General features: G+C 44.7%; 3 protein-coding genes and 1 non-coding gene across 8 annotated transcripts; 2 read left to right on the top strand and 2 right to left on the bottom strand.

Annotated features, from left to right (window-relative positions):
* Positions 1–2,845: 2,845 nt before the first annotated feature.
* On the bottom strand, positions 2,846–6,387 carry LOC136512319 (serine/threonine-protein kinase Aurora-3-like). 2 transcript variants are annotated; one of them, XM_066506285.1, is made up of 6 exons: positions 6,188–6,387; positions 5,850–6,092; positions 4,729–4,824; positions 3,438–3,652; positions 3,274–3,346; positions 2,846–3,176 (listed from the first exon to the last, which is right to left on the bottom strand). In XM_066506285.1, exons 1-6 carry the CDS (start codon positions 6,284–6,286, stop codon positions 3,039–3,041), a joined length of 864 nt encoding a protein of 287 aa, XP_066362382.1. In that variant the 5' UTR covers positions 6,287–6,387; the 3' UTR covers positions 2,846–3,038. The 2 variants fall into 2 exon arrangements, with proteins under 2 accessions (XP_066362382.1, XP_066362383.1); XM_066506286.1 differs by having other exon boundaries at positions 3,489–3,652.
* Positions 6,388–8,755: 2,368 nt separating this feature from the next.
* Positions 8,756–13,908, top strand: LOC136512317 (DNA repair protein RAD51 homolog 2-like). 4 transcript variants are annotated; one of them, XM_066506284.1, is made up of 12 exons: positions 8,762–8,894; positions 8,979–9,092; positions 9,234–9,383; positions 9,789–9,892; positions 9,989–10,052; positions 10,202–10,257; positions 10,536–10,616; positions 11,024–11,089; positions 11,205–11,296; positions 11,378–11,494; positions 13,441–13,584; positions 13,671–13,908. In XM_066506284.1, the coding sequence occupies exons 1-12, from the start codon at positions 8,811–8,813 to the stop codon at positions 13,691–13,693; spliced, it is 1,095 nt and encodes a 364-aa protein (XP_066362381.1). In that variant the 5' UTR covers positions 8,762–8,810; the 3' UTR covers positions 13,694–13,908. The 4 variants fall into 4 exon arrangements, with proteins under 4 accessions (XP_066362379.1, XP_066362378.1, XP_066362381.1 ...); XM_066506283.1 differs by having other exon boundaries at positions 9,768–9,892; XM_066506282.1 differs by having other exon boundaries at positions 8,756–9,092.
* A 22,656-nt stretch (positions 13,909–36,564) lies between these two features.
* Positions 36,565–36,673, bottom strand: LOC136514616 (small nucleolar RNA R71). Its single transcript, XR_010773767.1, has one exon. It is a non-coding gene; the product is annotated as a small nucleolar RNA R71 (small nucleolar RNA).
* Positions 36,674–48,852: 12,179 nt separating this feature from the next.
* Positions 48,853–49,344, top strand: LOC136510338 (uncharacterized). Its single transcript, XM_066504825.1, has one exon. It carries the CDS (start codon positions 48,853–48,855, stop codon positions 49,342–49,344), a length of 492 nt encoding a protein of 163 aa, XP_066360922.1.
* Positions 49,345–71,936: the final 22,592 nt, after the last annotated feature.

The following is a 71,936-nucleotide window of genomic DNA, read 5'->3' as shown; positions in this document are numbered from 1 at the left end:
ATTGACCACATCATTGCGTGCTGCCCATTCACACGTGAGGTATGGCACTTCGTTCTGCAGGCCATCGGCTGACATCTGCCCCAAGGAGCTCAGACAACCATCTCATGGTGGAGGAAGCTGCGTAAACTTGCCAATGGCCACCAGCGTAAGGGGACCGATTCTCTATTTGCTTTGGTGTCTTGGCAGATTTGGAAGGAACGGAACGCAAGATGTTTCTGGGACGCCACGGCGGCGATCGCTGAACTGCTCCAAATCATCAAAATGGAAGCGGATCGCTGGATCGAAGCCGGAGCCAAGGGGTTGAGAGCTTTAGCTGAATAGCATTAGCCTAGCAGTTTCTATCCTCCTGTTTATTTTCTCAATGTAGCGTTTCAGTGCCACCGGCTAAGCCGGATTCTCTTGTAACTAAAACTCTTTTCTTCTTAAATGCAATGATGCGTAGCTCTCATGCGTACTCGAGAAAAAAAACCATAACCAGAGAGATTTCCTACAGAGGCCACCATGGTGGCTGCAAGGTTGTTCTACATTGGATCCATTGCTTCACTGCTTGCTTTCCATCACAGTTCATGTAGCTAGCGGTTCAGTTTGATGCATTGGCACTGGAATTGGTCACTGAAGGATGCTCCATCCGTTTCAAATTATAAGACGTTTTGACTTTTCTAGATACGTTGTACTATTTGCTATGCATATAGATATACACTATGTCTAGATATATGGTAAAAACAATGTATCTAGAAAAGCCAAAACATCTTATAATTTGGGACGGATTTAGTACGATACTAGCTCGGATTCATAGTGCTGTTCTTCCATTCCTTATTGTTTAGCAGCAGCTGGGTATGTTTTCTTCTTGAGGAAAAAAAAGCAGCTGGGTCTCTGTGGAGTCACAAAGACGGGCCGCCCAACGGAACGGGGCATCCACCAAAGTCTCGCTGCAGAAGAGAAGAGTAAATTACACCGTAGGTATCTAAACTATTGGATGTTTCACAGATGGGTACTCCAACTAAAAAACGTAACTTCTGGGTACTGGAACTATACTTTTTGGTATCCAACGGTACAAACCTGGCCACGCAGGCACCAGCATCCGACGTGGACACGCCACCGTGGACAGTAGATGCTGGCCCCTTGGCATTTTTGTGATAACCCCCTCCCCCAATCCTGACTCTTCTCACTCACTCTCTCACTTCCCGTCGTCTCTTTCCCCAATCTCCCTCGGCGCTTGAGCAGAGAGAGGAAGCCGCCGGGTCCTTGAGGATCACGTCGTGGTCGGTGCCGAGCGTGGCCGTCAGCGCCGCCGGACTCCGCACCTAGAGCGCGCAGCAGTCCATGTTGGCGAGGAGCCACCTGTGTGGGTTGGTGCTGAACGAGTCCACGGCCTCGGCGCCCACGACGACATGGCGGAGCTCCGGGCACACGCTCGCGACGCTTGGTAGGCCGCGTCCACGTGCACCCACACGCTGCGCCACGCCACGGTGGCGCACAGCCTGCGGAGAGGGTCGACCGCCGCAGTCGGGGTGGTCCCCACAGTCGCGAACAGGAACAACGGGATCCTGCCCGTGGCCTCATCGGGGCGCACCGCCATGGCCAGCGCCCTGGGCGAGAGAGCGAAGCCAGTCTCCCTAGACATTGGTATCTCGTGGCAGTTTCCCCGACAAATGCTAGCGATGCGCGCGACCTTCTGGAACGAGAAGTGGGTGCCGCGCGGGTCACCGACGGACGCAGCCCGCAACAATTCCTTCTCCGGGCCGTCCAAGGAGCAGTGGGTGCCAGGGAGCAGTGCAGTGGCGGTGGCGTTTCCGCCGATCCAGGCAGAGGCAGGCGCACGAACCTGGCGGGTGCGATGAAGGAGGAGACGAAGGCGGCGAGGCAGGGGACAGGAAGAGGTGGTGCCGCGACCTCGGCGAGGGCAGCCACCGGTGGGGCCCTGGCGCGCGCGCTGCGCGGCCGCAGGTAGGGCGTGGTTCCCCACGGCAGCTCGCCTGCGGCGGCGTGCGCGGTGCGTGCGAGCGGGAGCTCTGCTCCGCCTGTCCCATGGCGAGCGAGCGCTGCCGCCGTCGACGTGGACGCGGTGCTGCAGGGAGCTGCGCGTGCACCTACATCTGCTCGCCGGGCACCGCCGCCTCGCCCGCAAGCCCAGGATTTTCTTCCCGCGCTGCCTCCCTCTGCTCCTCCCCATGCAAGCTCCCGTGCCCGCCTCCTGCTTCCCCGACGCCGCCGCTGCGGCCTACGGCGCAGCACCCGGCCGATGGGGCCGCCCCGGGCGTCATCGCGCGCCTCATGGGCCTGGACTCCTGGCCGGCCACCGCCGCGCCGCTGAGACCGCAGAAGCAGAAGAAGGTGGCGTCACGCCTGGATTGGGGGAGGGGTTATCACAAAAATGCAAGGGGCCAGCGTCCATTGTCCATGGTGGCGTGCCCACGTCGGATGCTAGCACCTGCGTGACCAAGTTTGGACCGTTGGATACCAAAAAGTATAGTTCCAGTACCCAGAAGTTACGTTTTTTAGTTGGAGTACCCATCTGTGAAACACCAAATAGTTTAGGTACCTGTAGTGCAATTTACTCAGAAGAGAACATAACAGAACTGAAGAGAAAGAGCAGGCCGAGCAACACCCGAACGCAATTTGCAGGACAAACTGGTGTGGGGGACTGGGGAGGATTGGCCATGGCGTGCTTCCTGGGACGGCCCTCTCCAGTCGTAAAGTCCATTCAGTTAATGCCCTGTGTTGCGGTGTTGCCATCGCCGGATTCAACCCATAAAGCTAGGGAAGGTGCCGCTAGTTGATTGATTTGCTTTATGCGAGCAGGTGCGGCACGCACCAAACTAGAAACAAGGTCTTCGCAATGGAACAAATGTATATAACACGGAAAATATTGACAACTCAAGTAGTCAAGTGCTATATCGTACTACGAGATATTACGATCCATGCACGTCCAACAATATACTTACTACGACAATATATACAGCCACAAGTCGCTACGTACCAAAATTTCAATCTGTTTACCCAGGACTAATGTGTTGCTCAGAAGATATCTTGCATATTCACTTATCGATCACCTTTGCTCTTGTTACATCTTTGTGCTTGATGCAACTCCCTGAAGGTTCTGCATTCTTTTGGATCCACGGGTGCTTCATGATGTCTTCAAGACAAAGCCTCTTGCTTGAATCCTTAACTAGCAGCTGCACACAATCACACCAAAAAAGTCAATAGTCCAGCCCACAGCCATTTAAATTTATTAATCTCCTATATAATATAATCACTACTTTTAGATGCCACCTTGGAAATGAGATCCTTCGCCTCTGAAGACACACGAGGAGTTGAAGGGAACGCCCAATCCACCGTAACTATCCTGCACAAAATTCATGTGGCAGTGGCGCACAAAATGTTAAGGAATGAATACCAGGGAGAAAAGAAAAACAGACGCTTCAGCCCCACCATACCTTCTCAAGGTATCATTCTGTTCGTCGGCTTCAAAAGGAGGTGAACCATACAAGTACTCGTAGCACAGGATTCCCAGGGTCCAGTTGTCCACGGCATGGTCATGAGCTTTCTTCTCTACCATCTCTGGTGCCAGATAGTCGATTGTGCCGCAGAGTGTGTGTCGTTTAGCATTCGAGCGAGCTGCCCATCCAAAATCTGCAATTTTAAGCCGGCCCTGGAGTAAAGGGAAGTTAGCTAGTTGTCAAATCACCACCTAGCATTTGATGCATCAATAAAAGAGTAAAATACCCATCCCGACAATAGCAGTTCTTCAGAAATACTGAGGCATTGAAGAAGCATTTGTAGAACCATTTCTCCACATATGTCAGTGAATCAGCAAAAATATGTGTTTCCAAATTCATTCATAGAGGCATGATATATATCCTATCCAGGTGACACCCATATCGAGATGTAACGACAAATATCATCTGCTTCGTACATGTATAAAGTGCATTGATTGATTCATTCATTCATTCCTGAGTTTGTTCTAAGCTCAGGTTCAGCAGTTTTACAAGAAGAAAAAAGAAACAGGGAAAGAGCAAGCACATGGACTAAGTATTTGAAGTAAACGCATGGGAACACACTTGAAACCCTTCTTTTCCTATTTGGTCTTTTGGCTATTAGTTGGAAGGCCGGGGCGTTTTGGCCCTCGAACTCTAAAAAAACCCTTCTTTTCCTAGCATTTCAGCCCAGGCGGGGCACCATGCCTCAGTGGTAGCTAGATCATCTGCGCAGCAATCTAACTTGATTCCATATTTTAATGTTGTCTATGAATTGTCCTTCCTAGACAATGTTTCCGTTTTGACACTTACAAAGAGCCAAGTCTTACTGTCTGCATTGTAAATTGGATTCTTGAGCAAAACATTTAGAGAAAAAAATTCCAACCAATGAGATCAGCTGTAGATTGGATTCTTGAGCAAACTTAAAGCAATGGTTCTATTAGATCCTATTATATGCAGAAACAAGACCATCAGCCTATTAAAATTATAACGAAATGGAGCAAACACTACGGGCCCTACCCTTGAGCAAAGTATTACAGTAATGATCATGTTAGAATCTGTTTTGTGTAGAATAAGACCATCTGGTAAGCAAAATTACAACAACACGAAAACAGTAAAACTACAAAGACAGGCACAGATAAATTTGCTTGCAACAGCCAACGATAAATAATACCAGAATAAACGCATAAATCACATATGGTGCTAGAAATAATAACAGCCGCAACAGCTTCATAAAAGAAGAAGAACCAACCTCGAGATCGAGCAGCAAATTCTCAGGCTTGATGTCCCTATGTATGATTCCCTTCTTGTGGCAGTATGCCAGTGCACCAGCAAGGCTCGCGACATACTAAAACACATAAGATTAATTGGTGTCACAATTTAACAAAAGAATGGCAAATCAGAAGGAAAGCTGCATATGTATATTATGCTCTAGAGCGTGGTATGTCAATGCCAGCACAAGTTCTTGGCCATTAATGGCATCATGACAAGTTGAGGCTGAGAGCCTGAGACAGTGTCATGCTAAAAGAGATGCCATGAATTTCTCACATTGTTTTGTGTATAAATGTCTGGGTTCAGGGGAATAAAGTCATAAACTGTAGAGTGCACTGCATGTGCAACACATGGATAGCAGTTCATATAAAAAATTGGTTCAGCTTAACTTGTAAAATTGGATTGATCCTTTGTCTTGCATTTCTTGGAAATGCATTAGAGTTTCTAAAGAATACTTAATACTGCAATCAGATAATGCAAAGATCCGTAAAATCCAAATATCATTTTGGAAGCTTATAAAATGGCACTAAAATTTTCAAATATCAAATTATTTTCAACGTCAGAAACCTTTTAATGAGCTGTAACTTTAACTTGTAACCGTTCCACAGAGTGTACCATCAATTAATGACTCATTGTGTCATAATCATACATGATATCTGATACAAGTAAAATCAAGTTGGGCCATTACTCAAGACTTTCTTGCTACCATTCATGACTTGAGTGCAAATAATATCATGCAATTGCCAACCATAGACCTACTCAGGCTCACGGGCTAGCAGCCTAGTTCTCAGAAACTTTGTTTGTACAATTCTCTCTCTCCCTCTAGCTTTCCATTTCCCTCTACCTCTCCCTCTCTCTCCTCTGTCTTTTTTCATCCTAGTTTTGTTTTAATCAAGTAACAGTAGTGGGCTCCTCAGTCCCCACTGCATTTCCCCCCTAAAAAAATATCACACCCATTGCAGTAACAAGGGACTTTGCCTCGACTATTATGGTTCAGGTTAACATAATTTAGGTCAACAATAGGAGGAACGGCAGTCCAACCGTAGACACAACCGGGAAATAACAGTGAACCAAAAGGGAAACGGGGAGGGGGGTTCTTACTGTGGCGGCCGTGCGCTCGTCGAAGCGGCCAGCGGCGCGAAGGACCTTGTAGAGCTCGCCACGGGCCGCGTACTCGAGGACGAGGACGACTTTCTCTTCGTCGTGGAACCAGGCGAAGAGGCGGAGCACGTTGGGGTGGTCGAGGTCGCGCTGGATCTCGATCTCCCTCCGCAGGTGCGGGTGGAAGCGGTACTTCTCCAGCTTCGGCTTGAATATCACCTTCAGCGCCACCACGTACCCGCTCTGGATCATCATCGCCACGCGTAGATGAACTTCCATTGGAGGCGAAATTTTAGGGGAATCGAGAGAATTGGAGAGTACGAGTTGATCGGGCCGACCTGCTTCTCGCGGGCGAGGTACACCTTGCCGAACTTGCCCTCGCCGATGTACTTGCCGATCTCGAAGTCGGACATGCTCCACTCCTCGCGCGTCGCCATCGCAGGCGGGCGTGGCGAATGGTGGGGCGAGGTTGTGCGAGACTAAGAAGACGGCGACGGGTTGCGTGGAGGAGGAGCCGGAACCGGAGAAGGGGATGGAATGGAACGGGTATGGAATTTGAAATGGAGGGCGCCGGCCGGCGGAATTGGGCTGGGGGATCGAGAAGACGCGAGTTTTTTTTTTTAAGAATACGCGAGCTTCCGTTCGCAGTCTGGTCCACCGTACAATCTCGGCCCATTATTTTTATTATCTCCGCGTAGAAAAAGTCCACATTAGAGCATCTCCAAGAGTTTGTCAAATTTTACTTGGCAAATCTTGTGATTTGCCAACTCCTAAAATTATATGCCAAGTAAAAAAACAATCCATCTCCAAGAGTTTGGCATTTTTTATTTGGTAAAATAAAAAAACCCGTTAACAAAACGAGGAGGCCCGCTAAGTGAACGAAGAGCCCCGCTAAGCGAACGAAGAGCCCCGCTAAGAAACGAAGAGCCCCGGATGCCAAGCCGTATACGCGCGCGCATATTTGCGCGCGCGGAGGGAAGATTTGCCAAGTTGCTATTAATGCCAAGTTGTTTTGCCAAACTGTTGGAGGCTATTTTTTCTTGTTTTGCCAAAATTATATGGATGCCAAGTTGAGATAGCAAACTCTTGGAGATGCTCTTACCTTTCTTAACTTTCGCAAAAGTCCATTTTTTTCGCTGAACTCCAAGACCGGGCAAAACATCTACCTCAACTTTTAAAACCGTTCATCTTACCTCTGGCTCTGTTATAAGCAGTTTTAAATGCGGTTTTGTCTTTTTCCTTTTTATTTATTTCGGTTGAATCTTTAAAAAATCATAGAAAAATCATAAAATGGAAAATTCAATTTTGTTGGACTCCAGTGAACATATAATATGATATGCTTTAGTAAAAAGTTTTTGCTGTAGTTTTAGATCTATTCCTTTTTGTAATTAAATGGAAAAATTTATAGCTGTAGTTTCTATGGTCCAATTGTGGTAAAATTTTTATGGTGGACTAATTATTGTATGCTTAAACTGTAGTAAAAAAATTCATACTAATTGGATCATGTATAACTTAGTTATAGATTTTATTTAGGTTTATACTTGTTAAATATAAATAAATCTAAGATCTAAACGCCTAGACGCCGCGCGTAGACTGGCCCAGCGGTGAACAGGCCTTTTAGCGCACACACAGGCCAAGGAGAAAAAGGCCCATCTAAGATCTAACCTCCTCAATTATTATGTTGCGTGAGCTCGATTTGTCTGAAAACTGGATTTTAAACTCCCATCTTTTAAAACCATTCCACTAAAAAAAAATCTTTGAAAACTATTCGATTTATCTCCTTGAGCGTATGTAGTGCTATGTCAGTTGTTCTATGTAGCACCATGTAAACCACGAAAAAGGTAAATTGGACTTTCACGATAATTTAAGGAGGTCAATCAGACTTTTAAAAAAACTATAGAAATATGTTTTTTAAAACAACCCAAATATTTTTCTATAATAAATGTACATTTACAAATATTAATATCTAACTAACATTTGAAAATGCATAGAAATTTTTTTATGACTCACAAAATATGAAACCATTTTTTTTTTCTAAAATCATGTTGTATGTTTTTCTTATAACCTAAAAAAATATGAAACCAGCTTCATATTTTTTTAAAAAAAATCATGTTCTATGTTTTTCTTAGTTAGACATCATAATATGGAGCATGATTTAAAAAAACACACATGAAGTATGCCATTTCGAGCCCGTTTAAACCATCTTCATAATTCACATATTTACTCAACCTCAATGTATCTCAGGTACCTAGTAACTACACGTGGGTATATTTAAATACTACTCCATCCATTCTAAATTATAAAATATTTTAGCTTTTTAGATACATAAGTTTTGATATGTATTTAGATATATATAGTATGTTTAGATATACAATAAGAATAATATATTTAGAAAAGTCAAAACATTTTGTAATTTAAAATAGATGGAGTAGCACCTTATTAGTCTCTTATAGTGGGCATCCAACCCGTATATCTGTATCCGGACCCTTCGGATATGAAACGTGCAGTAGGTACCCCATGAGTCGAATTGCCATCCCTAGTTTTAAAAAGACAAGCCACCAACTATTTGGAACATGGAAGTTATTTTTCTATAAATCCTATGTCAATTCATGTACTAAATCCATACTAAATTATAAGATGTTTTGGTTTTTCTAGATATATTGATTTACTATGTATCTAGACATAGTGTATACTATGTGTATAGTAAATATAACGTATATAGAAAAGTTAAAACATCTTATAATTTAGAATGGACGGAGTATATTATAAAATTTCTGTGTTGCAAATAAGACAAAAATCCGCTTGGGCAGCTGTGGACTGTGGTAGACTGATAGTAGCACTAGTAGTAGTAGCACAAGAAGCGCGCAAACAAAACATTTCGAATCCCAATTCCCCCCAAACGGCAAAACTCCTCGTCGCCGTCGTGCTCCGCCGCCTCGAGCCCCTCTCTCGGTGATCGCGATGGCGAACATGCCGGTATCGGAGATGCGGCTTCCTCCCCACCTCGCCCACCTCCTCGCCGCGCGCCGCCTCGACACCGCCAAGGTCAGCCTCTCGATTCCACCTCCATTGCTGCCGCCGCTACTCCTAACTGCGCGCGCCTCGGGCCTGCGCTCTGTCCCTATCCAGGACGTGCTGTCGCTGCCGGAGGTGGAGCTCATGGCCATCCTCGACGCCGGCCTCCCAACCGCACGCGCGGCCGTCGCCCTCGTCAGCGAGGCCGCCTGCCCGCCCTGCCAGACGGTACCCTCTCACCCACCTGTGCTCCGCTTGCGCCCCTGCCTCGGATTTGGTGGGGTTTCGACTCAGTGGTCGATTTGGGGTTGTAGTCTGTGACTCTGGGTTAGGGTTTGCACTGCATTGACCTGCCCTGGCGCTGCGCAGGCGCTCGCACTTCTGGAGGAGCGCGTCAGGTTAGGAGGCGGCGGCCGGCTGGCCACCACGCTCTGCGGGTTGGACGAGGCATTGGGCGGAGGAATCCCCATGGGAAAGCTCACTGAGGTCGTTGGGCCCTCGGGGATCGGCAAAACCCAGGTGAGCTGCTGATCTCGGAGATTCACGCTTAATTTGCGCACCTCGTAGGGTGCTGTGGATGCACGGATTCACCTGTACGCGTGTGGGCGCCAGGTGTTTGTGAATATGTACCTACATGCTATGCGTCTCCATGAGCTTGGTATGAATACAGAACCGGAAAGAAATGTACCTTGTGTATATGCTTCATGGGATGCCGCATCATGCGCCTGCACGTTTTGATTCCGATTCCAATGATCTTGGGCATCTTGATTGAGTCCACTGATCAATTGCCATTTTGTCGAGCCAAATGGTTATGGAGCCAGAACATTTTGTGCTAACTTTATTGTGCATTATCTCATCGTGTTGCTTGTCTTGTATGTTTATTTATTTATTTAAATTTTGTAGTTATGGTTTTGCACACTGCAGTTCTGCCTGAAGCTTGCGTTGTTAGCAGCTTTACCAGAATATTATGGAGGTTTAGATGGTCGAGTTGTGTATATTGACACGGAATTCAAGTTCTCTTCGCGGAGGTAGCTGAAGTTAATGACTACTGTTTACTACTCCCAAGTATACTTTAATAATTTTTCTTTAGTCGAACTTCTCATGTTGCTGTTGATATGTTGCAGGATGATTGAGATTGGTCAGAAAAGTTTTCCTCAAATATTTCGACAAGAAGGCTTGGCACAAAAGGTTCTCATACTCCACATGATTATACTTGGGAACCTCACCAAGAAACAATGCTAGGGAACCTTGCTAATATTTCTTTCAGTTATTGTAGTACTGTTCTCACAATCCTGAAGTCTTGCCTGTTGTTTCATATCCTTTGTTTATTTTTGCAGATGGCTGGGAGGATCCTAGTAACGCGACCAACATCTTTAGCTGATTTTACCAAGAGGTATAGCTGTTCTTGAAATCAGTAAACTTCATTACCAGCGCTCTTTCCTTTATTTGCAAAATATAGACTGATATTTTGAGTATTTTAGTTCTTAGGCGCATGGAGGACCGAAAGTTCCTTAAAGTATCTTTGAAATTCTAGTACCATGCTGTTGAAAATTCAGAATGCTTGTCTTCTGCCCACTCTCATGCCATCATAGTTTAGATCTTGTGCTTTAGGTTTATGCTCCTCACTAAACTCGACATGTTATGCTAACACTCTTTACTGTCTTTCTACAGTTTGGAAGAGATGAAGGTGACTCTTCTTCAGCATGATGTGAAGTTACTCATTGTTGATAGCATGGCTGCTCTTATGTCTCTGTAAGCTATGGACATGGAATTCCTTAGTCTAGTTTGCAAATAACTTGCTGTATATTTTAAAAGGTTGAAGTGTATTCTTGTAGACACTATTCTACATATATAAGTATCTTCATTTGCTGGCAACCAGATCATCAAAATATCCAATTTCAGATTGAAGTATGTTTGACTATATAATAGCATAATGTCCAAACTGCTATTTTTGTAGCAAAACAAGAGCCACGGCTGCTATGTAATTGACTAGTTCCTGTGCCATCTCACTGCCTGCTACACCTCCAATGCTGGCTATGTTTAGGAGCATTTCACATGTGTAGGCTTTAGGTTTTACATAAGCTGAGTTTATAGTTCCTGAATAGTTGTGCTATCAGTTGATGGAAAACTAATCCTCTATTACATCCTGTCTGTAACAGGGAGAATGAGAAGGCTACAGCGGGTTTCAGGCAACACCCTTTAAGATGGACTCTTTCTTTTCTTAAGTGTGTCTCCCAGTCTCTTAATGCTCACAGAACTTTCTCTATATTGTTTTAGTTTACCAATATTCATCCTGCTGACATACCTTTTATTTCCTCTCTTTCTTTTTTCCTTGTGTAGGTCTATAGCAGAGTTCTCAAGAGTTCCAGTCGTGGTTACAAACCAAGTACGCAGCCAAAGTAATGATGACGGTTACCATTTTTCCTTTGAAGGTTTGGACTTTCTTCCTATAACAGCTATGTTTTAAACATTTTGTCGAACTTGACTAAAGTATGTGTCAAAATCATCTGCAGTGGACAAAAAGGATGGTAATAAATGTGCTGAAAGGTTTGATTCTCATCTTGTTGCTGCACTAGGGATTCAGTGGGCTCATGCCATAACTGTCCGTCTAGTCTTTGAATCTCATTCAGGTTTGTCCTGATATTTTTCTAAATACAGAAGGGGCTTATGTTCTCTTTTCATCTGCCATTTATGGATCGCAAGTTTGCAACACTCATACCTGGATTTTTGAATTCATATCACATCAGTACCTATTATTAAGATCATATGAATGCTTGGTGTTTTTTTCTTTCTATATTTCAAGTTCAATTGGTTTGATATGCTGCCTAGTTATGATTGCATCATGTTAGTTTTATCTTAGAACCTGATTTCAGTTTTGATGTTTGCTTGAAGCGCGCAGAAGCACAACTAAGCGCGAGGAACTTTTAAAAATGCATTCTCATTTTTTTTACTTGCAACATAGCACTACATCAGTGAGTAACATTTAGTGCTGCATCATAATATGGCAAATTTGACATCACTTGGTAAAAAATGGTAGGATATGAATAAGAATGAAAGAAAATTACATCTATGTTTAGGAGTCTTGCTCTTTTTTTTTTGAACGCAAGTGGCAGGAGCTTTGCCTTTCAATTAAGATATAAAAGAACTTCTAAATTATACCGATACAGGATGCGGCCTTCAAAAAAAAAAAAAGCCCCAAACACTCAAGGCACTCTAGGAGCAACCTATTGGCACCACCAGACCAGTGGTGGAACCAGGGAGGGGCCAGCAGGGGCCCTGCCCCCCCCCCCCCCCCCCCCCCACCCCCACCCCCCCCCCCCCTAAGCACAGTAGAATTTGTTTAATATCCATACAAATATTTGAATTTACAGCATAACAAAGTAACTATTCACCAATTTTTTTATTAAAATATTGTGATTTTGATCATAAATAGTGAAAAAATATTTAAAAAGCTATTGAGTCATACACTTGTATATATTTTATCACACTTAAAGATGTCATCATATTTGTCTGGCCCCCCTTAATCAAAATCCCTGGTTCCGCCACTGCACCAGACCATGGGCCAACACAAACATGAAAACTAGAAATTAATTAGAATACAAATCCAAAAGCCCTCTTACGTTGGTCAATGTCATCCTTCACCCTCTAGGCCACTTGCTGGGCCGTTTGAAAGTTGTTTTCAAATATGCGTTGGTTTTGCTCTTTTCAAATGTTCCAAATGATATAGATTGCCATACCGTTGAACTTGCGCTGCTGATCTTTTGGGCATGGTTTTTGAGGCGTTGCGGCATCCTGTGGCGCTGGGGGTACGCCTGGCACTTTTGGGGATCCTCTCGCTCTTTCCTCCCACCAAGAAATGATGGTTATGCATTCACTTGATTGTGAGGGTAGCACCACATTGCAATGTTCCCAAGCTGCAACTTGTAGCCAAACCCCTTGGGCAAAGGGGCAGAGTAGGCACAGGTGGCAACGTGTCTCTAATGGTCCATGACATAAGACACGCGCGTCCTGTTGAGGCCAGCCTCGCAAGTTTTAATTGTCCACAGTGAGGATCTTGTCTGTGAAAAGTTTGCACTTATTTTCTGAGTGTGCCTTCCATATTAGATTGCTATTGTACTTGATGTAGGATCCTTTGAATTGTATGTGATATGCTGAGCGTGGGGAGTACTGTTCATCCGAGCTCCACCTCCAGCTGATTGTGTCTTGCATTTCAGACTGTAAGCTCACATCTTGTAAACGAATCCATAAAGCAACAAAATCTTGGAGTTGGACCGTGGTAGTTATCTTGTTGCGGAGAGCACTGATCCAAGCATCGTTCCTCATCTCTTGCTCAACGGTTTTGTTTTTTCTCATGACAAGCTCAAAAATGTGTGACGCGAGGTTCCTAGGCGCTTCTCCATCAAGGAGGCTTGCTCTGACAGGAAAATCTTTATACGAGTTGCTGAAGATATGCATTTCCGCTTACTAAAATACTCCCTGTTTGCTATCATGTTAAGTCTTCGTCACTTAATAGCAATTTCACATTTATCCATCTTATCATTTCAGATGAAATAACTATAAATTGCGTTTGCCATAGGCCACAGGTTCATCAAGGTGGCAAAATCACCTATGTCTCCAGCAGTAGCATTTCCATTCGTTGTTGAATCATCAGGCATTACATTACTAAGTGATGAAAGCATTGATGTGACAGGTCCTGAGATTACCTCAATTCGTTGTCAAGGTACAATCTATGTTTGTTCTGCAGATAATGGGCTTAAGCTTGCAGTCTTCTTGTTATTTGTCCTTCTAACACAGATATTTCTCCAGGTCAAAATGTTCTGGCTCGATAACCATTTGAATGCTACTATATCTACTGAAAAAGTGTAATCCTATGCTCTTTGTTGTATACTGGACAATATGAATATATTTAATTTAATTTCAGTGCACTCTCCTCAAAGTCCAGGAGTAGTCTTGCTTCTGTATCCTGTTTTCTCTACATAGTGTACAATGTAAAAGATATAAGAGCGTTTTCGAATTGCTGTGAGTATAAAAGGGGTTATGTGCTTTGCAATTGTTTGGTTGGGGCTATTAAGGGGATGAAAATACTTTTGACCTGAAACTGTGGGGTCAGTTACCCACAGGAGATTTTTTTTCCCCATTAAATAAAATAAAAGAAAATATGTACAAGGGAGTTTCATGGGCTGGAGGCCCATTAAAAGGGAAAAGGAAAGAAACATCAAGAGGAGCTATTAAGCCAATTACTAAGGAAATGCACATCTGAAGGTTTTGCTCTAAGTAAGCCTGAACAAATTCAACTTTGAATTCTCTCTTCCATCTTGCCAGAGAAAGGACACGTCCATAGAAATTTTTGCTACGTGACACAGATGGACCAGAAAGCCACAATGAGTGTTTCTCTGTCAACATCATTTCCAAATCTTTGCCTTCCTTCAATGAACAATTGGTATAGGTTAAGGGTCCATCAAATGTTCGCTAACTGGCTAACTGCCAGCTTCACTGGCTAGTGGCTAAATATATTCTAACACTGCCTTTTGTTAACCACAGAGAATAAGAGATTCGTTGGGATGTCTGAAAGGACTCCATAGATTTGTTTTACCAATTATTACAAGGCTTGATCTGTGAACTGTCAGTTCATGTCTTATTCCTATCGCTTGCAGAAAACTGATACCACAGGCACGATAATTTAACAGTTTTGCTTGAACTCATTCATTTTATTTTTGAAAAGGGAACTCGTTAATTGACTGGTCCTAAGCTCCTGATCTGTTTATTTTCTGGAATACCTTGTCCTTCTGAGTTTCAGTACTCATCTTTCCAGTTATACAGACAGTTAAAGGTAATATTCAATCGTTGCCACTTTGTACGTGCCTATCCAAAAGTGATAACATAGAAGTTATCAGTCCTAAATATCTTGGTCCTAGGTGTTCTTTTGTGTTGCAATTGTCACCTGTAGGCGCTCTAGGTATCATTCCAGTGCTGTATAATTATGGTACCAACATGATTAACTCCAGTAATGATCTGGTTCTTTATTTTGCACTATGGGCTGTATTGGAATAAGGTTCACCTGCGTGGGTCAAATTGGTTTATGTCAAATCTGGTTATTGTGGGTGGTATGGTTTCTTTTCTGTTCAGTTAGTGGGAAGGGTATTCCTGCTGCTGTCTACTTTACTCTGCATTAAAAAAACGAAAAGTATGTCAATCTTTTCCATTATGTTTCTGTGGAACTTCCCTCCTGCAACTGTCCAATCAATTTGAAAAGATCAATTCTTTGTAAAGAAACTTATTTATTTTGACAATTTGCAGGTCTCTATCTTCTTTGATAAATTCTGTTCGAGTGTCATGATTGAGTGTTTTTCCACGAGGATCGAGGAAGATTGAAATAGCTGGTATTCAGTTGATGTTTCTTTCCAAGTATCCTTTTGTGGTAACCTAGCAGGAACAAGATAAATTGATATCATTCAGGGGAGAAAATCAGACATGGCCTGCTTTACGAAACATTGTTTAGATGGGTCCTTCATAACAAGGTAAATACTTCTGTACCAAAACGTCTGCAACTATTAGCTCAACGATTTCAGAAGCAGATCTTTGTTTTCTGGAAGGGAAAATATCTATAGGTGCCGGAAATCAAGAACTGTCATAGGAGCATAATAAGATAAAGCTAAACGCTGTATGAAGAATGCTAGTAAACTATGAGATCATGTCAATGGTTAGAAGAAAAACGGCAGTCATATACAAGAGAAAAATCACCTTGATTCAGTTTTGTGTAACTCATGTAGAAGGTCAAAGCAGTAGTTTTTTACTGACTTGACTAATTTTACTTTTGTATGTACTCTGACTTGTATGTTTTGCCCTACCTGCACTTCATGGCGGTGGGATCTGCTGTTTTCGTCTGTCTCAGAATCAATACACGGTACAACAAATTTACTCATGAGCTTTGCAGAAAATTTAATTGTCCGTGTTTTCTTATGCATGACTCTGCTGCCTGATCCATTACTCATTAGATAATGTATAAAATCTTATAGAATCCCTGATTGGACATTCAATATCATATACACAGAACCATGACATTTTTAGTGGAGATGATGTCTGACCTGTGGGTTTAATTTGGTCTGGAGACATTCAATATCATATACACAAAACCAAGACTGGATATCAATCCTCCACGTCTTGCCATAGCATTTTTTATACCTCGATAACCTCGTATGGTGTGTGCGCCACATCATGTCCGCTTTCCGTTTCCACCCACAGAAAAGAACAGGAGCGACAGCCCACAGTTGTCACCTTGTGGGCTCCTTTTTCCTTCTCAAAAATCTCCAGCAATCACCAAATCATATGAGAATCCTTTGAATCCTTCTAGGCTTTTGTTTACTTCAATCTAGGACTTGCTCTTCTCGCCTTTTAGCCCTTCCTGGCTGGAATAGGCACCCTGACCAATCCTCCTTGAAAAGAAAAGAAGCTGCTCACTGGGGGAAACTTTTTCACACATCATCACACCACCACTAATACGCATAGCATATGCTGGAGCCTGGGGGTTGTGTTTTACCGAAGGGACAGTGCTTGCTTTTGGGAGGTTAAAGAAACGGAACTAGGTTCTAGGGGAACCAAATGAGGCGAAGCAACTGAACTGTCTTGTTAGTAGACAGGAAGAATCACTTTACGGTGTGCTACTGATCGCTCGGCAATTATAGAAAATATATAAACTAAAAGCCCAGTGCTTCCTTTCGTGCGATTTTGACGGAACGCTGTCGATCAGGCTCACTTTTGGGAGTGGTGGTCGTTTATCCTGATTGGACGAAAGGGGTATGTCTCTAGAAGCAACATACTCCTATTTGATCATGGGACTCATTATTGATAGGTCATGGGGAGCACCAGGATAACACACACTGTGCAATCGCAACTGCAAACACCTAACAACAACTTACTCCCCCACATGACCTGAAAAAGCAGGAAAATATTCACCATATTTATATATATATATGTGCTAGTGCGTTTCCTCATTTGGCCATATAGGGGTATTTTAACAATAGCCCTGGCCACTGCTATTTTGAGTGAGGGGACATAAGAAGCTTTACCTGGGGGCATCTGAAGAAACATGAGATGTATGAAGACTGGATTCTGTCTGGAAACAACGACTTCAATTGTTCCTGGGGCAGCTGATTCTCGCAATCGTGTTGTGCACCGTCTGGTTGGAAATTAACACTAGGGCGGGCTAGCTGGATGTAGATCGAGTTAGGTATTTGACCATGCTGTTATGTCTGATGACGCAGTTTTATCCCATTTTAGTAACTAGCTGTGGGCCCCCTGAACCACTTGGCCGGGTTGAATGCATGCGCTAGCTAGTAGCTAGTGTCGAGTCATCAGCTAACCAAAGTTATCTTTAACTTCGGTTGGGTCGTCTTCCGTTGAAAAAAAAAAGGTGTTACCAGGTTTCTAACCTAGGAAGGGGTCAAACATGGGCGTCGCGTCTGGTAGTTTGGCAGGCTGGGATTGGCTATCTATAAGTTGCTGGGTCCAAGGTTTGTATGGAGACCAGTCCAGAGAGTGCCTAGCCAGAGTAGACGGGCGTGTTTGGACGCCGCCCTCGCCTGGGCCTTGCCTGCCAGGTAAGCGATCGTAGCCCTAGGCAATCGAAATCGAACGTCTGGGGACGCTGCCTGGCGTCTGAGCTGCCTGGGAGGCAGCATCCAAACATGTCCGACATGCGTGCCTGAGAGCGAAACGTGAACCAATCCTTGGATGGTCGCTGAAGGAACGGGGAGGAGCCTAGCTAGAATAGGAGTAGGACCATCCACATCCGTAGGTAAACTCCTTTTTCCACGAGAGTACGCACGTGTTACAACAAGTACACTCTCCCTCTCCATCTCAATTCATCAGTTGCATCTCCCGGCTGCTGCTTCCCTTGCCTTATCCGTGGTCCGTGCGGCCCCAACCCTGATAGCTCCAGCCTCCAGGCGGCCTGGGCGTTTGCTCACACCACACACCCCTCGCAAGTACTCCCTGATGCAATTACGAGTTGCGTACCGGCAAAAGATGTTTACCAACTATTTTAGTAAATAGTGTTCACATTAATAACTCTAAATTAATTTATTATAAAAATATATTTTATAATTATTTTAATAGTATTTATTTGATATCATAAATATTAATATTTTTTTATTTATAATTAGTTAAACTTAAGATTCTAAAATATGACATTATGCTAAAATTGCATTCTCTCCTCGACGGAGGGAGTACATCTAAAAAGCAAAGCAACCCGGCTGCATGTTGCGGCGAGCCCGGCGAGTGCAATGCAATGCCGTGTGTGTGATTGCCTGCGTAAGTTGCACGGCCGGTGGTGGATGTTGCCAGTGATTGTCTCCAGGGCTGGTTTAAATTTAGGATATAAAGTTTTGGGGTGTCACGTCAAATATCATATGGGATATCGTATGGGGTATTCGAATACTAATAAAAAACAAGAGTTAAATGCACCGTAGGTCCATTAACTTTCGGTGTTGTGTCATTTAAGTCCATCAACTTTCAAACTGTATTTTTGGGTCCATTAACTTTTTGTGGTGTGTCATTCATGTCCATCAAATTTTAAACTGTATTTTTAGGTCCATTAACTTTTAGGGGTGTATCATTCAGGTCCATCAACTTTTAAATTGCATTTTTAGGTCCCTAAACTTTTTAACTGGTTCACCGTAGGTCCATACTTCTTCGTTTAGCGAATAGATCTGATATGGTACACAAAAAAGCAACCACCGTGAAGTACAGAACGAGAGCACCATCTAAAGATAATCTTCAATACGAAGAACCTGATGGGATCACCATCTAGGGTTTCTCGAGCGACGGCTCGACGGAGAATAAACTCCACAATAAAATCCAGTCTAATCTTCTCGGTACAAGGCCGAAGGCCACAGGTATAGGCACGTAGGCCACCTGACCCAAATCAAACTCAGACTCCACCGGTCCAACTAGGATCGATTGACCCTGAGTCTCTAATTCGGCTAACATGCACGGCACCTCCAAACGTAGCCACCAATTTGATTTACATACACAGGTGCACGCAGACACTAAAAGCTAGATGGTAGATAAAAGATCGTGTGTCACAACTGGATAGAAAATTAATGCATGGAAATAATAAAATACTACGGTAAGGATGCTAATCACGTACTGATGTATTTTGTTGGCTTCATTTTCTCCTTCTTTCCATGCAATAATAAGGCACCTCTATAAAATATCTTTGATGACAGTCCAACAATTGTAAATTTCTCCATGTCCACAATATATTTATCCTTAAAAATAATAGTACCAAATTTAAAACCAGAGGATATTAACGAATTACCAGCTGCTACATTTGAATTATTGTAAGACAAGTCTCCATAAACATCTTGAGGAGCTATGGACTCATCACCTATTCTACGGTGACTGCTTATTTAGCGTGCCATGTCAGATCTATTCGCTAAACGAAGGGGTATGGACCTATGGTGAACCAGTTAAAAAGTTTAGGGACCAAAAAATGTAATTTGAAAGTTGATGGACCTGGATGACACACCACCAAAAGTTAATGGACCCAAAAATATAGTTTTAAAGTTGATGGACCTGGATGACACACCACCAAAAGTTAATGGACCTAAAAATATAATTTAAAAGTTGATGGACCTAGATGACACACCACCAAAAGTTAATGGATCTACGGTGCATTTAACTCAAAAAACAAATTACAGAATCCACTAGTAATTCGTGAGACAAATTTATTAAGCCTAATTAATCCATTATTAGTACATGTGTTAATATAGCACCACATTATCAAATCATGGACTAATTAGGCTTAAAAGATTCGTCTAAAAAATTAGTCATAAACTATGCAATTAGTTATTTTTTAGTCTATATTTAATACTTCATGTATGTGTCTAAATATTCGATGGGATAGAAAATAAACTTTAAGGGGAGGAACTAAACAGGATACGAGTTAACAAAAGGCTGCACCACCTGTAGATTCACATTCACAACCATGCACGTTCAATCTCAGTACACAACTGAGGAGGGATAGTAGCACGGAGTAGAGATAGAGGCATCGTTTAAATTCAGTACCTAAAGTTTTGAGGTGTAACATCGGATGTCATATGAAGGTATCGTATGTGATGTCCAGATACTAATAAAAAAAATTACGGAATTCGTCAGTAATCCGTGAGACGAATTTATTAAGCCTAATTAATCAGTCATTAGCGCATGTGTACTGTAGCACAACATTATCAAATCATAGACTAATTAAACTTAAAAGATTCGTCTCGTAAATTAGTCGTAAACTGTGTAATTAATTATTTTTATAATTTTTATTTAATATTTCATATATATGTAAAAAGTAAATTTTATAGGAGAAACTAAACAAGGTCAATGTTGATGACTTCCAAGCATACTAGTATGGCTAGGTTAGGCACCGCTAGTACTAGTTATTAGTAGTGGTTGGTTGCCTAGCGTTGCCCGGCCACTTGCGCGCTGTCTCTGCAATCCTACTGTGTCGGCACTAGCGTTTCTTCCTTTCGGGCTGGCCAGTGACCGTGAGTATGTTGCCTGGGTCGTGTTTAGCTTCCAAGTTATGGTCGAAAGTATTATTAGCTAATTTAGTGTGAAAAAAAATATTATTCGTTGATTGAAAACAAGCTAAAACAAACCTAAACGAATAGGTCAACGCGTCCACGCAAGCAGATGCTAGCTCCCTGAAATCATTATATTATGGCCGTGTTTAGTTCCGTTCCCAAAGTTTACATCCTATCTCATTGAATATTTGGACACATGCACAGAGGATTAAATATAGATTAAGAAATTAATTAATTATATAGTTTATGACTAATTTACGAGACAAATCTTTTAAGTCTAAGTAGTCTATGATTTGATAATGTAATGCTACAGTAATACATGTGTTAATAATAAATTAATTAGACTTAATAAATTCATCTATCGGTTTACTGACGGATTTTATAATTTGTTTTTTATTAATATCTAAACACCGTAGATGATACCTCATGTGATATCTAACGTGACAATCTAAAAAATTTAACCCCGAAATTAAACAAGGACGTATCACTACCTGCCTGCCTCGACTAGAACCCTCGCCCCCTCGCGTGTCTTGTCTGTTACTACTAGCCACTCTACCTGTCTATCTAAAAGTCACGCTTTTCCGTCAACTTTTGCTGTGCTCTTTTTCTTCTTCTCTCGTACTTCTTGCTGGCCTGCCGGCCTAGGTAGACCGCCGCAATCGACGACTGCAGGTAACGCTCATCCATGGCGGCAAATAAAAATAAAATCTCATCACTCCATCAGCTGCGTCGTCTCGATCGTGATCGTGACTGGATGATCGGTGGGTGGACAAGACGGGGAACCATTCAGGGAGGGAAGTAAAAAAGGTACTAGTACTCGTGTACGCTGATCTGATCCATAGGTTGTTGGCTGCTGGCGGCCCCGTGTTGCACTGCACTTGCGTCGTCTACACTCTACAGACTGCGATCGACGCGATTACTACACGCATGTAGTGATGCCTGTCACTGGCGGCGGACCACGCGCGCGACAGTTTGGCCGGGCCCCCACCGCTGGCCCGTGTCTGCCTCCTGGCTCACCCCAAGGGCCGGGCGGCGCATCTGCACGCGGCACGCTCTCCTATCGACTCGAGTCCTCTAGCTTCTTCCATTCCTCCTCTTATATATTCTTTTTACAACCGGTAGTCTACGTAAATAGTGGGCGCTCCTAGGTTTTCCGAGATGTGGTTGCTACTTGGTTGCTTCTCACCCCACGAGTACTCATTGTTTTTCATGCCACAGATAAGGGTGGGATTGGTTCACTAGTAGAGAAATAACCTTTTATCCGTTTCGATTTTGGGCTTTAGTCTCAATATTTTTTGCGTCCGAGAGTAAATGAAGAATTAGTTTCGGTTGGAGCTACCAACAGGGACTAAATGCCCCTGTCCTGGCACGCTTTCGCAGCAGGCCACCTTTAGTCCTAGTTGGTGTTACCAACCCGGACTAAAGGTTGACCTTTAGTCCCGGTTGGTGTTACCAATCAGGACTAAAGGTCCCGGCTGGTAATACCAACCGGGACTAAAGGATGACCTTTTAGTCCCGGTTGTGTCACCAACCCGGATTAAAGGTCTCCCACCCGGGACTAAAGGTACCCCACAGGTCAATTCAAAAGGAGAGTGTCCAGGACCTGTCACATGTGGTGTACAACTGAATTGGTAAGGAGTTTATGCGCGAGAAAAGAGGTCCTGGGTTCGAATCTCACACATCACAAGAGAGATCTCCCTATAATTTCGGTTATTTTTCTTCTGAGGATGGACATTTTGTCCCGATTATGTGACCCGGGACTAAAGACCAGACCCTTTAGTCCCAGATTCGTAGTCCCGGTTGGAAAACCGGGACTAAAGCCAATTTTCAACTGGGACTACAACCCATTTCTCTACTAGTGGTTGTTTGCATGTTCTAGTGTCACTTTGAGCCAGACAAGGTATATTGCTGTATCTTATTGTTCTAGCTGTGAACAATGTTATTTGTTTGCCTGCACAATGGAGATATGCTGCATCAAATAAAAAATTATACAAGGTTATGGCCATGATTTTTATTTTTATGTTTTTACGAATTACCATGGTTTTGTTTTGTAAGCATAAGTACACTTGTATCTTAAAAGTGCTCATCTTATCTTATTAATTGTGTCACCCGAATTGAAGAAAACTCGCCGACTGCCGGTTGAGAGTTGTTTATTTGGGTCGATTCGACTAAGTTGGAGCAAGTAGTGGCGTGAGTTTAACCGTCGTTATACTAAAAGCTGTGTTGACACTTACCTTTTTTTTCTTCGTCTAATATAAATCGTCCTGTTGACACTTCCCAGCTGTATGATTTTTTGCCCCGTTTCTATTCAAAAATTGTGCAGAATAATTAAGTGGAGCACTCTTCCCAGCTGTATGATTTTTTGCCCCGTTTCTATTCAAAAAGCTGTGTTGACACTTACCTTTTTTTTCTTCGTCTAATATAAATCGTGGAAAAACGTGTAACGTCTGTTCTTAAAAAAAGGTCATTTCAAATATTTTAATCGTCCTGTTCGCTTGAGCTTATTCGGAACTACTTTTCAGTCATGGAATAGTATTTTTCTCTGATAATATTTTAATATAAGCATAAGTATATATAGTCTCAATTTCAGCATCAACGAACAGGTTGAATATCAGTTGTGCGTGCGACGACGGCTCCGATCTGCCAGTCTTTCTGCCGCAGTAGCATAATATATACTGGCACAGTGTTTGTTTATTCGCAACTTGTCCGTGCAACTTGGCGGCAAAAAATATCCTCGGTTTCCTGGAAGATTGGTCCACGCGGCGCGTGATCCTTGTACGTTGTACCCCCCACCAGAGATGCACACCGCACAGGCCGTTGCGGCTGGCGGCAGCCAATTTGCATGCAGCCACCGCCAGCGAGCAAAATAAACGAACCTCTCGTTTTTCAAGAGTTCACTTTTTTTAAGTTTAACTAAAAATACAGAAAAATATTATCAATATTTATGCCTCTAAATAAATTTACTATGAAAATACATTACATGCTTAATCTAATGATATTTATTATACATACTAAATATTAGTATGTTTTTATATATACTTGGTCAAATTTTAAAAGACTTGACTTCTCATAAACCAAGATTTGCATTTATTTTGGGATGGATGGAGCATGTAATCATCTCTCCGTCCCAAAATAAGTGTTGTTATGAAGTTCTGTGCTGGTCAAATTTATGGAAAATATATTAGTAACATTTGTACCTCCAACTAAGTTTATCATAAAATATATTGAACGATTCATCTACTAATATTATTTGTGCACCGTAAATATTAATATTTTATTATATATATTTGGTTAAAGTTGCAAATGTTTTATTTTAAGGAAGTGAGAATGACACTCTTTGTAGGACAGAGGGAGTACGTACGTAAGGCCTACATCAGACCCTTTTTTAGGCAAAATTTGCTCACAAGATGTCATTCAATCGTGTAATACGTCGGTACACATCATCGACTTCGAAATTTGTCTAATACCATTATAAAATTGTATTTCTTTATCGCTAGATATTGCAATCATTAAAATATCACGGGCTCATCATACGTGCGTGAACTCTAGCACGGGCTCCAACATGGGTTCACGTGAGCGAGGTTCGGCACGAGCGTGAACTCCAGCATTAGAGTTGTGATAGAGCAGAGGTTGACGAGGGTACGCGATGGATGAGAGGTTGTGTGGAGAATACGTGGGGAAAATGAAAAGAAAAAACATACGAGTTTGACACGTGGGACCCCGCAAATAAACAACGGTGTCAAGAAACATCATCAACCCATCCTCGATCCACCCAACCAACAAACAAAAAAACCGGGATGTCCCCAATCCCTTCAACCAAATAATGACATGGGATCATCCATCCCTGAGAAGTGGGATATGGACCCGTCTCGCCCCTTCTTGTCCCCAAATAAAACTAAATGCAACCTAAAAGAAAGGCTCCGTAGCTGTTTATTACTAAGCCTTTATCCAAAATATAATACAATTCTAAGTTGAAACCAAGTATTTTTTTCAAAAAAGGAAAAAAATGACTGAATTTACATAAATAGTATCGATAAGAATGTATTATGTGATTATCCTAATGATAGCTACTGGTAGTTCTTTTTTTATATATAAAATTGGCCAATTACAAAATAATTTATCTTATCAGAAATGAAGGGTTACATTCTTTTTTTAGATGGGGGTGGCGGTACATATGTGCGGAACCAGATGCAAGTAAGCAGGGTTGAGTTCTGGTCCAAGTAAGCAGGGCTCTGAGTTCTGGTCCATTACCCTATATTCGGTTTGTTTGGCTTCTTTTTTTAGTCGAAATAATAATTTTTTTTCTCACAACAATTTAATCAGAATAGTATTTTTCAGTCAGTTTCAGCCAAAATTCTGCCAGCCGAACGATAGTTTCTTACTGGAATAGTTTGTCAAGCAGCTAATTTGTGAAAAGAAATAAACAGAGGGAGGATGTGGCTACACAGTGCCGACGAGGAGAGGAGGGGAGAAGGAAGGAACGAGCACGCAACAGTCCCGTCCACACCGGCGACGATGAGACGGATGGGATGGGATGAGACAGCTATGAGCGGGAAATCATTAAAAATATCACAAGTACGGTGGGCCCTACCCCGCAGTGGCGTCGCTGTCTGGACTCTGGAGCGAGCAGTAGCTGCTAGCAGCCTCGCCCACCGGCACCGGCTGCAGCCGGTGGGGGGCTTTCCGGACTCGGAAGGTCCCGTATACGAGGATCCGACACCCGATCTCCCTCCCATCCATCCCAGGTTTACCTTACCCGATCGGGAAATTGAAACTACTAGCAACTTTGCGGGTTTCGGGCGTACTCCTAGTACGAACGAACGAACGAACCCGCTATTGATTTGATGGTTGGACGATTGGATTCCCGTGGGCCGTGGGCCGCAGCTGAGCTGTCTGGTGGTCTTTCGTGTCCGCGGTTTCTGCTTGTCTTTGTTTTGCTGTCGACAGATTCATGTTTTCCTTGCTTCCTGCCTTGGCGTCCACACAAACACACGCAGTTGACCGGCCTCAGTAACCTCACCTCACCCTACCTTTCAAGTTTCAAGCACCATCGTCACCGTGCTCTCTCTGTGTGTAAACTTCACATGAATGGGTCCGAGTTCAGTCAAATATGGCCGCCTTCGTGGCTTGGTGGTATCCACACACACACAGTGGAGACGGTTGTGTTTAAATGACCAATCTCTCTCTCTCTCTCTCTCTCTCTCTCTCTCTCTCTCTCTCTCCCCGTGAGCCTGCCTGCAGTAATTAATGTTTCTTTAATCGGGTTGCTGGGCTTTGCCTCGCGGATGCATGCTTCCTGTTCATCCATCATCGATTCTCTTCTCTGCACTGCATGACTGCATGCACACGCAAACTTTAAACATTTTTCTTTTTTCTCAAGGATCATCCATCGATATAGTACTCCGTATCCATCATATCGGTATCCCTCCCTCGCAGCACAAGCAACCAAGAAATCTAAGCTTTCACTGCTACACAAAACCTTTTTTCATGACAGGGCAGCCGGCCTAGCAACCGCATCAGTTAATGCTTAACCGAGGCGGACAATGTAATATAACCGCCTAACGCAACCGCCTCGGTTAATACCTATTAACCGAGACGGGCATTATAACGCAACCGCCTCGGTTAATACATTAACCAAGGCGGACATTATAACGCAACCGCCTCGGTTAATGCCTATTAATCGAGGCGGGCATTATAACGCAACCGCCTCGGTCATTCAGCGCCGCGTTCAGATCTCGAGGCGCGGGCGCACGGGAACAGGAGTGGGAGTGGGAGTGGGGCCCGCGTGTTGATCGCAGTGAGAAAGCACAAATGTGCTGCGCGCTGGGATGATCCGCGTGCTACTCCACGTCAACAATCCGGAAAGCAGGGCTGGTGGCCACTCGTGGCTCACCACACGTGCAGTGGAGCGGAAATAACTCTCCCTCATCCGTACCTCTCTCTCTCTAGTCCGTCCTTCTCTCTCTCGTCTCTCTCGTCGGTCCCTCTCTCGTCGGTCTCTCCCTCCGCTCCATCCCTCCACGCACGCCTTCCTCTCCGACGTGGAGGTAGCGAAGGCGGCTGGCGGGGAGAAGGAGGCGCACGGGCTAGCCCCCTCCGGCGGCGGCGGCGGCCACCACACGTAGCAGCGGCGCCGGGGAGGCCTGCACCGGCGACGATGGCCCTCCCTCTCCTTCAAGCACAGCACAGCAACGCTTCCCTCTCCTCCGAGCACGGCGCCCCATCCCTGTCCCTCGTGCGTCGGCCACCAGATCCGGCGTCTAACGGTCCACCGGCAGCGGATCCGACCACCGAAGGAGGTAGGGGCGCAAATCAAGTCACCAACAGCGATGGGGGCGCGGATCCGGCCACCGGCGGCTGCGGCGGCGCGGATCCTACCACAGGCAACGGCGGCGCATGTTACCGGGCTCGATGGGCTACGGGCTCGGTGGGCTTTTTTTATTTCGTGAAATTATTAACAGAGGCAGGTTACTTAACTCAACCGCCTCCGTTAATAGCGTTAACCGAGGCGATTGTCTTATGCCGACCGCCTCGGTTAATTGATTAACCGAGGCGATTGGGCAACCGCCTTGGTTAAGGCCACGATTAACTATGACCTTTGGACCGAGGGGGTTGGCTTACCCGTCTCGGTTAAACGCTTTTGCCCGCCTCGATAAAGTTTTCTGTAGTAGTATTTTTATTCGTCCCCCAAATTCGATCCAACCGGATTTAGCTCACGCGCCCACATGTCCTAAAATAACCTGCTATCTCATTTTTTAGAGTCAAAACCTATTTTTTTTTTACAATTTATTAAATTTGTAAAAAATATTATTAACATTTGTGTCTCTAATATATGAACATAAATTTCACTATTAATTTAATGGTATTTAATTTATTAGATATTAGTAGTATTTTTTTTTGTATATATTTAGTCAAAATTTTAAAGTTTAACTCTTCAAAAAAGTAAGATGTGAGTACATACATGATGTTAAATCTTCACTTAGATATGAGGACATGTTTGGATCATGTCCTAGGGAGACGATCCTAACTACAAATCAGACGCTTGGCAATGCTGCCTGGTCCGGACACCTCCTGCAAGCTACTCCTACATACATTGACCAATAAAATATATATTAGGCGTGCTCAAATTTGTCTAAACTAAACCTACGTAATATGTACCACATGAGTAATGTTCTTGGTTGAAACTGTATACATGCATGCATATGCCTCATCAATTTAGTCGTCGATAAGAGCTCTTCAATTAGTCTCGTGAACAGTACAGTTCATCACCAGTTCGTACCGATCTACTTTCCTATATATGTTGGGATTATTGAATGAACCAATTAATCAAAGTAGCCCGTATACATACACTTGTTTTCGAAATGCATGGCACAAGTCAATGAATGCCAAATATCTTAGATAAAAAAATAGAAAAAACGTATGAATGGCAATTATAACACTGATTTGTTTATTTGCTCACTAGTAGAGAACAGACCTTTCATCCGAGGTCAAAATGAGCTCTAGTCCCGGTATTTTTTGCGCCCGGGACTAGAGAGACCTTTAGTCCCGGTTAGAGACAGTCCCGGTTGGTGTCTCCAACCGGGACTAAAGGTCCCTGCCCAACGGCTACTGCGCTCGGCACAGTGGCAGGGGACCTTTAGTCCCGGTTGGATACACCAACCGGGACTAAAGGTGGACCTTTACTCCTGGTTGGAGCCATCAACCGGGACTAAAGGTAGACCCTTTAGTCCCGGTTGGTAACACCAACCCGGACTAAAGGACCCTTTAGTCCCGGTTGGTAACACTAACCGGGACTAAAGGTCCCCCGATGGGTTAGTTCAAAAGGTAAGCATCCCATCCTTTGTCAGATGTGTTGTGTAGGTGGGGTGGTAAGCTTCGCGCGAGGCAATGCATGAGGTCTTGGGTTCAAATCTCACGGGACGCAGCGGTGGGAGGCATTATTTTTTTTAAAGCTGGGAGGACCTTTAGTCCCGATTCCTGACCCGGAACTAAAGGACCCCTTTAGTCTCGGATGCTTGCTCCCGGGTGGGGAACCGGGACTAGAGGGTTCTCCACCGGGAGTAAAGCTTTGTTCTGTACCAGTGGCTGCACTACACGTGCTGGCTGAAAGGACCGGCCGGAGGACGGACACGTCCGCGCAGAGGCTTTAAATCAATTATTAATTATTTCCGTTATTTTTATATTCATTTTTGGAAACAAAATCTATATCTCCAAGAAAATATTTTCATGGCAGTTTCAGAACCGAAACAATCATGTCAGTGTTGGTTACACGCTAGTACTAGCTAGGATGACACGGGAGAGGACGCAACTTTTGACAGCAAAAATATGACGAGGGAGTTAAAAGATGGATGGTAAAATCAAATTAAATAAAAGAGAATTAAATTTGTGCAAAACGTGCAATTTCATGGAAGACCAGCCCAGATGGGTTTTGCTGATCCTAAGACACCCTGATGTACGTCTCTCTGATGGGTTTTTCCTGGAGATGTTTGTGGTTGTTTTGACAAAGAACTGGTGCTGAATCGGCCTTGGCGTTTAGATCTACCTTTGCTATGTATCTAAGCCATGTGCGGCCCATGAAATCATACACTTGCCGATGTATGACCAAATTATCATATATACTAGAGCTAGGGTTCTGAAGTGAAGGTCTGCCGATGTCAGGCTTGAGCCATCTACGTTTAGAGTTTCCCATTACTATTTTTACCGGTATATATAAACGGTTAAAACGGTTGCTATTTTATTTTATTTTATTTTTCTTTGAATATGCTATCAACCCCTCGAAAAATAGGCCTCGGCCGGTGAATGATGTTTCTAATTTCGTCTCATCCCTACGCGTTCGAAACCTTATTGTAGCCACGAAATAAACAATCCTTTCATTACAAAGCGCCTTTATTTCATTATCATCCCTCTATGGACAACTATGTGATGATATCGATCGGTCGGCAGGCCGGTTCATTATTGATGGTTATATATCATGCATGCGTATGTCGATATATGCCACCACATAATATAAACAGTATAATATATTGTTTTTCCGCCTCGTGCCTTCCTTTCTTTCATCGACAGGTACACCTTAAATTAAATACCATCATGTGGATATAATTCTTGCTTTTCAAGGATTTAAGCAATTTGAATTTTGAAAGTTGCATTAAAAGTAATGATATAAAATAAGTACCATTACATTGATTATGGAACATATTTTTTTAGCGAGTTTCATTGAAGACACAAATACTAACACTTTTAAGTATAAATTTGATCAAACTTAAATTAGACTAAACAACTTTTTCTAGTTGCAATCTTTTGTGGATAGAGAGAGGATATATATGAGAGCACATATGTAACAATATATGGTTTAATATATTATTGTCTCTCTACGTTCTTCTTAGAGGCATTTCTAGTTGGGCACATGCATATCCGGTTTCTGTTGGCTACTTGGCTTCGATTTCCTTGCTGCTTTTTGCAAAGATTCCGTAGCAGTGACACTGTAGCTTTGCCCACCGCGAAAGGCAGTGTTACTTCTGGTACCTACTACTACTAGCTACCAGACAGAGTGGACGGTAGCACGTGTGTCTCCACTGAGCATGGATACTCGTCTGTTCAGAAAAATAAAATAAAATAAAAAAATCTTGCTCCCTAATTAAGGATTCAAATAATCTCAGATTTGATTAAATGTATAAATACTAATGCTATTTATGAATCCTAATATATACTTTATTATATATAACAAATGCATTTTAAGATATAAGTTAATGCTGATACTGGTTTTTTAAAACTAACCATGCACTTCGCTATACCTTCTCTGTAAAGAGCCCTCGCTCAAGAGGGGATGTATCGTTGCAGTGAACTATTCATAGAAATATAGAATTGGATAGATAGCCTGTAGGAACAAGAGAGTACTGATGATGGATACTCCTCTATTAGAAAAGAATGATAGTCTCGCTTATACCAAATAAAGATTCAAATAATCTCAAGCTTGATCAAATATGTAAAAATTACTAATATTTATTATGCCTCATAGGTATTACCAGATTAATCTTGAAATATATTTTCACAACAAAACCCTTTTAATATATAAATGTTTATACTAATATTTCTTATTAATATTTAATAATATCCATTTTTAGTAGGTTATTTCAGAGTATTCTATTTTACTTATTGAATAGTCGATTTTGCTCATTGATATTGCAATAATTTATATTGAAAATATGATAGTTATTTTATTGGCTAATTCAAATTAGTACGTATAATTCATATAATTATGACTATTGAAGCCTTAATTTCAAGTCTCTCGGCCCTTTTCACGCTTTCACATAAACAAATTATAAAATACATTGCATTATTTGTTAAAGTTTGGATAAACCATTGCTTCGTTTGGTGTCTACAATACACATATAATATATATAGTATTAATTTCATTTTTATCAGATCAAAAATTTTATGTTGAAAATCAAATTTTAGAAATCAAATGTCACATTTGTAAAAATTTATGATACATGTATAGGATGCACTTGGAGTGTACGAGCTTATCAAACAGTTGTATTAGAAATGATACCTCTTGGGATGGATGTAAAGCTAAACAAATTGCTTCTGCACCGGGAAATGAAGATTGTATGGGTTGTAAGAGATGTGAATCCCCTTGCCCAACAGATCTTTCCAGTGTTCGTGTTTATTTAGGGACCGAAACAACTCGCATCATGACTCTATCTGTCGGGTTCATAAACCCAGGGTCCCCAATGGACCCGCTTCTCTGCAAAAACTCAGTCCAGTAGACGGCGTAGCGACAACGTGCGCCTCCCGGGCCGGCCTAGACACATAATGACAGACCGGGAGAACAATCCGGTCCCCGACCGGAAGGCCTGGTCAAGGTGAGGACACAGTCCGACTCCAACCTCCTTTTCCGACCGGGGATACGCCAGATCTCTGCTCACGGCTCTTCCCCGACCGACACGATCGGGGCCTATTGGGAACGACCGACCGGGACACCTGCTCGGTGAGGGCCCGGGGATCAGACAGAGCAGATAAGGTAAGGCGCTCAAGTCAAACCACAATACCGAGGACCGTACCCTGCCATACCCTGCGTACCTGTAGGACGGTGCCACCAGGCCATGCCAAATGGGCACTAGTAACCTTCCAGGCGTGTCAGAACACAAACAGTATTGTAGGCACCAACGTTTGCCATACCAGGCGAACACGGTAGAGCCTGCCACATGCATCTGGATATAAACAGTATTGTGGGCGCCGACGACTATCTCGTACCTAACAGCGTGGGCAACAAGACTAGGTAGCACACGTATACATTCTCTCTCTTTCTTTGACTTGTAAGGCCACCCCCTTTGACTATAAAAGGGGATGAGCTCTCTCCTAAAATGCTCTCTGGCTCTCTAGCTCTCTGGCTCTCCTAAAAAAAGAGAAGCTAGACGATTCGAGCACTCGAGGACCTGAGAACTCAAATAGCTCAATAGCTCTAGAACTCTAAAGCTATACAGAGCATACGCTCCAATACTTAGCATATGTTAGAGCCCCCATCACTCTCGGCCCTTCGGTTCAGAGTCCGACTGGGCCTTTAACACCCCCTTCTTATTCCTACTCATTTGTAACCCCACAGCAAACTTCGAGCACCTGGGCTTAGGAATAAAGTCACCGACCGACTTAAATTGGATGTAGGGCATGTTGCCTGAACCAACATAAATCCTGTGTCATTGAGTGCTAGGCCACATCTGATCACAACGCACTGCAAAATTACAAATATTTACTTGTTGGTCACTTTTCGCACCGACAGTTGGCGCCGTCCATGGGGAGGACGCCGTGCGTTCACACTTTTGGTCATCGAATGGCCCACCTTTCCACCATCTTTGTCATGGTGGGCTTGAGCGATACGATTTTCTTTGGCTCGCTAGAGTTCCCCATGCTCCTGCCTGTTGAGATGTGGGTTCCTCCCGTCTTTGTGCCACTCCAGACCTTCCTCTTTGGGAGTCTAGACTTTGTCGCTGACCGGCTCAGCATACTCCGCCTCCACGAGGAGGCACTTGTCCTAGCGTCCAATGGAGGAGGAGCGCCCTCCATCGTCCCCGGGCCACCCGACGACCTCAACGTCGAAACCCTCGCGCTTCACCTCGAGCCCATGCTGGGCTCAAACTCTATGGTTCTCAAAGCGGTGCAACTCCCTTCCTGATGTCGTTGACGCAGACATCATTAGCGCGTTCCTCTCTAGGACAACCTGTGAGTCCTTAATCCACAAGCTCGGCTGTCTGAAGCCCCGTACCACCCGCGACCTGCTCGACATTGCCACGAACCATGCCTCCGGTGAGGAGGCAGTCTGGGCGGTCTTCAGCGGTGGTCGAGATAGGGGCAAGGCCAAATGTGAGGACCAAGGCAAGGGCCCCTCCACGTAAAAGGGCAAGAAGAACAAGAAGGATCGGCACCGACTGATCAACCTAGCTTTGGTCGCCGCTGCCAATCGTGCGGGCAAGCAGCCCCAGCAGGGCCAGCCCAATCACTTCGACAAGCTCATGGAGAGTCCATGCACCAACCACGCCTACCCTGTCAAGCACCTCTACAAGGACTACGAGCTCCTCAAGCGCTTTCTGCGATAGGCCAGCAAGCCGAAGGAAGGGAAGGGCAAGGAGGAGGCGGCCAAGAATGGAGGCATGGCGGGCAAGGATGATGACGGCTTCCTCGACCCCGAGGAATGCCTCATTATCTTTAGGGGATCCAACGTCATCCACTCTAAGTGCCAACACAAGGTACGCTATAGAGAGGCATGTGCTGCCGAGTTGGTCGTCCCCTCTTTCCTTTGCTAGTCGAACTCCCTAATCATTTTTTATCAGTGAGACCATCCTTCCCATGTCACTCGACTGGGTCACTACCCGCTCATCGTCGACCCATCATCCGTAAGAAGCGCCTCACCAAGGTACTGATGGACGGAGGTAGCGGCCTCAACATTCTCTACATCGACACCCTCGACGCCATGCGCATCCCTCGGTCGAAGCTCCGCCCAGTGAGCTCTCCCTTCCACGGCGTGATCCCTAGGGACACAGGCGTACCCACTCGGATAGATCAACCTGCCCGTCTCATTTGGCGACCGAACCAACTTTCGCTCGAAGGTCCTTACCTTTGAGGTGCTGGACTTTCTAGGGTCCTTCCACGCCATCTTGGGGCGGCCATGCTACACCAAGTTCATGGCGATCCCTAACTACACCTACCTCAGGTTGAAGATGCTAGGACCGAACGATGTCATCACCGTGGGTAGCACCTTTTCGCACGCCTACACGTGCAACCATGAGCATTATGAGCTCACCATGGCCGTCATCAACTCCACCGAGCTCCCAGAGCTTGGGAATTCATGGACTCCAATAGTCCCAGACTGCAACGAGCCAACCTCCTCGAGTGCCTTCCACCTGACCGAGGAAACCAAGGCGGTGGTAATCGACCCCATCGACCCGACCAAGATGGTGCGGATCGAGACCAAGCTCCCGACCAAATAGGAAAGCGAGCTCGCCGACTTTCTATGCTCCAATCATGATGTCTTCACGTGGAAACCTTCTGACATGCCAAGCATACCAAGGGAGGTCACCGAGCATGCATTACGCCTCATCCTGGGCTCGAAGCCCGCTAAGCAATGCTTGTGCCGCTTTGATGATGAGAGGCGCAGGGCCATAGGCAAGGAGATCGCCAAACTCCTAGCAGCCGGGTTTATCAAAGAGGTATACCACTCCGACTGGCTAGCTAATCCTAATCTTGTGAAAAAGAAGACCGAAAAATGAAGAATGTGTGTTGATTGTACTAGCCTCAACAAGGCGTGTCCAAAGGATCATTTTCCTTTGCCACGCATAGACTAGATAGTCGACTCCACCTCAGGATACAAAATACTCTCCTTTCTGGATGCCTACTCATGCTATCACCAGATCATGATGAAAGAGTCCGACCAGGCCATGACTTCATTCATCACCCCATATGGTTCATACTGCCATGTAACCATGCCTTTCAGTCTAAAGAACGCCGGCGCCACCTATCAACGGTGCATGCAGCGATGCTTCACCGACCAAATTGACCCGCCCGACTAGCCTGACCAAGTCGAGTGGCCGAAACCAATAATCACCGTCTATGTAGATGACGTAGTGGTGAAAATGGCTCAAGCTAGCGACCTGATCGCAAATTTGGCCACAACATTCACAAACCTCCGAAGGTTCAATATCAAATTGAATCCCAAAAAATGTGTTTTCGGAGTTCCAAAGGGGAAGCTCCTTGGATACATCGTGTCTGAGTGCGGCATCGAAGCTAACCCTAAAAAAATCATGGCCATCTCCAACATGGGCCCTATACGCAATGTCAAGGGCGTACAGAGGCTCATTGGTTGTTTGGCCACCCTAAGCCGGTTCATCTCCCGACTAGGGGAACGGGGGATGCCTCTCTATAAACTTCTCAAGAAGATAGATGCATTTATCTGGATAGAGGAGGCACAGCAGGCTTTGGAAAGCCTCAAAGCATCACTGACATTGGCCCCAGTCCTCATCGCTCCTGAACGGGGAGAACCCCTCCTCATGTACGTCATGGCAAACAACCACGTTGTGAGCGCCACCCTCATTGTCGAAAGGGAGGAGCTGGGACGCCCCCTAAAGGTTCAACAACTAGTGTACTTTATCGATGAGGTACTCACCGATGCCAAGGCTCGATACCCCTAGGTGCAGACGCTTCTGTATGCCATGCTATTGGTGACCTGGAAGCTCCTACACAACTTTACCGACCATGAGGTCATGGTCGTAACCTCATACCCGCTGGGAGACATCATCCACAACCACGATGCCACATGCTGAATCTCTAAGTGTGCTCTTGAGCTCATAGGTCACGACATCAGGTATGTCCCCTGCACCGCTATCAAGTCTCAGGCTCTCGCCGACTTCATAGCCAAATGGATGGAAGTCCAGCTCCTGACCCCAGACTCCACCCATGAGTTCTGGACAATGTACTTTGATGGGTCGGTTATGGCGCCTAGCTCAGGGGTTGGAGTGGTTCTGATCTCCCCGGATGGGAGCAGGCTCTGCTACGCGATCCGTCTCCATTTTTCAGCCTTAAACAATACCATGAAGTACGAGGCCCTCATCAATGGACTGTGCATCGCCATCAAGCTCGGTGCTACGTGACTGTACGTACGCGGTGACTCCGAGTTGGTCGTCGACCAAGTCATGAAGGTATCCTCCTATAAGGGCCCTCTCATGGTAGCATACTATTAGGTGGTGCACAAGCTCGAGGACAAGTTTCGAGGGATCAAACTGCATCATGTCCCCCAAAAGGACAATGATGCCACCAATTTCCTCGCAAAATTGGCTGCCAGATGGGTTTTGTCTCCAGATAGGGTCTTCATCAATGATCTCCACGAGCCATTTGCCTATGTTCTAGAGGATCCAATCCAGACACACTCCAACACCAATCTGGCACTCGGGGGCTCCAACCTCCTGATGTGCCCCGACCCTGACCAAGTGCTCGGGGGCTCCGACCTTGGTGCCTCCATGACAACATCGCCCACCGAATCTAGTAGGACATATTCATGATAATATGCATAAAAGGTAGCCATTGTTTATGCAGGATAACTTTGCTTATTTTCTCCTATTGTGGATGAAAACAAGATAGTGTATGACTAGTTATAAACTGCTAGAAAACTACATAAAAAATCTAGGGGCACTCCTAAGGAAGAAATGGTCTCATGCCACTTATTCTTCTACAACTCCTCCGATAGTCAAGCCAGTCATCCCCACACCATCCACTACTCCAATCATGGCCAAGGCCCTCTGCGACTACTCCACCCTCGCTGTTGCCAACGTGCCCATTGGGCCCGCTGTTAACATTAGGGATGGGAACTTCGAGCTCCATACCAGCCTCATCACGATGGTGCAGGCAAACCAATTCCAATGTTTTCCAAGAGAGGACGCGAACACGTATCTCCAACACTTCCTTGAGTTGTGCGACACGATCGTCATCAAGGATGTCGCACCTGATGCATCAGGCTCCACTTGTTTCCCTTCTCCCTCTCGGGAAGGTGAAGTAGTGGTTTTACATGGAAAAGGAAGCTGTCAAGACGTGGGACAAATGTTCCGTGGCATTCCTCGCCAATTTCTTCCCCATGGGCAAAACCAATGCCCTGAGGGGATGAATTTTGAACTTCCAGCAAAGCTCTATGGAAACCATTCCTGAGGCATGGGAGAGGCTGTAGGACTACATCCAAGCATGCCCACACCAAGGGATTGAAAACTGGTTAGTGCTCCAAAATTTTTATGATGGATTAATACCCATGTCTAGGGGCCATATCGACACTATTGCTAGAGGTGCTTTCCTTTCCCTCACCATTGATGGAGCTATGGCTCTCATCAATAAAATGGTGGCCAATCAAAGCTAGGGGGAGGAAAGGAAAACACAAAAAGGAATGCATTCCGTGAAGGAGACGAACATGCTTTCCGTGGAAATAGATCTTTTGATGAAAAGACTAGAGGAACGAGCCCAAGATAAAGACGCCATGATGGTATCATCTAGGCCATGGACTCGCACATGACGTGTGAGATCTATGGGAACATTGGCCATTCGGGGAATGATTGCCCCGAAACCCATGAAGAAGCTGCTTTCATCAACCAGGCGATCTAGACGGAGGCCTTGACTTAGAGGCCATCCAGACTGACGAAAACCATGACCCTAATGATCAGGATCATGGCCCTCAGCTCCACAAGACAACTAGGTGACCACCTTCCTAGCAGTGGCTACCAACTCCTGTATGACACCCCTAGGAAACCAGGAGGTGATGACGAAGACCATGATGGAGACCACGTCGCACAGGATGGTTGGTGAACCATCACCGTGCCTACTGTGCCACCACGACTAGCATAGTAGCACCATGTCACACCATGCCATGATGTGGCCACAAGACCATGATGATGACCATGCCCAGACGTGCACCACAAGACAGCGTATCTTGCAAGCCAAGTTAGCTAGGCCCTCCCTTAGGCTCACGACCCTTCGGTCGGGAGAACCTTCCTCTTTGTACATGCCCTGGCCCTAAACTCTATATAAGGGCAGCCAGGGCATCCTTCCAAGAGATCCTCTACCATTTTACACATTCTCCATCATAGTAGGGCTCCAGGAGCTTCCCTTTAGATAGTCCATCTCCTAGCTCTAGCTCTCCTACCTCTTTCATCATTATTGCACCCCCATTGTAAGAACTTTAGAGCATTCAAGCGAGGAACACTGTCAGATTATTTTGCTCCGGTAGTGTCTAGCAACGTGATCGCATAGATGAAATTAGATGGTAACACATGAGACACAAGGATTTATACTAGTTTGGGGCGTAGTGCACGCTAATATCTACTCCAGCGGTGGGACTGCTCTTATATTCATATGCTCAATTATAGGGGTTGTTGCTCCTAGCTATGAGGTAGATGGAATAGGTGGAAGATTGGATCCCAAGCCCAAGGTTCCCACCCTCCTTTATATAGGCAGGAGAGGTAGGGTTACAGAGAGGGCGATTAGGCCAACAGATTGTTTCCTAGTTTGTTACAACAGATTGATCCTCGCTATCGTCCAAATATGCCTGCCTTGATTTGCCTTGATCTCCATGTTGGTTGATTGCATCAGCCCTTGCAATCCTCCTCCTTGATGGTTCCTAGGTCGATAGCTCAATGGTAGTCGTATATACAGGCGGTGTAGGTACCCCTAGCCCATATCTCTGACAGTAGCCCCCATAGGACTTAATGATAAGCTTGCATGTAGCTTTAAGCCCTCAGGACGTCATAGTGTCCCATGTAAGTTCTATGTACTTTGAGTACATAGTGAGCATCTTCGGGTGCCAAGGTGTTGAGCAGCGCAATTAGATATTCCCAAGAATTAGGGAGCCAATATGTTGTCGTTCGAGTACCAAGAGCATTTCTCGGGTAGCGTGAATCTTCTTCAAGCATCGAGTGTGGCGGTGATACACCAAACATCAAGGAACATTGTTCCCTAGTAGCTGTAAGTGCCTGGCTCGGGTGGTTCACCCCATATTGGGAGCAGAGGGGGGTTAGTAAGCCTATGTTGAAGCTTTTATACACTTACCTTCTGTTGTTCGCCGTAGCTTTCCTTGGACTTTTATTCGTCATCCATGGCCGGCGGCAAACATGTGAGGGTGGAGATGGAGGAGGAGGGAGGCACTGAGAAGCACGTGTTCCAGGGTCCCATTCTTCTCTACGAGGCATTGGTGCAACCTAGGTAAGTATGAATCTATCTCTTATTCTTGTCGATAGGAGGGAAGATCTGAGGAATTATACATTGCAGGGTGGTCTAGATGGCACGTCATGCTCCATGACCCCCCCCCTCTGACGGGGGTGCTCCGTCATCGTCATGAATCCTGTTAGGATAGGGAGGTGTTCTTGCCATGGTGCAGGAAGCCAACGTGATGCGTGAAGCCCTTCACGATGTCACTCAGGAAGAGAGGCGATTGAGAGAGTATATCTCGGTCGTGAGGGCTGCGTGTGACGCTACGAACGAGGAGGCTGGCGAGGCCAAGGCCATGGCTATGGTGACCCAGGCAGCGCTCATCGGTAAGTTAGATCCCATCTTCTTTGGGATTTGTTCGATCTGGATGGGGATGATTTTGAGTGTTTCTTTTTTTCTCCCTAGGTGCTAGGGAGCAACTGGTTGCCACATAGGCCGAGGTGGCAGAATTGTGGTAGGCCAGCGAAGATCTAGCTAGGCAGTTGGCATAGGTGCCTGTGAGTGGGATAGTGATGCTATCTGGGAGCGTCTCTCCGCTGCCCTGGCACTATCTAGCAGTGAGCATCACTCGGCGCTTCATAATGCGGCGATTGCCGCCGTTACGATGGTATTGCCGGTGGGGACGGATGTTTCTGATTGGCTCCGATATCTCCCAATGCAGATCCAAGTGGTGGTTGCCCATGGAGTCCGCCATGGAGCCGCAAGGACCTTGACCGTGGCTTGTCTTCGTCTTAGTCATAAGATGGATTTGCGCGAGGTGGCACCCAGGTTCCCGACAGCGGATGAGATCCTCGACGACGTCGACATTCGCCGGTTGATTATCGAGTTTAGCGATTATGCTAAGGTGATTGCCACTGTTATTAATGTAGAGCAGGTCATCAAGGACGCCCCCTTTAGGACTAGATTTTGTACCCCTTTGTGTAAGAAAGTATAACAAAGTTTGGGCTTTGCTGTTATGTGATGTCTCTGTAGATCAGATTCTCTGTGCATGGTGATTATGTGTGATAGTATGTAGCCCTCGAATGCTCGGGTGGGTTAGTGTGGTGCACCTATGGGTTGGAGTCATATCATGATCATCATGATCCCGTGGGATAGAAGACGTCTCGAGACCTTTTTTGATTCCGTGATAAGTATTGTCGTTTGCGCATATCCCCCGAGTATTTTGGTTGAGCATCATTCGATTGATTGCCGTCGCACTTCAGGTGGCATGCTTATCGGTTGGTGTAGCTGCACTGATATTAGCCACACTTAAACAAACATAAATTTTGAGTTTAAACAAACATAAATCTTGATTGGTTGGCTTGCTTATCGCACTCCCTCTAACTTTGAGTTTAAACAAACATAAATCTTGATCACTAAAATTAAACTCAATTTATCCCTAATATCTTCTCCTAATGAACAATGCCCCTATTCACCACAGAAGCCCGCATAAAGTTTGTTCCATATACATACACTTATGCTTGTGGGAAAATATTCTAATAGGACAATCATGTTGACTAAGTTGTTGTGAGGTGTGATATAGTTCTGACTTAGAAATCCTACCATTTCTATTCAAGGTACTTGGAGAATTTATTTTGACAAAAATTATTATAAAACCGTAGTATCACATACTCCTCAATTGGTGAGCAATTCCTACCAAAGCCAAATATAACATCTTGCAAGTTTCAAGCCTTCCACATACGCTACTTGTTATTGTATTGAGTTTGGTCGAGTCTTGTTGACCCTTGTTGAGAGATTTATCATGCTCCTAAGATCAAGATCTACACTAGGAGTGCACAAAAACATGCTTCCATTTAGACCCACCAAAAACTCTGCTCCTACATTGGGAGTAGATAAAAAAAACTCTTGTTAGGTAAATACTCCATATTCTAAAAGATAGTGATCTCTCTCTAAATATATGGTTTAGAAAAAGAGACATGGGCTATGCAAAAAGTTTATGATAAAAAATTGTGAACACATGAAGGTCCAAGTAAAAAAATGGACACATGAAGGTCTAACGTTCAAAAAGAAAAAAATGATAAGCACTTGAAGGCTCATGTATTGAAAAAAGAGGAAGGAAGAAAGATAGCCATGTTTCAAAATAATAAGTTACAGAGAGAGATCATATCTACAAAAGGAGTATAGTTTTAGTTTACCATTTTTCCACACACATGCACGTCTTGATCTAAGAATGTGACACTTCTCTCCTTGGATCCTTGATTTTACTTTACAACATGCAATACAAGTATGCTATATTGTTTATCCCTACCTAAAGCTCCACATAAACCTTTTTAGAAGTAGGTGAAGGCAAAACATTGCTATGCCTTGGTAAGGATTTATACACCATTGAGTGATTTGAGAGTGCCATTTGAGGAGTATAAAGTGAACTATGCTTTTTCTTGAGAAAAAAACCCTCCAAAACTCCAAGTTGCTAAGATGTGAAATTAGAGAGATGACTTTGTTTCAAGCACTATTCCAGTTTTCAACAACCCAAGGACACATGTTAGCTAACACCACAAATCCCACTGGTATAAAAAATGTGTTGGAATAACTTTTATGTAAGGCATATATCTTAGGATGTTATGCTCTTGATTACTTTTATCTCTAAACTTTGCTCGAGGATGAGCAAAGGACTAAGTGTGGGGGAGCTTGTTGGCGGTCCTTAACGACCAAATCTGACCGCCAATTAAGACATAAAAGGGGAGAAATTAACAAACTTAAACACATATGCATTTACCACTGACCTAGTTACACATGTATTTGGAAGATTATTGTTTTTGCAGGACATATACACAAATACATGGGAGAATACACCAAAAGGCGTTTTCCAACGCTGAATTGCGCAAAGAATAAATAGAAAGGTCCATCAATTTAAGATATCTAAGTAGAATACCACCTAAGGAGCAGCTCAGGAGCACTCACCAATCCACCACGCGAAGGCAGTGGTGATGGGAACCAGTCAAGGGCCGGCCGCCCCCTGGGGGTCGGCCGCCCCCCACCTGGCGCCGCTCGTCCTCTCCTTCATGTGGTGGTTGCATGCCTCCATGTAGAAGGCAGTGGTGCATGGGCTTCGTGTGAGGAATAGTCATAGCACCGCCTCTCGTTCATGTATAAATAGAGGGGCAACCCCCCTTTACAACACACTTGGAAAGCACACAACCCAAGATACACAATGTAGCAAGAAGAGGAGGAGCTCCACTTTCATATCTTAGCTCTTTGGCTTAGTTTAGGGAGTGAGTGAGGAAGGAAAAGAGACGGAGAAGTATAGGAATTGTCGGCTACCTCTATTTGTGTACTTGGGGCCCCTTGTACACATTGCGGAAGGAATGCCGGCTCCCTCTTCACTTGTACCTCGGTGAATCTAGTACTATTTGGAGTGCAAAGATTCATGTTTATCTTCGGTGATGAGTTCTACTTTAAGTTAGTCTTGTTTACTATTTACTTGTGGGTTTGTCGTCCATTCTCATAGCGGATACTCTAGTAGAGGGCTCCTGATAAAGACGGATAACCTTGTACGGTGCTAGAGTAGTAGTCGATAGCATAGACATGGTGTCTAGGCTAGAGGCTACCTTCGTTTACCTTGTTCCCCACGGTTGAGGGGTAGGTGGTAGGTGGTGACAGCCCTATCCATCCCTCGTATCCCCCCATGTTTGGGTTCAACATAGGCTACTGGCTGGCCTCGCCTGGTAGACCAGGTGTGATTCGGTGCCCGAAGTATATAGTGGCAAAATAATCTTAGCTTAGGATCTCTATCCCTAGAAAACCTCGCTACCTGAGCTATCTTTCTTCTTGTTATCTTAGGTGAACTAGTTAATAGACTCTAACACATCTGTTCCCTGAGGAAATACGATACCCTAAATACTTCCGGGTGAAATGCTACAATGGTAATTCCGTGCGCTTGCAGATTATTTCTGTATGCGTTAAGAAACACCAACAAGGTTTTCAGGGTCGAGGTGCTCAAAGGTATTTGTTGCATGGGACCATGGCTTCGCTCGATCTAGGGAAGAAGCGTGAAGCTTTGGTTCATGATAGATATCGACCAAGTTCGGATGGTTCACCCGATGTGTTTGGAGTGGAGCGATATTGCTTGAAGCAAGTTTTTGCTCAGCGTAGCCTGCACACCTTTCTATTTCTCATCTTTCTTTGTCTTTAGTGTTTGATGCTGGTTTAAGCTTTTGGACTAACTACCTAGGGATTATTCGACCAAAATAGAATGTCTTGGTAGAGTCCACGTAAGGTCTTGTTAAGTCACTTATACCATTTCAAGGACTATGAGACTCCGATCGGTGAAAGGAGAAAGGGGAATAGGTGTGCGGTCCGTAGGATGGACTTTGTGGTTTCTGATCGCCACAGTAGGCTAGTATAACCTTTTGAGCATGACGGCTGCAAAGGGTTGTAGTTGGGTCAGTCTGATACATCCAACCCCTGAGTAATTCAGAAATTTCCTTATTGAGGTGCCCAAGAGGTGTCGATAGATTCATATGAAATGGATATATGTGAATTCTCGCAGAATGTAATACAATGAGAAGAAACATGGAATGATAGAGTGGGATTAGATAGAACTACCGGTTATCGGTTGTCGCCTTGACGTTCGTCGAGTTCTTGCTCTATTGGATCCATCCTCGTGACCCTTCGCTGTCTATCTCGCTCATAGGCGACCTTTTCATCGATGAGAGGAGATCTATTCAGGTTTTGACCCCGGGTGATAGGGGAGTCAGGAGCGATCAGATCTTTTGGAGGACAAGAACACGACAAGATGTCTGGTGCAGTCATGTAGTTATGCTCATAGGCTGACTCGTCGAGTTTCCAGCCTTGCTTAGCTTGGGAGGTGCGACCAGTCATATGGGCCCTCTCTTTGGGTGATACTACTTGGTAATCTATTAGCTAAAGGGGTTCCCTTCTTGTCATGGGAGGGACGATGGCCCCCTCTTACCGATGGCCATCGACCACTAGATGCAAGCGCGTAGCTTAGATCGGGCGTGTGCCAAATACAGATGAAAATGGATCGGATATCACCGATGTTACATTTGATTTCATATTTCTGTCCGGATTCGGATTCTAATACGAATATTGTCAACCATGACATATAGGATATGATTGGATATTGACATCATAAATATGCAATTTGATGATTCGGATATGGATATGGATCGGATGTTGAATGTCCGGACTCAGATACGGACAGATCTAAACTCCTCTAAATGGATTCGATCTCGATTACAGTCAGAAAATATCCATACCATTTTCACCCCTAGTCCTGAAGCAGGGTCAGTGCTTGAGTAATCAACCATGCTACCCCATTACCCTTCCCGTTCATGGAAAGGTCTGATTCTTTCATTGATGGGGACTGCCCATGTTTTGGTTGCCTGTTCGGTGACAACCCGATGTTAATGCTCGACGCTCGCGGGATGGTCTCATCACCATCACCGTCAGAGTCTGAGTTCTCGAGTAGCTAGTCACAGCCATGAAGAAAATGGCGGAAGGCCTTCGGATCAATGACTCTGGATACATTGGCGTCATCCTACCAATCGTGTTGATCGGGGGCGCTGTTGATGTCGTCATGGTTTGTCGGCTCCTACGGCTGGTGTTCCACTGTAGGAGGTTCAGTGGGTTCCACTACAGCCTACGAGAGTGTCCCACCATGGGACATCATTGCACGCCCTAATCTAGAAGATTGAAGGGCGTGGCGGTGAGGTATGTGTATTGGATCCAAAGCGGAGTCGAGATCCGTGGTTTTGCTAATGTGTAAAGTGGGGACGATTTCACCTTCTCGTCCATCTTCGACAAAAAGATGAGCGTAGCATTTCAGGTATACCATGAGGGCATCTGGTCTGGTGTCCATAGCCTTCTCCTACCCGGCAGTGAAAACACAGATCTAGAGGGACTGTTCTCCTTCTTCGGTTGGCTTGGGTTCCTAAAGGCACAGGTCCTCGAATTGATCGGCGATGAAGTCAAGCTTGCTGAAGGTGATCCTCTTGCCCGGCTGCTCCTGCTCTGGTTCATCGCTGATGTTCAAGATGACTACCATCTGAAACACAAAATTAGTCTAAACGCGAGAGGCCCCTACCTAGCGCACCAACTATCGAATTATTTTGCTCCGGTAATATCCAGCAACGTGATCGCATAGACAAAATCAGATGGTAGCACACGAGACACAAGGATTTATGCTGGTTTAGGGCGTGGTGCATGCTAGTACCTACTCTAGTGGTGCGGTTGCTCTTATATTAGTATGCTCAATTACAGGGGTTGTTGCTCCTAGCTATGAGGTAGATGGAATAGGTGGAAGATTGGATCCCGAGCCCAAGGTTCCTACCCTCCTTTGTATAGGTGAAAGGTCCTAATATGGCTAGAGGGGGATTAATAGCCTATTTAAAAATCTACAAGATCACTAGAGCAATTTAATTAGTATGACAAATAATGAAATGTGAAGTTGCTCTAGCTCTATAAGGGTTGAAAGCCACCTATCCAACAATTTTAGTTACTATAATCACTAGGCACACAAATGGCTAAGTCACTACTCACTAAGAGCTCTCACACTTGCTACACTAAAGAGCTCCACTAGATGATCTTAAGCTACAAAGCAAATTCTAAATTCTAGCTACACTAAAGAGCTTGCTACAACTAGTTTACGGGAATATAAATGAGTGAGTAGGGTGATTATACCACCACGTAGAGGAGTGAACCAACCACAAGATGAATACCAATTCAATCACTAGGAGAATACTAAAGAGAAGAGACAACCAATTTTTCTCCCGAGGTTCACGTGCTCGCCGGCATGCTAGTCCCCGTTGTGTCGACCAACACTTGGTGGTTCGGCAGCTAAGAGGTGTTGCATGAACCTTGTCACACATTTGGACACCGCAAGAACCTACCCACAAGTGAGGTAACTCAATGACATGAGCAATTTACTAGAGCTACCTAGCGGCTCCCCACCGGGGAAGGTGCAAGACCCCTCACAATCACTGGAGCTGGCCACAAACAATCACCAACTCATGCCAAAGCTTCTTCGTAGCTCGAAGCCATCTAGGTGGCGGCAACCACCAAGAGAAATAAGAAATCCATAGCCACAACTATCCTTAAGTGCAACTAGATGTAATCACTCAAGCAAATGCACTAGGAATCACTCTCAATCTCACTATGATGATGAATCAATGATGGAGATGAGTGGGAGGTGTTTGCTTAGGCTCACAAGGATGTCAAGTATGTCAAAGTGTCAAGCGAGTGAGCCAAGAGCCAGCCAAGACACTTAAATAGGGAGCCCAAACGAATAGAGCCGTTGGCCCCTTGCTCCCTATTTTCTCGGCATGACCGGACGTGCAGGTGGATCATGACCTAACGTAGGCACCAGCGTTCGGTCATCCACAGCTATCCACATGATGCCTCCCTTCAAACCTCAGCCACTAGATCCCAATGGTCAATTTTCAGACGCTCATGCATTAAGTGACGACCGGACACGCAGCTCAAGCGACCTGACGCCGTGTGAAGCTAAGTCTGATCACTTCTAGAGATGATCTATAGCGCAAAAATAGCGACTGAGCATGTCTGGTCAACATCAACCTGATGCGCCCTAGCATACAGTCATCCCTTCTTCACTCTACGTGAACCCATGAGGTCGACATCACCGTACGTCAGCATGCACCCGACTCAGAGCCTGTGCATCAGATCGCCACAACACACCTGCGTTCGATCATGCCACCGAGCTGCTTCTTCTTTGCTTGAGATGAATAGATGTGGCCGCTGCGTTAGGTCCTAGTGTAAGATCGCTTGTAAGCCTTCTTAGCTTGAGTTGCTCCACTTCGCTATAAATGACCTGACGGGCGCTGGAGTCAGGTCCAGCGTCTGGTGCAACGTCCGATCAGGGACCCACACTGCCTTTTCTTTTTCTATCTGTTCAAACACTTTGCCCTTGCTTCCAACTTGCTAACCACAAAGTATAGAACTTAGGTGTACGTGTGTTAGCATTTTCCAAAGCATTTTACAAGGTTTAAAGTTAGCACACTAGGTTCCTAAATGCATATGCAAAAGTCATCTCACCTAGTGGCACTCGATAAACCGTTTAGCCAGAGATTTCCCCTCTTTATAGTACGGCTATCGCTCGTAAGTCACTCACACCCTCTATGATGTCTTGAGTGCAAAACAAAAACCTATCATATACCTTTGCCTTGATCATCTCGGTTTTTGTTTCTCTCTTTCTTCTTTTCCAAGTTGAGCTTGATCATCTTCAACATATGTCCATCTCCATCTCCATGGACTTCATCACCATGCTTCACACTTGGATTGCACCAACCTAGCTCATTTCACAACTCATGACAAAGGTTAGTGCTAGGTTTCATCAATTATCTAAAACCAAATTATGGCTTTCAATCTCCCCCTTTTTGATAATTGATGACAACCTATTTACAAAGACATTCAATTAAATCTTTTTGGATTCATGTTGCTTGCCCAAGCATATTACAATGTGTAAAGATTATGGACAAGTTTCATCAACCCAATTTGGTAGTATTAGCTCCCCTACATATGTGCTAAGAGTTTGGATTTGAAAGCTTTGCACATATGCATGGATTAGAAGTTTGGGAAAGTAATAGCTACTAAATAATGCTAAGGTGTAAAGAATGGACCTTTAAAGCGTGATACCAATCAGAGTTGCCATTTGAACACCATCCTTAGTGCCATGATTTTCTAGATACCACTTGAAAACCAATAAAGAACTAGATACCTCGTAAGATCAAAATTATAAGTAAGGTTCTAGTACTACTTGGAAGAACAATTCAAGTGTCTAGCTATCCTATGCATGCTAGTTTTTTATTTCATCAAACATTTTCTATGATTTAGCATACACCACACAAGCATGGATAGGAAATTTTGAACTTGTGCCATGCAAGCAAACATGTGTAATGCACATACAAATGCAACATACAAGTTTATAAGCTTGCTCCCCTACTTGTGTGCTTCAAAATTTTAATTGATCCCCTTACTATGTTATTTCATTTGTTGATTCCCTTACAATGTCATTTCATTTCCCTTATAATGTCATTTCATTTGTTTGCTCGCCCTATCTCTTACTATCTTTGTGAATTCTCTCCCCCTTTGTTAACAATTAGCACAAAAGGTGAGCTCAAATTTTTGATAGGTTGGGGGTCAAACTATGTGAAATGAGGATCATTTTTCTAATTTGGTTCAATCTAGATCACTTGCAAAAGATATTTAACTCGGTTTGATCCAAGGGCAAGCTTCTTCACACCTCCAAATAAGGGTTATCATGCACCATGTTGAGTTAAACACTTATATCTCATTTTCTAGATTAAACACTAGGTTCACAAACCCACAAACATGTCATATGCTACCACTAGATCATTTCAAGCATACAAGCAATAGTGGTATCATACAAGCAATAAATTCATTTGATTTTCATGAATGAGCCTAAGACATGATAAGAATAACTAGATGCACTAAACAAGTCCTTAGTAATGGATGAATGACATGTCAATCAACTTTACCTTGCTTTGCTCGAAGGAGAGGCATGTCATATATGGGGGTGCATCAACACATATTGGAGAAGTCAAGTATGTTCAATTCATTCCTTAGCTTGCAAAACCTCTTCTCATCAAGTGTCTTCATGAATATATCAGCAAGTTGATCATCGGTGCCCACACTTTCAATGCAAATGTCCCCTTTTTGTTGGAGATCTCTAACAAAATGATGGCAAACATCTATGTGATTTGTTCTTGAATGTTGAACTAGGTTGTTGGTGAGCTTCACGGCACTTTCATGGGTTATTTGGATTGGTACCATTACAATTCCTAGAACTCTGAGATGTACCATTAAAATTCACCTATTCTGAAACTTGCCATTACAATTCTTCTTCTACCTGATACTTGCCATTTTCTATGTCTTCTAGGTGTCTGGGCCCACTGTCAGGCCGTATACGTGTACACATCTTCCGTATGGATCAAAACACCCCCGACTGCTTCTCTCCCTCCACTCACTAACGTGTGGGCCCCACACGTCAGATTCTCTTTCAACCTCTAGCAAGCCCATCCACGCCGTCGAACCTCATCCACTAGGATCTGCCGTCGTCGAATCCATGCCGCTCGCCTCCTCAACCAGATTCACTCGCCATCGGGGAGGAGGGTGCTGGATCCGCTACCGAGAAGGAGGTGGGGGCTGGATCTGCCGCCGTGGATGAGGTGGGGGCTAGATCCACCGCCATGGACGAGGTGGGGGCTGGATCCACCGCTGGGGAGGAGGAGCAGACCGGATCCACCGCTGGGGAGGAGGTTGGGGCCGGTTCCGCCGCCATGGACGAGGTGGGGGCCGGATCCACCACCGGGGATGAGGTGGGGGCTGGATCCACCACCGGGGACGAGGTGGGGGTCGGATCCACCATCGGGGAGGAGGAGCGGGCTGGATCCACCGCTAGGGAGGAGGTTGGGGCCGGTTCCACCGCCGGGGAGGTGGAGCGGGCTGGATCCACCACCGTGGAGGAGGTGGCGTTCGGTTCCACTGTCGTGGAGGAGGAGGGGGCCGGATTCGCCACCAAGGAGGAGGTGACGGCCAGTTCCACCACCGAGGAGGAGGAGGGGGCCGGATCCGCCACCAAGGAGGAGGTGGCGGCTAGATCTGGGCCACCACGCACGTCGCCGGGCGAGACAGGCCGCGCTCACTGCCGTGGTCAAGCCGCACCGCCTTGGTGGGAGTGAAAGGGAGGAGGGGTGCCGTCGTGGTTTGAGGGAGGAAGGGCACCGCCATGGTGTGGGAACGAGGAGGAGCACCGATGTGGTTGGAGGGAGAGGAGGAGTGGCCAGTGTGTGAAGGAGAATCTGATGTGTGGGGCCCACACATTAGTGAGCAGAGGGAGAGAAGCAGCCGGGGGTGTTTTGGTCCATACGAAAGATGTGTACACGTATATGGCCGGACAGTGGGCCCAGACACCCGGAAGACATAGAAAATGGCAAGTATCAGGTAGAAGAAGAATTGTAATGGCAAGTTTTAGAATAGGTGAATTTTAATGGTACATCTCAGAGTTCTAAGAATTGTAATGGTACCAATCCAAATAACCCCACTTTCATTGTCACATAGCAATGGCACTTGTTTGAATTTGATTCCAAAGTCACTCAAAGTAGCCTTCATCCAAAGTAATTGATCACAACAACTATCGGCCGAAATGTACTCCACTTTGGCGGTTGAAAGTGCTACACTATTTTGCTTCTTTGATGACCAAGACACAAGTGATTTTCCTAATAGTTGACATGTGCCTGATGTTCTCTTTCTCTCAACTTTGCATCCCGCATAATCCAAATCGGAATATCCAGTAAGCTCAAACCTTGCACCTTTGGGATACCACAATCCAACATTTTGTGTATACTTCAAATACCTCAATATTCTCTTTGTTGCTTTCAAATGACTTTCTTTTGGTGAGGCTTGAAATCTTGCACACATGCATACACTAAACATCACATCCGGCCTTGATGCGGTTACATAGAGTAGGCTTCTAATCATAGACCGATACAACTTTTGATCCATCATATTGCCACTAGTATCACTATCCAAGTTTCCATTTGTTCCCATTGGTGTACTAATTTGCTTTGCATCATTCATTCAAAAATTCTTGAGCATGTCTTTGATATACTTGCCTTGACTAACAAATGTATCATTCTTCAATTGCTTAATTTGAAGACTAAGGAAGTAACTAAGCTCTCCAATCATGGACATCTCAAACTCATTAGCCATCATCATTCCAAACTCCTCACAAAAATCTTGATTAGTTGATCCAAATATGATATCATAAACATAGATTTGTAACACAAACAAGTGATTGCCTATCTTCTTGGTGAAGAGAGTGGTGTCAACCTTACCCATCTTGAACCCTTTAGGGAGAAAGAAATCTCTTAATCTCTCATCACATGCTCTAGGTGCTTGCTTCAAACCATACAATACCTTTCTTAGCTTGTAAACATGGTTGGGCTTCTTCTCATCTTCAAAACCGGGAGATTGCTCAATATATACTTCTTCATTGATATAGCCATTGAGAAATGCACTCTTCACATCCATTTGATATAGCTTGATGTTGTGGGCACAAGCATAGGCTAACAAGATCCTAATTGGTTTCAATCTTGCAACCGGGGCATATGTTTCTCTAAAGTCAAGGCCTTCTTGAGTGTAATCTTGAGCCACTAATCTTGCTTTGTTCCTTACAACTATCCCATCTTGGTCTTGCTTGTTCTAAAAGACCCACTTGATTCCAATCACATTATGATCCTTAGGCCTCTCAACTAACTCCTATACTTGATTTCTTGTGAAGTTGTTTAGTTCTTCATGCATAGCATTGACCCAATCAACATCCAACAAAGATTCATCTATCTTCTTTGGTTCAATGGATGACACAAATGAGAAATGTTTATAAAATGATGCTAATCTTGATCTTGTTTGTATACCTCTTGAAATATCACCTATGATAGAATCCAATGGATGATCTCTTGCAATATTGGTTGGTTGGAGCACTTGCACTTGATTGCTTGCATTTGATTATCATTTGGTTGAGATGATGTACTAGCCACTTGTTGATTTTGCACTTGTGAAGGGACCATGACACCTAAGAGGGGGGGGTGAATTAGGCAACTTACAACCCTAACTCCAAATATGGCCTCTTTTTCTTACCTTAGCAAAAACCTATGCAAAAGCTAAACTATCTAGATGTGCAACTTAGGTTTTGCTAGTGTATTGCTATCTCTACCACAAACTTAATAAAGTAATCAATGTAAATGCAGAAGCTAAAGACCAAGGTAGAGATATGCAAACTCCCGTCGACGACTCCGGTATTTTTACCGAGGTATCGAGAAGCGCGCAAGCTTCCCCCTAGTCCTCGTTGGAGCCCCTCGCAAGGAATCCCTCACAAGGGCTAAGCTCCCGGTCGGGTAACTTCGTGGATAGCCTTGGGCCTTCCCCACGTGCAAGTGGGTCTCCGATGTGCCTCTCGGCAAGCCTCTCCCGGATGCTCCCCGCCATCTTCACTATCAAGCTTCCGGCCAAAACGCCGTGGGCCTTGTTCCCTCCAGTACACGGTGGTGGCCACACCACAAACACGGTTGGTGTGATCTCATAAGACTTCAAGCCCCTCCGATGTACAACACTTGTGCTCGCAAGCACGGGGTGGCAAGAGGTGTATAAACCTCACTAAACACTAGGCAAACACCTAGAGCAAGCGCATAAGCGGTGGTCTAATCAACCTAAGCACTTCGCAAAGCACTTATGCTAATCACCTAATAAAACACTAAGCACTATGCAAGTGGAGATCACTAAAATGGTGTATCAACACCCTTGGTATGTTTCCTCAGCTCCACACTCCTCAAATGGCCGGTTGGGGGGTCTATTTATAAGCCCCACTAAGAAAATAGCCGTTGGGGACAAAATCCCGCTTTTCTGCTACTGACCGGACTCTGACCAGCGTCCTGTCAGTACTGACCAGACGCGTTCGATCACGAAAATGGCTCTCTGGAACCTTACTGATATTGACCGGACTATGGCACTCAGCGTCCTGTGCAGCGTCCGGTGCAGCGTCCTGTGCATCGGAGCGTCCAGTGCAGCATCCTGTGCAGTGTCCGGTCGCTGCTGTTGACTCTGCTGTTGCTTGATCGGAGCATCCTGTGCAGTGTCCGGTGCAGCATCCTGTGCATCGGAGCGTCCTGTGCAGCGTCCTGTGCCTTCTGTGAGCTCGTTTCTTCGCGATCTTGCGTCTGGCTTGGTTCCTATCTTCGTGCTTGGACTTTGCTTGATATCTTGTGTCTTTTCTTATGCTCCTGAGGTCTTGCTTATGGTGTTGATCATCGGATCATCACGTCACCTTCGTCCAAGTCACGTCTTGCACCCTATTGCACTATAAAACAAACACTTGCAAATTCATTAGTCCAATTTAGTTGTGTTGGTCATCAAACACCAAAATCCTAAGTAAATGGGCCAAGGGTCAATTTTCCTTACAATCTCCCCCTTTTTGGTGATTGATGCCAACACGACCAAAGCAAGCAAATAATAAGAATTTGAAAGTTAAAAACTACCTACTTGCTAGGATGCAATACAAAGGGCAAGGTTATATGATACTAATTGATAGATACTAATTGAAACTTTACTTAAAAGCTTGTCTTGCCCTTGCAAATGTCCCCATGTGATATTATGGATTAAAGCCTAGCTTTCTAAAAAAAATCTCCCATTACTTAGACTAACCCATAATTTACTTCCCTCCCTTTCTCGGACCATTACTTCTTGTAACTAAATGCTTGTCTTTGGTCCTTCAAATTCTCCCCCTTTGGCATCAAACACCGAAAAAGGAAGACATTAGTAGCACAAGGGAGGGTCAAATTTTGTGATCCTTTGTGTATAGAGTGAAATGGATCACAAAATTTGACTCTCACATTATATAGACTAAGCTCCCCCTAAATATATGCATACATATGGTAGAAAGCAAAGCATATGCATAATTAGCAATTTATTGTACAAGAGAGTTTAATCTATATAATGCATGGAGAAAGCATATAAATATGAAATGAAATCAACATGATGATGCCAATTGAAGAATGATGCTTAACTCCGAGGACTCCAATTTCCTTACAATGAGACTACTACACATGTGATAGGTTTGAAAAAATTGATACCATTTGAACAAGTGTTAGTCTTAAAGCATCCAAGTTGTAGATAAAGCTCCCCCTAAATTTGTGCACACAAGTGTTGAATACTTGTCAAATTTGTGCACATTGATTTAAGTATCAAAATACCACTTGAAAGATGATATTTGGGAGAGATTATCTACAATTTGGACTTTGGCACATATTAGATAATTAATTGTAAAACAAGCTATGTGCCGTGCTCCTAAACAATTTTAAACCATGTAGGTTTGCTCCAAGGGTTGATAATGAAACTGAGCAAGCCTACCATATGATATACCTATTGAATGCATGACAAAATATTTAAGCATGTAAATGCAACCATTAGGCATAAAAGATAACTAGATGCTTTAAGAGTATATCTATTGAGAAACAAAACCAATTGAAATGAATACTAATTGAAAGTAATGACATCTAGTTACCTAACATGGGAAGGGAAATTTGGGTCCATAGTATTCACTAACCTACTTGGCAATGACTTTGTCCATCATGATGCACCCCATGAAATGCACCCAAACTTTACCAAGTCTCCAAATTCCCCAATTTCCGACGGACTTCTTACTTCCCTTTTGGAATCCAAACCTTCTTGGTGCTCTTCATGTTGGAAATGATTTCCTTTGGCACCCAAAAGCGTTTGACCCCATTGTTGGCTTGCTTGTTCACCTTGATGGCCACCACCTTGTCATTTTTCTTCTTCTTCAAGATATAAGGTGTGGAGGCCTTCTTGTCCACCTTGTTGGTGTAGGTGTTGGAGAGCTTGCTTGTTTGCTTTTTCTCCTTCTTCTTTGCTCCTCCCCCATTCTTCACCTTGCACTCATAGGACTTGTGACCTTCCTTGTGGCACATGTAACAAACCACGGTTTGTCCTTCATCAAGCTTCTTCACTCCCTTGACGGTGTTATCTTGATGAAGTTGGGTTTGCTTCGCCTTGCCTTTTACTTGAGTCAAGTCCTTGGTGAGGTGAGCTACTTCTTGCTTGAGTTGCTCATTCTCCTTTGCAACCTTTTGTGTGCATGTATCTACAATAACTTTCTCAACACAAACTTGGTTGCACAAAGGTGAGTCTAAACATAAATCATTACAAGAAGTAGAGGCATCCTTTTTAGACATGTTAAAGATAAAACTTTTCTTTTTAGATGCCTTGGTGGGGTTTGTGCTAATGGCTTCAAGATTAGCAACTTTATTAGTTAGCTCATCACAATGTTTGCACATGGTTTCCATTTTAGCAAGCAAACTATTATATGCTTCTTGTGAGCTAGCTAACTTTTCTTTTAATTTTTCATTTTTCTTTAAAAGTTGCTCATCATTGATTGTGCATGCATTTGTTGTTGCACTAGCCTCAAGTTGCTCAATTTTAGTAGATAGTTCAACATTGAGATTTGCAAAGTTTTCATATTGTTCAAGCAAATTTTTGTATGCTTCTTGTGAACTACCTAGCTCTTCTTTTAAAATTTTGAGCTTCTTTTGTTGACTAGTGCAAACTTTAGCATATTTAAGATTTTGTTGCACAATTGTATTGTAAGAAGGCAAATCATCATCACTATTGCTCTCACTAGAGGATGAGCTTTCATTACCTCGTGCCATAAGGCACACATGAGAAGAGCTTGATGATGAGTGCTTGCGTCCTCGCCTCTTGTGATGATCTTCTTCACTTAAAGAATCATCCCATGACCTTATTGATGTGAGGGCTTTGTTCTTGCACGCCTTCTTCTTTGCCTTGGGTGTGGGCTTGTTTGGACAAACTTCCACAAAGTGCCCCAACTCGCCGCGTCCATAGCATCCCCTCTTTCTTTGCTCGTTTCTTTGATTAGTGAAAACGAGGTCTTGAATTTGGATGGGCATACCCTTGACATTGAGCCTTACGATCATCTTCTCCACCTTTTTGATAAGTTTGATTGATTCTTCATCAAGGTCGGAGGTGGAGGAGGAAGATTGATCATCATCACTTGATTCTTGTTCATCATCATCATCATCCTCATCTTCTTCTTCTTCACTTGAGGAGCTTGAGCTTGAGCTTGACTCAACTTTCTTGCCCTTCATCTTTTTCTTCTCGCTACAAGCAAGAGCTTTGCCTTTGCTTGATGAAGATGCTTCTCCTTGACCCATCTTACATGGCATTTCAAATGCCACTAGCTTGCCAATGACAATGCATGGGGTCATGGTGCTCAAGTTCTCCATGTTGTGAAGAATGGTGATGATGCTTGCATATTTCTTTTGTGATAGAACAGAGATGATCTTCCTCATGATGTCCGCATCATCTAGCTTTAATAATCCTATTGAATGGAGCTCATTGATAATTAGATTCAATCGAGAATACATATCACAAACAAGCTCATCATCATTCATAGCAAATGAATCATAGTTTTGCTTAGCTAGACAATGTTTTTGCTCACGGACATTACTTGTGCCATCATGGAGCTCTTGGAGTTTTAACCAAATTTCATGTGCCATATTTAAGGTGAACACTTGGTTAAACACATCCATGCTAAATGATTCAAACAAGCAATTCTTAGCTCTAGCATTAAAATGCATTTCTTTTTCATCACTCTTTGTGGGCTTTTTGGGATTCTTAATGGGTTTCATCTCGTCACGAGTGACTCTCCATACACCTAAATCAACCGCCTCAAGGTGGCAAGCCATTCTAGCCTTATAGTAGAGGAAGTTAGTGCCATCAAATTGAGGAGGCCTAGCGGTATCCATCCCAACCACTCTACAATAGCGTCGGCTCAACGGCGGTTAAGCCAAAGGTCCAAATATGAGCCAACCGGCTCTGATACCAATTGAAGGGACCGTGACGCCTAAGAGGAGGGGGGTGAATTAGGCAACTTACAACCCTAACTCCAAATATGGCCTCTTTTTCTTACCTTAGCAAAAACCTATGCAAAAGATAAACTATCTAGATGTGCAACTAAGGTTTTGCTAGTGTATTGCTATCTCTACCGCAAACTTAATAAAGTAATCAATGTAAATGCGGAAGCTAAAGAGCAAGGTAGAGATATGCAAACTCCCATCGACGGCTCCGGTATTTTTACCAAGGTATCGAGAAGCGCGCAAGCTTCCCCCTAGTCCTCGTTGGAGCCCCTCGCAAGGAATCCCTCACAAGGGCCAAGCTTCTGGTCGGGTAACTCCATGGATAGCCTCGGGCCTTCCCCATGCGCAAGTGGGTCTCTGATGTGCCTTTTGGCAAGCCTCTCCCGGATGCTCCCCGCCGTCTTCACTATCAAGCTTCCGGCCGAAACGCCGTGGGCCTTGTTCCCTCCAGTACACGGTGGCGGCCACACCACAAATGCGGTTGGTGTGATCTCGCAAGACGTCAAGCCCCTCCGATGTACAACACTTGTGCTCACAAGCACGGGGTGGCAAGAGGTGTATAAACCTCACTAAACACTAGGCAAACACCTAGAGCAAGCGCATAAGCGGTGGTCTAATCAACCTAAGCACTTCGCAAAGCACTTATGCTAATCACCTAATAAAACACTAAGCACTATGCAAGTTGAGATCACTAAAATGGTGTATCAATACCCTTGGTATGTTTCCTCAGCTCCACACTCCTCAAATGGCCAGTTGGGGGGTCTATTTATAAGCCCCACTGAGAAAATAGCCGTTGGAGACGAAATCCCGCTTTTCTGCTACTGACTGGACTCTGACCAGCGTCCTGTCAGTACTGACCGGACACGTCCGGTCATGAAAACGGCTCTCTGGAACCTTACTGATGTTGACCGAACTCTGGCACTCAGCGTCCTATGCAGCGTTCGGTGCAGCGTCCTGTGCATCGGAGCGTCCGGTGCAGCGTCCTGTGCAGCATCCGGTCGCTGCTGCTGACTCTGCTGTTGCTTGATCGCAGCGTCCTGTGCAGCGTCCTATGCATCGGAGCGTCCTGTGCAGCGTCCTGTGCAGCGTCCTGTGCCTTCTATGAGCTCGTTTCTTCGCGATCTTGTGTTCGGCTTGGTTCCTATCTTTGTGCTTGGACTTTGCTTGATATCTTGTGTCTTTTCTTGTGCTCCTAAGGTCTTGCTTATGGTGTTGATCATCGGATCATCACGTCGCCTTCGTCCAAGTCACGTCTTGCACCCTATTGCCCTATAAAACAAACACTTGCAAATTCATTAGTCCAATTTGGTTGTGTTGATCATCAAACACCAAAATCCAAAGTAAATGGGCCAAGGGTCCATTTTCCTTACAACTTGAGATGATGAACTAGCTTGATTTTGATCATGAGAATCACTAGCTTGCACATTTGAGTTAGAGAGCACTTGATTCTTATCATCTTCAGCTTCAATCACTTCTCTAGGCCTTATGTCACTAACATCCATCTTCTTCATTGCATTGGTCAATTGAGTGCCTCTCACATCATCTAGATTCTCATCTTCTTTTTGGGAATCCTTGGTTTCATCAAATTTAGGACCATGCACCTCCTCAAGAGTACCACTCACCAAATTCCAAACTCTATAAGCTTTGCTAGTAGTTGAGTAACCAAGCAAGAAACCTTCATCACATTTCTTCTCAAACTTGCTCAATCTTGTGCCTTTCTTCAATATATAGCATTTACAACCAAAAACCCAAAAATATGCAATATTGGGCTTTCTTCCATTCAAGAGCTCATAGGTGTCTTCTCCATCATGGGGTGACAATAGAGTCGGTTGCTATAGTAGAAAGCCATGTTGATTGCTTCGGCCTAAAATAAATGACTCACATTGTATTCACTCAACATTAATCTTGCCATATCAATTAAGGTTCTATTCTTCCTCTCAACTAAGGCCATTTGATTGAGGAGTGTACTTAGCCGAGAATTGATGCCTAATTCTAAACTCATCACAAAGCTCATCAATTCTTGTATTCTTGAACTCACTTCTATTGTCACTTCTCACTTTCTTGATGGTTGTTTCAAACTCATTGTGAATTCTCTTGATAAATGTCTTGAAGGTTGCAAACACATCACTCTTATCAATAAGAAAGAACACCCATGTATATCTAGTGAAATCATCCACAATCATAAATCCATATTTTTTCCACCAATGCTAGTGTAAGTGGTTGGTCCAAACAAATTCAAGTGCAATAACTCAAATGCCTTAGATATACTCATCATGCTCTTCTTAGGATGTGTATTACCAACTTGCTTTCTGGCTTGACATGCACTACATAGCTTATCCTTCTCAAATGTGACATCTTTCAAGCCTCTAACTAGATCATGCTTGATCAACTTGTTCAATTGTTTTATTCCAACATGACCACGCCTTCTATGCCATAACCAACCCATGCTAGACTTAGTAAGCAAACATGTTGGCAATTGAGCTTCTCTAGCATTGAAATCAACCAAGTATAGATTCTCATATCTAAATCCTTTGAATATCAAGTTAGAGCCATCTACACTTGTGATTTCTACATCATCCACACCAAATATGCACTTGAAACCAAGATCACATAATTGACCTACCAACAATAGGTTGAAGTTCAAGCTCTCTACTAGTAGCACATTGGAAAAGCTCAAGTCATTGGATATTGCAATCTTACCAAGACCTTTGACTTTGTCTTTGCCATTGTCGCCAAATGTGATACTATCAATCTCATTGCTCTCATTTTCATTGATTAAATTGAACATTCTAGAATCACCGATCACGTGTTGTGTGCACCTATTATCAAGCACCCAATGCCTTCCTCTGGCTTTATAATTGACCTACAAAAGATGATCAATTCTTTTTAGGTACCTAAACTTGCTTGGGTCCTTAAAGGTTAGTCACCAAGGTCTTTGGTATCCAAATGACCTTCTTCTTTGGGCCCATAATTGGTGTACCAATGAACTTAGCCTTCACACCATTGGCACCCTTAATAAGCATATAACAAGAATTAAATCTAATTGATGATACATTAGGTTGCTTGTTCTTATAAGTCTTGCAATATTGCTCTATATGGCTAACTTGCTTGTATCTATTGCAAAACTGACCATTGTCCTTCATAAAGCTAGCTTTGGGAGTGACAAAGGCTGCCTTGCTTTTCTTAGGGGTATAGCGTAATCCCTCTTTGTTGAGAGAAAACCTTTGGCTACCCAAGCACTTTAGCAAGCGGGCGTCTCCACCATAGGCATTGCCTAAGGCACAAGTGAGCTTATTCACCTCCTTCTTGAGGGTCTTATTTTCCAACATTAGTGAGGCATCACAAGTGAAACCATCACTCAAAGGTGAAGTAGTAGTGGTGGTGCTACAAGAGGGGTTAGTGGGACAACAACAATGGGCTTATAAAAAGATTCATCAAGAATATCATATGTTAGTCCCACATCACATGACACAATTACTTGCTCCTTCTTGGCTACTTCATCCTTGACTTGCTTGAGGAGAGAGGAGTGAGACTTTTCAAGCTTGGAGTGAGCTTTGTCAAGCATCTTATGGTCTTCTCTTAGACTCTCATGAGAGGCATTGAGCTCATCAATGGATTGCTCAAGAGATTTGATCTTCTTGCATAATTCTTTGCACTTCTTTCTCTTCATCTCAAAGTAAGTGTGCACTTGCTCACACATGTCCATGAGCTCCTCCTTGGTGTACTCCTCCTCCTCATCACTCCTACAATCATCACTTTCACAATCATCATCACTCATATTATATTTTACCTTGGTAGGCTTTGCCATAAGGCATGTAGATGGAGTGTCGAAGATAGAAGGCTTGTTGTTGATGGCGATGCTTGCAAGTGGCTTCTTGATTGACTTCTTCTCATCATCACTAGAGTCATCACTATCTAAAGACCCATCACTATCCCAAGTCACCACTCTTCTTCTTTTGGAAGGTCGTTTTCTTCTCCTTCTTCTTCTTTTTTATCTTTTCCTTCTTGTGCTTCTTCTTATCATCCTCATCATTATCACTATTGTAGGGACAATCTGCTACAACATGATCTGAGCTCTTGCACTTGTAGCATCTCCTCACATACTCCTTGTTGTGATCTCTTCTCTTTCTTGCACCATAGCCCTTCTTCATCATGAATTTACCAAACTTGCGCACAAAGAGAGCCATAGCTTCATCATCAATGTCACTAGCATCTTCATCATCACTTGATACTTTCTTGGACTTGCCCTTGTTCTTGGATGATGAGCTAGCCTTGAATGCTACACTTTTCTTCTTCTTATCTTCATCTTCCTTCTTCTCATCCATGTCAACCCTCTCCCTTTCCACACGGTATGTTTCTTGTATCATGACATCACCTAGTACTTGGTTAGGGGTGAGTTGCTTCAATCCTCCTCTAATGATAATCAATCTCAATGTCTCAAATCTTGGAGGTAAGCACATCAAGAACCGATGAGAGACATCATCATCATTGATCTTTTCACCCAAAGCCTTCAAGTCATTGACAATCACTTGCATCATCTCCGGAATGCTCTCATCATCTTTCATTTTGAAGCTTATCAACTTGTCCTTGAGGATGTATAGCTTGGCACTCTTCACCACCGGTGTGCCCTCATATGTTTCTTCCAATTTCTTACACACCTCACTAGCTCTCTCACAATCCTTGATTTGCTCAAACACCTTGGAATCAATGGCATTGTAGATGGTGTTTAGAGCCATTGTATTGCATTGCTTGTTGGCCTTGTTGTTGTTGGTGAGATTCTCCAGATCAAGAATCACAAAGTCACTCTCGGTCACATTCCACACTTGGTCATTGATTAAACGAAGGTACATCTTTGTCTTTCTCTTCCAATAGTCATAGCATGTACCATCAAAGAACGGTGGTTTGCCCCCTACATGATTGAACACAATTTGAGCTATCTTTTGACACCGAGGTTGTTAAGCCTTCAATCAAATAGTGACCACAACTTTGATACCACTTAAAAGGTCCTAATATGGCTAGAGAAGGGTTGAATAGCCTATTTAAAAACATACAAGTTCACTATAGCAATTTGATTAGTATGACAAATAACGAAATGCGAACTTGCTCTACCTCTAAAAGGATTACAAGCCATCTATCCAACAATTCTAGTTACTATAATCACTAAGCACACAAATGGCTAAGTCACTACTCACTAAGAGTTCTCACACTTGCTACACTAAAGAGCTCCACTAGATGATCTTAATCTACAAAGCAAGCTCTCAATTCTAGCTACACTAAAGAGATTGCTATAACTAGTTTGCGAGAATGTAAACAAGTGAGTAGGGTGATTATACCGCCGCGTAGGGTGATCAGGGACCGATGCCACCTTTTCTTTTTCTATCTCCTCAAACACTTCGCCCTAGCTTCCAACTTTGCTAACCACAAAGTGTAGAACTTGGGTGCACGTGTGGTAGCATTTTCTAAAGCATTTTATAAGGGTCAAAGTTTGCACACTAGGTTCCTAAATGCATATGCAAATGTCATGTCACCTAGTGGCACTCAATAAACCGTTTAGCCAAATATTTTCCCTCTTTATAGTACGGCTATCGATCCTAAGTCACTCACACCCTCTATGGTGTCTTAAGTGCAAAACAAAAACTATCGTATACCTTTGCCTTGATCATCTCCGTTTTTGTTTTCTCTTTTTCCTTTTCCAAGTTGAGCTTGATCATCTTCAACATATGTCCATCTCCATCTCCATGGACTTCATCACCATGCTCCACACTTGGATTGCACCAACCTAGCTCATTTCACAACCCATGACAAAGGTTAGTGCTAGGTTTCATCAATTATCCAAAACCAAACTAAGGCTTTTAATAGGCAGGAGAGGTTGGGTTACAGAGAGGGCGATCGGGCTAATAGATTGTTTCCTAGTTTGTTACAACAGATTCATCCTCGCTATCATCTAGATTCACTCGCCTTGGTTTGCCTTGATCGCCATGTTGGTTGATCGCGTAATTCCTTGCGAGCCTCCTCCTTGACGGTTGCTGGGCCGATAGCTCGGTGGTAGTAATATATACAGGCAGTGCAGGTACCCCTAGCCCATATCTATGACAAGAACGCACTCGATCATCTTTGAGACTGGACGTAGGGCTCTAGCTTGAACCAATATAAATCCTCGTATCTTTTGGATGCTACCATCGTCTTCTTAGAGCAACGCGGCAATCGTATAAATTTACTAGTTAGGTTTACAAAACACCAACAGTTGGCGCGCCAGATAGGGGACAGTCACGCACTCTCGATTGTTGAGAAGGAAGCGATGGCTCCTCACACCGTTGGTGGACTCACTCATGCAATGGCCCACGGCGACACATCTGCCACAAAAACTACGAGTTCATCGGCATCAAAGGGCCAGCGCTCATGTCCGCTTTTAGCCATGGTCCGAACCTCTACTCCGGAGAGCTAGATCCCGCGGTCTACGACGGACATGCTCTCAGAACTACCCTTCGCGGTAGCATCCCAGAGTTCACCTACATAAGGGGGACAATACCCTCTCTTGTCATAGATTTGAGACATGGGTGAGCTCACTGTGAGCCATGGACCTCCCATAGTCTATGACGACAAATAGTTGTAGAAACTTAGGGCCTACCCATAGAGCAAACCAGATAGCATGATGCCCGTACATTTTGTCCCACTGATGCTCAACTCTCGAGTGACTTGATCCAACTTGCACTCACAGCCAGACACGACGCACTCGCGGGGGCTACACATAGGTGCATACACACGACCTATGGCGCAGCACTGTTTGTTGTCATCACAGCGACCGATCTGCTTCAAACTCCTTCCAATCTCGCTTCTCGTTGTAATGGACCTATGACCCACACCATGACTTCCCATTCATACGGGTCTAAAAGGAAAAGGGAAACTCGCTCGATCAAGGCGAAAGGAGTGAAAGGAAAGAAATCTTTTGCCGCCCAATCACTTTCTTCTCACATCATGCTAGATCTATGACCTACCCTCGACGCCTCACCGCCCCAATGGATCGCATACCTTTTAGCCCTGCGGGTCAGGCCCTAGGTCAAAACGCACACCCACGAGCACAAGGCTAGGGGAAACGAAGCACATTCCAATTTGAATGAAAAAGAAAAGTGAAAAGGCAGCAAAACGGCAAAAGAATGCACCGACCACGCATGATACACGCATAAAACATAGACATGTTCATCAAAGCAAGACCACGGTCACAACACTAGATGCCCATGCCAAAAACTCTCACACACCAGAAAGCTAGTACTAGCGATGGATGCTCACAGCTGACATTTTGCCCGCAAGGACCTCCGCACCTTGAGCAGCAGTACTACCGATGGCAATGATATGGCTCTCGGACTTTCCCAGCGCATACCTATAAGGGACCATGACACCTAAGAGGGGGGGGTGAATTAGGCAACTTAAAACTCTAACTCTAAACTATGGCGTCTTTTTCTATCCTTAGCAAAAACCTATGCAAAAGATAAACTATCTAAATGTGCAACTACAGTTTTGCTAGTGAGTTGCTATATCTACCGCAAAAAGGAGTTATGCAACCTAGGTTCCAAACCTATCAACTAGCCTATCACTAAGCTAGGAAAGTAAAGTACAAACCAAGATTGCAATGTAAATGCGAAAGCTTAAAGAGTAAGATAGAGATATGCACACTCCTGTCGATGACTCTAGTATTCTTACCGAGGTATCGAGAAGCATACAAGCTTCCCCTAGTCCTCATTGGAGCCCCTCGCAAGGGCCAAACTCCTAGTCGGGTAACTCCATGGATAGCCCTAGGCCTTCCCCACAAGCAAGTGGGTCTTCGGTGTGCCTTCCAGCAAGCCTCTCCCGGACCACTCTCCACCGTCTTCACTATCAAGCTTCCGATCGATCCGCCGCGGGCCTTGTTCCCTTTGGTACATGGTGGCAGCCACACCACAAATGCGGTTAGTGTGATCTCGCAAGACTACAAGCCCCTCCGATGTATAACAATGGTGCTCGCAAGCACCAAGTGGTAAGAGGTGTGCAAACCTCACTAAACACTAGGCCTAAACCTAGAGCAAGCGCATAAGCGGTGGTCTAATCAATCTAGGCACTTCGCAAAGCACCTATGCTAATCACCTAATGAATCACTGAGCACTATGCAAGTGGAGATCACTAAAATAGTGTATCAACACCCTTGGTATGTTTCCTCAACTCTCCACATCTCAAATGGCCGGTTGGGGGGTCTATTTATAAGTCCCACCGAGAAAGTAGCCATTAGGGGTGAAACCTAGCTTTCTACTACTGATCGGACGCTGCTATCGTCGTGACCAGACACGTCTAGTCATCCTGACTGTTAGAACGCACATTGATCAGACTCTGGGCCGAGTTCGGTCTCACTCGATCGGACGCATCCGGTCACGCTGGCGCTGCTCTGGAACCTCTTTGGACTCAATCAGAAGTTGTACTATGTGTGTCCGGTCGTCCAGTGCCGCTGCATCTGGTCACGCTGAAAACATTGCCGTGATGAAGAATAGTATCATTGGTGCGTCCGGTCACTGCTTTGCTCAGCATTCAGTGACAACTACTGACGCCTGCTGTTGCCAAGCAACTGATCGGACGTGTCTGGTCCCTATAAGGGCCACGTCCAGTCACCTCTGCCGAGCTCGTTTCTTCATGATCTTGCATCCGGCTTGGTTCCCATCTTCGTGCTTGGACTTTGCTTGATATCTTAGGTCTTCTTTTGTGCTTCTAGGGTCTTGCTTATGGTGTTGATTGTGAGATCATCATGTTGCCTTCATCCAAGTCATGTCTTGCACCCTATTGAACTAAAAAAATAATTACTTGCAAATTTATTAGTCCAATTTGGTTGTGTTGGTCATCAAACACCCAAATCCAAAGTAAATGGGCCTAGGGTCCATTTTCCTTACAATACCCCTACCCAATGGATTAAAATCAATGCCACTGTAGTGTGAGTTGATCGACATCAGAGCGGTGTGAGTGCCGTAGCAAACTTCCTCGAAGATAAGGGAATCCACTTGGAAACGGGCCTCATCAAGACAAGGCACTAGTTGGGCACTCCGTTGGCCAGCGTCGAGCACGACGTCACAAAGAGCCCATTCGGAGGTGGTCAGCGCTGCCAACTGGTTATCCATCTCTAGCATTTTCTGGTTCATGGCTGCCTTCTCTTCCTAATCCGAGGGCGCCCTCGTGCGCAACCTTGAAGAAAGACATACCGGTTCACGATTGGGCACCGCGACAAAATAGAGGCACAATGCAGAGCTAACGAATACTCACCACTATAGGCGGAGCATAGTCTCTGGCATTGAGCCTCGAGGCGCTGGCGCCCCTACTCGGCCATGTCCCAAGCAATGCCTGCCAAGGTGAGCTCTATCTCTTGGGCAGCTATCATGTCCTTGAGGCCAACCATATAGGACGTTAGAACCTTGATCTGGGACCGAGCTTGCACCTCTCGGTGGGTCGATTCCTCCTTCGACCTCTTGGAAGCCTCCAACTCCCCGCGCAAGCACTGCACCTCGGCCTTTGTGTTGGCATTTCTAAATGCAATCATCAAGTATGGAGTTAGAATCTATCCTCACCAACGACGCCAGAATTGCTTGTTGGCATTTCTAAACGCAATCACTAAGTATGGAGTTAGAATCCATCCCCGACAATGGCGCCAGAAATACTTGTTGGTATTTCTTAGCATCATCACTAATGATTAGCAACGCCACTAAGTAATAGTCTTGATAGTTCCTTAACAATTTTAGATATTTATCTGCAAATGCACGAAGCTATCATTGCAGCATTTCACCTGAAAGTATTCAGGGTATCGTTATTTATATTTTCCCAAAGGAAGGCATTTGATTAAGAGACTAGTTTGAATATGAACTTGAATAATAATGCTTGCAAGTACACCAATGTTTATAGTAGGGGTAAAAATGGTGATTTCAAGATAGTGGACACACACTTGGCATTCCTCAAGGGATAAAATAGAAAAGGAAGAATAAAAGAATAATCCTATGTCGAGGAGGCATTGGTCTAGTATAGTCATAAAAAGATTAGTTAATGATCATACAAATTATATAATTAGTTTTAGGACTAAGTGTGAAGTAGGTTAGGAGGCCACTGAGTACTGGTCTGCCAGCAACCTCATGTGACAATTTAGACTCCTACACCCCAGTCGAACGTGGGGGCTTACAAGGGACGGATAGGGCTGTCACCACCTACCGCCTACCCCTCAACTGTGGAAAGGGACAATGCATTCACCTGTCTCTCCATACCCAAGCACCACACTTGCGTATACAGAAACTACCCAAATCCCCCTAGGTCCCTGACCCTACGGATCGACAGGTAAAGGACTTGGGCACACCTAACAACACAATGAACCGCCACCTCAACTTAGCTCTAATTCTGATTGTATAAGTTATATGAGTGTTTAAGCATAAAGTTAAGTGTGCTACTTTCATAATACACAAACTATAGACTAGTTCATATATCAAGTTTATAACACAACAACTATACTCTAGTTCATAAGTATGACTATAAATATCATATGAGAGCATAACTTTGGAAGAACTCATATTTCTATTCATACCCAAAGGTCTCTTCTTCCAAGGAGCCAAGCTCTCCAAGGTCACTTTGTCTTGTTCTAAACTACTAAAAAGTAAAACTACAACTAGAGAGCGAGGGAGTGAGGTGTTGCTCAAGTGGAGTGTGTGTTATGAGAGGGGGGGGTACCCCCTCTATTTATACAGGGCTCAAGGGCGATGCTTCGGCTGTTCTTGGCGTGGATAGAGCTGCACTGCCTTAGAATGGGAGCATGCCACCACCTATCGAAGGGGTGGCTGAGCTACGTCGGCAGGGGGTTGAGCACCCCTAGGGGTCTACCACCCCCTGACTGAGCCACCTTGCCATCGCCTTCATGTGGCAGGCTCTGGGCTAGACCTAGATCAGAGCCCAGTGGTGCTTTGCCCAGTTTGCACCAAGTTGATGGGCGTCTCCCTTGTTCCTTTGTGCAAATCAGCGTCAGAAAGCACCTTTCGATGAATTATTCCATGTATTTGTGTTTGTAACCTGCAAAACAATGTTCTCTAAATATATGTGGAACTTGGTTAATAGTAAATGCATATGTGTTTAAGATTATCAATTTCTCCTCTTTTTTGTACCTTAGTTGGCGGTCGGATTTGATCGTTAATGACCGCCAATAGGGTCACATGATTGGAACCTTGTGGTTCTTTCCAGATCTCACTCCCATTACCACACTCTCTTAGTAGGGAAGTAGGGAGTGATTTGTAGTCATAGCCATGAGTGGTTCGAAAGGTAGGAAAAACTCCATTTATAGGCCTAGAATGGGCCAAACAGCTAGAGACCCCTGCACCACATGACAAACCATGGGTGGTCACAAGCCAATGTCAGATGCCCACGTGAGGTCATGAAAATCGAGACCCACCCAAAGGCAGGGCTCGGTACAAGATCGACAAGACCACTCGGCCCCACCTAGGTCACAAACCCTAAAACACGGCACACTGACATGACAGGGCTCAGTGGTCACATACCACATCGTCAGGGCATCCTGATAGGGCTGAGCACAATGACCACCTACTGCATGGAGCTCACCAGCCTACAAGGGGTCGAGCGATGAAGCTTGGATAGGCCAAGACTATGAACCCTCAGAGCTTTCATGACCAATTCATGATAGAAAAAATGCTCTTTGGGGCTACTGTCAGGGTTATAACCCCAGGGTGTCTCAAGGGATCAATTAGTCAATAGGCCGAGTAGCCCACAATGCATCAGTTAGCGAAGGCCCGAACGACCGAGGCCCAGCTGAACCAAGCGAACCAGGCCGAACGCCAAGGCCAGGGTCAGCCATGACCCCTTTCTTCCACCTTAACCACACGACTCACAAAAGACTCATGACCTCTCCACCGTCCTGACCCCTAGGAGGGACGGGGAGAGGTTAGGCTTAGCTAAACACACCCGCTTTGAAAAGAGTAAGCACACCGCACTAACCCCGTAAGGACCGAGGGGACAACAGTCACCTTGGTCCGGTCAGACGCCATCCCTACACCACGCTGTGTAAACAAGACAACACCACCTGAGACGATGACGGCCGATACAGTACCCCCATCCAAACATGGTCCGACAAGATGGATGTATGATTCTACCCACTCTGGGATGGGATCCATTACAGAGGCCTTCACTTAGAGGCCATCCAGACCAACGAAAGCCACAACCCAATGATTGGGATCGTGGCCCTTAGCTCCACAAGACAACTAGGCGATCGCCTACCTGGGCGCGGCTACCAACTCCTTTATGATGCCTCTAGGAAACTAGGAGGTGATGACGAAGACCACGTCGCATAGGACGGCTAATGAACCACCACCATGCCTACAGTGCCGCCACGACTGGCATAGTAGCACCAAGTCACACCATGTCGCGATGTGGCCATAGGACTATGACAACGACCACGCCCGGACATGCACCACAAGATGGCGTAGCTTGCAAGCCATGTTCGCTAGGCCCTCCCTCAGGCTCACGACCCTTTGATCGGGAGAACCTTTCTCTTTGTACATGCCCTGGCCCCAAACTCTATATAAGGGTAGCTAGGGCATCCTTCTAAGAGATCCTCTACCGTTTTACACATTCTCCATCGTAGTAGGGCTCCTAGAGTTTCCCTTTAGGCAGACCATCTCCTAGATCTAGATCTCCTATCTCTTCCACCATTCTTACACTCCCCCATTGTAAGAACTTTAGAGCATTCAAGCGAAGAACACGCACTCGATTATCTCTGAGACTGGACGTAGGGCTCCGGCCTGAACCAGTATAAATCCTCATGTCTTTTGAATGCTACCATCGTCTTCCTAGAGCAGCGTGGAAATCATATAAATTTACTAGTCCAACTTACAAAACACCAATAGTAGGAAGTACTGAGATTCGTTGGTTGAAAGAATCAGCTAAAAGTGTATCTAAGCAAATTATAGAGAATCAAGGAGCCCTTGAGTCTTCATGGATCATTTTGGTTAGGATAAAGGATGTGCTCATAGAGGTCTTAGGCAGCCCAGAATAGATAGGGCGCGTGCGTGGTGTGTCTAGTTATAGTGGTTGGAAGCATTGGCCGGACTGTGTCGACATGTATAGAAAGAGGAATTAATCAACAAGTGATGTGGCTATGGAAGCCATCAAAGAAGAAGTTAGAAGCCAAGTGACAGAAGAAGTTACCAACAAGGTCACACATGATATGATGGCCATGATACGTGACCAAGGAGTGCATTTGAGGTCGCCTTCCAACACCCCTAGCCCTGTAGGTGGTCGGAAGAGCAGCTGTGCCTTAGCCTCGGATGCAGTATGGACCTTCTAATAGAGCCAACATTGTGTACCCTTGTAATCAACCCTGGAGGTTATCAGATGGAGGTATCAAGGGGTCGGATGTTCCCACAGCAAAGAGAGCTATATTCAGAACCAGTACTAGAACATTATGTCATTGTACACATTGATTATGTATATCTTGAACATGAGGATAGACTACTGAATCCATGCCCAACTAATGAGGTAAGAACTCTTGGATAGGCTCTATACAAGAGGGTCCAGTGGAGGAGAGGCCATCTTGTGGTATCACCAAAGGTGATCTCTTCTCCAAAATCAGCAAAACCTCCAAAGCCTGGGAGCTCCAAAAGCCATCTAAAGGACCTTGTGGTAGGCAATGAGAAGGCAAAGAGTGCCTCTAAGAGTGCAACTACTGTTGAGAAGCCGAAGAGTTGCACTACTATAGGAAAGAGTGCTTCAAAGGAGAATGTGGCAACGCCGAAGCCAGCTAAGTCCACAACTCCTCTAGCTAACCCACCGACACAGCCTAGAGCAGCCAAGAGTGATAGCAAACTAGACTACAGGTGGGTGCCAAGCAGCAGAAGGTGGAGAAAGCCACCAAATCGACTAAGAGTGCCCCTGGGGGTTCTATATGGACATAGGCCAACGCCAAGTTCAAATTTGGAGAGCCATTCCTACCAGAAGCAGAGCTTGAGAAGGCAGGACCTGTGTGTGTTGCTCTTCATGCTTGGTACATGAAAGAATGTGAAGAGCATAGGATAGGCGGGATCGTTGTTGTGATCAAGCGCCAGCATTTTTGGCGTGATGCAGAATCTGGGCCTTTCATTGTGGGATTAGAAGACTTGTTTGACCTCTTCACACTTGATGGATTGGATGTAGCACCTCTTCACGTGTTGAGACTCTAAGTACAATTTCATCTATTTTCTAGACTTGTTCATTTTTAGCTAGGGATGTTCTTCATATATTTGCTTGCTAAATTGCTTTTGTATGCTTCTTTATTCCTAGATGCCTAATTGTAGAAGCTAGGTCCACATCTGTGCCTGTTGGCCTTATTGATCCAAATCCAGTGTCAATAAAGACTATGAGCGCTGATACATGTTATAGCGTGGGGTATTTGGAATATTGCCTAAGGAAATACGCTAAGAAAATTTTTGTGATGTCTGCGCATAACTGTGGTGGGCACTGGATTTGTAACACCCCTGGTGTTACGAGCTCGTTTAGCACCGAAATTTAGACCTAAGAGGGATTTACCGAAACAATTTTCTCAGATTTTAAAATTTTAATTTATGTTTAAAATATCCAATAACGATTCTAGAAGTAAATGGTGAATGGCTTGTTCTGTTGGATTGAGCATGAAAACAATTTTTGTTATAAAATAAAATATCACTTGTAATTAGAACTTAAATAAAAATTGGAAGTTAATCGTGTTAAAACTTAAAATAAAATAAATAGGAATGAGAGTGTTATGTGGAAAAAATATTTTTGTACGTACGGTGGTGCGTCCCCCCTGCTGTGAATCAGTCTTTTGATTTATGGCGTCCTGTCGCATTGCTCTGTGTCTGTTTGTCCTTGTCTGCCTCTGTGCCGTGCGGTAACGTCTGGAGCATGCGCCGTCCTTGTTGCTGCCGCGCGGCTCCTACATTAATGAAAGTTGGCCGGGCTGCTGCTGCCGTATACTGCTTTGCTTGTTTTTCCTCCCTCACTGCTTGTTCCGTCGCTTCACTCTACGACGTCATGAATGCCTCCGCTTGCCTTTGCGGTCTGCCTCCATTGTTTGCCTTCGTGTCCCACCGAGTTGAGTCGTCTCGTCATGGTACTTCACAGCATGCATGTTTTCTTTAAGCCGCATAGCGCGAACGTCACGCCACCAACTACGGCCTTGGCCTTGTCTTCGTTCCCTGTCTCACTGCATCCTGAAGCAACGCCTTCCTCTTCTTTCCCGCAGCAGCCACAGTGCCGCACCACAGTCGTCAGCGCCCCTCCTCTTCCTCCACTGCGCTCGGCGCCCTGGCGCCCGCTCCCTTGCCCTACATGCTAGCACCACCACTGTGACAGCGCCACCATCCCTTCCCCGCATCACGCGTCCGTGGCCGCAGTCGCTGCTGATCGCGCTGCCCTATACCACGTTCCCGCCGTGGCAGATCCCGTGTCTCCTTGGCCTGCTCCCCGTGCTCTGTCCGCGCTCTACACCCTGGTGTTCACGCCGCTGCCTAGCCATCGCGAGCGCATGCGCACCGGTGCCACCGGCGCCCCTCCTATGATCTGCGTTGTCCTCCCGTGCCTCTGCACTCGTAGAGCGCCTGAGCTGCTATGGCTCCTCCTTTTTCCATGCTGAACCGCTGCTCTGCCCATGGCGCCGCCTCTCCCAGGTGCCTCATCCGCCATCCTTCCCTATGCGCACTGGCGTACCACTGCCGGGCGCACGCGTGCTAGGCTACCGTCCGCAGCGCCGCAGCACACGGGCGTGTCGATGTCGCCGTGTCGGTCTCCACGCCGACGCCGCTCCCTGTTGCCCCTAAGGT

Source organism: Miscanthus floridulus, chromosome 16, assembly GCF_019320115.1.
Source record: "Miscanthus floridulus cultivar M001 chromosome 16, ASM1932011v1, whole genome shotgun sequence".
Lineage (NCBI taxonomy): Eukaryota > Viridiplantae > Streptophyta > Magnoliopsida > Poales > Poaceae > Miscanthus > Miscanthus floridulus.
This window is presented reverse-complemented; position numbering and strand designations above follow the sequence as displayed.

Bases quoted from the DNA above. Each gene is read 5' to 3' on its own strand.
- LOC136512317 (XM_066506281.1), top strand. From the start codon at position 8,811: ATGGCGAACATGCCGGTATCGGAGATGCGGCTTCCTCCCCACCTCGCC. The intron at 9,893-9,988 runs GTAGCTGAAGTT...GATATGTTGCAG, and splicing joins TTCAAGTTCTCTTCGCGGAG to GATGATTGAGATTGGTCAGA. The intron at 10,258-10,535 runs GTATAGCTGTTC...GTCTTTCTACAG, and splicing joins TTAGCTGATTTTACCAAGAG to TTTGGAAGAGATGAAGGTGA.
- LOC136510338 (XM_066504825.1), top strand. From the start codon at position 48,853: ATGGACGAGGTGGGGGCTGGATCCACCGCTGGGGAGGAGGAGCAGACC.
- LOC136512319 (XM_066506285.1), bottom strand. From the start codon at position 6,286: ATGGCGACGCGCGAGGAGTGGAGCATGTCCGACTTCGAGATCGGCAAG. The intron at 3,347-3,437 runs GTATGGTGGGGC...AATTTTGTGCAG, and splicing joins CAGAATGATACCTTGAGAAG to GATAGTTACGGTGGATTGGG. The intron at 3,177-3,273 runs GTGGCATCTAAA...GATTGTGTGCAG, and splicing joins CGAAGGATCTCATTTCCAAG to CTGCTAGTTAAGGATTCAAG.